This window comes from Cibotium barometz, chromosome 13 (genome assembly GCF_041138505.1).
Source record: "Cibotium barometz isolate CiBa-2024 chromosome 13, ASM4113850v1, whole genome shotgun sequence".
In the NCBI taxonomy this organism is placed as follows: Eukaryota; Viridiplantae; Streptophyta; class Polypodiopsida; order Cyatheales; family Cibotiaceae; genus Cibotium; species Cibotium barometz.
In genome coordinates, this window is record NC_141058.1 from 22,357,581 (window position 1) to 22,429,669 (window position 72,089).

At 37.7% G+C, this 72,089-nt stretch overlaps 1 protein-coding gene across 1 annotated transcript; it reads left to right on the forward strand.

The window, feature by feature from the left end:
- The first annotated feature begins 16,061 nt into the window (after positions 1 to 16,061).
- On the forward strand, positions 16,062 to 53,703 carry LOC147632493 (agamous-like MADS-box protein MADS4). Its single transcript, XM_086806994.1, has 7 exons — positions 16,062 to 16,139; positions 44,669 to 44,730; positions 44,898 to 44,997; positions 45,252 to 45,272; positions 45,386 to 45,447; positions 53,412 to 53,577; positions 53,659 to 53,703. Exons 2-7 carry the CDS (start codon positions 44,693 to 44,695, stop codon positions 53,701 to 53,703), a joined length of 432 nt encoding a protein of 143 aa, XP_086663120.1. The 5' UTR covers positions 16,062 to 16,139; positions 44,669 to 44,692.
- Positions 53,704 to 72,089: the final 18,386 nt, after the last annotated feature.

Consider the following 72,089-nt stretch of genomic DNA (forward strand, 5'->3'; position numbering starts at 1 on the left):
TCCCTCTCCAACAAGCGATCCATTTGCACCACATTTTTTGGGCCAAACTACATCATACATGCCAAAACATTTAAAAAAGTAAGTAACGCAATCATACTTTCAAGAGAAAAAATATCAAGGGACACCTCACCATTCTGACCTCACTAATGGTGTGCTTGATATGTTGATATATAAAGTGGCCTGCTATCTTCCTCCCCTTCTTCTCGAAATCCACCACTCATACAAAGTGTGTGCCTAGAGGGGAAGACACAAGTATATTGATGATTCCCTTCTTCTTTCTATCACTCCACCCATCTGAGAGGAAGGTACACCCATACTTGGTCCATCTTGCTCGTACAGGTGCTAGAAAATTATCAATGGATCTCTCCCTCTATTCGTCGTCTTTTTGTGCGCATGTTGTGGTATGAGACAACGGTCCATCCATCTTGTGTCCGATCGAAATTTGCAATGGCTTTCACCATTGTCTTCTATTGCTCCACCTTGCGCACATTAAAGGAGAGATTGCACTCAATAACGGTGCCTGCAATCTCTATCTCCGCTTGACGTTGATGCTCTCAAAGATGTGATAGGGGACCCATGGAACCTCGATAGCTTCGGCTAAAGATGATTGCCTCGTGCCTTGGTCGGACCTTGGTCTCTTTGCGAAGGCAGAGGCGGAGATGGTGGGAGAGGAAGTATGTCGTGGCAGGGAAATGACCTCATCATGGGCGCTTGAGTTCCTACTTGGGCGGTTGACACCCCTAATGGCTCTAAACATCTCATCGGCGATGTTTTGAGGCACTTACTTACATGGTGCCACTTGCCCCCCCACCTTTGCAATGTGCTCCCGAAGCCTAGTGAGGCCGCTTACATAAGCCTTGCCACAATACTTGCATGTCCACCTATAGAAATTTGATTGTTCCGCAGCTTGTGAGACATGGATGGCATGCAATGTGAAAGTATCATTCATGTCTCTCTTCATTGTGATGGACGAAGAGAGAAGCGGATTGAGAGAGAGAGAGAGGAGTATAAAGAGGGGAAGGAGGGTGGAACTTATGCTTTAGCCTTGGGCATCAATGGATTATGGAACCTTGAAGATAGAGGAATAAAGGATAGAGAGGGGGGCAAAGAGAGAGAGAGAGAGAGCTTAAAAGGTGAGAGCTTGAGAGAGAGAGAGAGAGAGAGAGAGAGAGAGAGAGAGAGAGAGCCTAGAGAGCCTAGAGAGCTTGGAGGTTTGAAGCTTGAGAGCTCAAGCCGTAGAGTTAGACTTTAGCTCTCAAGGGCTTGAGAGCTTAATCCTTAGAAGTTAGAGGCTTAGAGGCTAGAGCTTATGCCTTAGATTCTAGAAGTTAGAGGGTTAGAGCTTGATGGCTAGAGATCTTGAAGGGCTAAGTGCTTGAAGGCTTGAGAGCTTGAAGGCATGGAGAAGAAGCTAGAGGGATTGAGCCTTAAATAGGTAGAGCCTTAGAGGCTATAGCCTATAGGCAATGACTCGTGAGCATATGCCATATGGCATATGAATGGCTAAAGACAAGTCACAAGACCAAGTTCCAACGGGCATCCAAACAGCTCTAAATGGGTAGAAAATGGCTAACGGGGTGAAATTTCATGCAGGCACCAATGCTCGACTCTGTGGACCGTACGAAACCATATCGTATGGTATTTTGTATGAAAAGTGCGGAAACAACCATGCGCATATGCACAACTCACCTCTTACTTTTGAGATGTTTTGCACAATTTTGGTGGAGGATATATGCTTTAAAGAGCAAAGATGATAACAAAGTGGAATTCTCTACAAAGGCAAGAAAAAGTGCTCTAATAATTCCAATACTGAAATCTAAGGTAAAGTGTTTCTATTTTGATAAGCCTGCTCATGTCATTAAAACATGTAGATGAAGAAAGTAGATGAGAAGAATGGCCTTGAAAGAAGGATATTAGGAACAATTTTGAAGTAGAATCGGAGCTATTTGTGGTAGTGAAAGAAATCTATGAAAAAGAAAAATAATTCTAGCATTTGATGGTTAATGGATCTTTGACAGTGGAACATCTCGACATATCACGACAAGGATAGAAGGGTGAGCTAGTACTGCTTGTATCAATATTTTTTAATGGGTTTTCTAACTTGTCGATCATTGTATACCGTTGGTAGGATCCCTGGTACCAATGATTCTACTAGTGCGCTTACCAACACTTGTACACAGCAATTTGAATTTGTAGAAAAAAATCTGGGACAAACTAGGAACATACTTAGTATGTTCCTAGTTTGTCCCAAGTTTAGAGAGAGAGAGAGAGAGAGTCCCAAAAACAACAAGTCATTAAGTTTCTCATTATATTCAAAATCTACTATACATTAAGGCATCGTGAGAAGCAAAGTTACAGTGGATTGCCAAGGTAAGAAGGATTAACTAGAACGTTAATCTTAACAACAAGGTCAAGAATGGCATACAAAGTAAATGTAGAGTACATGATACCTTCTGATCAACACACAAGGTGTATACTCACAAGGCTGTCCCCCATTCATCTTGGCAACATATACCTGGGCCATGGCTGAGAGCAGCAGCCTAACAAAACAACACATCTCTGCCCGCCATCAGCTACAGTAATACTAGCAAAAGATAATACACCCTTTGGTTACGAGCTGCCCACAAACATGAAGACTGATCCCTCTCTCACCTCCTCTCAGAACATCATCATTTCAGCCTCGAGCTGCCCTCAGACACCAGCGGTAGCAAACCAACAAAACACACACCCCTCGGTTTTGAGACACCAGGGGGCAATAACCCAACGAAACAACACACACACTCTCTCACTGGCAACAATACTAACAAAAACAAAACACGAGCTGCTCAGAGGCATCTACCCAATCAAAACAACTCATCTTTGCTGGTGGGGCAGTAATACGAGCAAACGAGCAAACGACATGCTAGCTGCACTACTAGCCATCGGCGGCTAAACAAACAATCAAAACAACTCACCTCTGAGCTCTACGGGCTCTACGGTAGCTATACAAATAAGCACACCACTCTGCACTCAGAGGCGGCTACCCAAACAAAAGAAACTTCACTCTCTTATGGGCAGCTCTGTGCTACCAGCCGCCGCAACAAACCCAAACACAACACACTCTCTGCTCGCTCAGACATTAGCCGCAGCAGCCCCACTGCCATCATCATCACTCTGAGAAAAGCCCACACTACTGCAGCGATCACGTATTTAATCTGCAATGGCCACGACCATCATCCCCTGTAGAGCCGCAGCACACTCTTCATTAGCTACACCATGAATACCAAACATGGTTATTGCAGTCGGTGCCATGCACTGCCGACTATCATCACGTGCTTGCTAAAAATGGAGCGCCATGGATTTGCATCCAGAATCAGCCCAGATTAATCTGCCATCATGCCAATTGGGGTTTCCATGTGCTTCCACGTGGGGGCGTTAATCTTCAGCCAAAATTCAAACCTTAGTAACAAAACATTTGATTTAAGTGCGCCTTAGCCCTCGTTCCCACCTAACACAAGGGTCCTCAACTTATTCTGTCCAAAGGCACATTCCATGCTTACTGTGAGATCCTCTTTACATCTTGCAAGAGAACACGTGGTTCAAATACAAGGGCTCCCTGTATTCTCTTTCTGGAACAAGCCTTCCACATTACTCAAGAACCTCAAGCACCTGCTCCCAGAAAAAAACCATGCATGTACTAGCCTACTACCAAACCACCCACTCTGTACACCTGCCAGGGCATTCAGGGCAAAGCTTTTTTGCATGCCATGCATCCCTATGTACACAAGCCCAAAACACTTTTACAAAATTTTGCCTGACATCGTCACTCTACATATCAAGAAAACAATCAAATATCAATAGCTATCATGTGACAAGAGAGGATATGTCAATGATATTAATTAGAATGGACTGACAAGAGTGAATATATTAGGAGTATGACATGAGAATATACATAAAGAAAGAACATAGATTAAAATTAACTTACATACAAAAACATCGCAATTTTTAAATAGCTATTAACCGAGGAAGTGTTGATTGTAAATTGGCTCCATGATGTCATCCATATAGCATGAGGTTATGGCTTGCCATGTAGTGTAGCGACTTGTGGATCATCCACAATGGAGTCCACTAATCAAGATTGATGAGGATATTGATAAATGTCTCCTCCAAACATCTAGTGGGATATAGATGAGTTAAGTAAAAACATAAGGCTATGCATATGGGGCTTAAGGAATTGTGTAAGGGCTATGCTTATGGGCTATTATGCTATACGTAAAAGGCTATTGGAAAGCGTATGGGAGGATCTTATACAATGCAAGTCTAGGGCAAGCATAGGCAAGGCAAGCGTAGGGCAAGCATAAGGAAACGCGGTTTATACAAGCTACCTTAGGCAAGTTATGCAAGTCACAAGCATTAGCAAGCTTAGGCACACCTATGCAAGAGTAGGCAAGCTTAAGAGAGTATATAAAATCGTATGCAGGCTTTTCCAAGTTATATGCTAGCCATGGACAAGCCATATGCAAGCATAGGCATGCCTATGCAATCTATACATATGCATGTATTATGTAAGCATTATGCAAGAGTAGGCAAGCATATGAATGCATAGGCAATATTATCTATGCAAGCCAAGACTATATACAAGCATAGGTAAGGCAAGGCTATATGCAAGAATAGCCAAGCTTATATGCAAGCATAGGTATATCTATGTGTATGCATGGATCATGTTAGGTGGCTTATACAAGACTTATGCAATCTTATGCAAGTCATATGCAAGCATTGTCAAGCTTAGGCACACCTATGCAAGAATAGGAAATAGAAAGAGAGCTTATGCAAGCTCGTGCAAGCTTATGCAAGGCATATGCAAGCATATTCAAGCATAGGCATGTCTATTTAATCTCTGCATATGCATGAGGTGTGCAAGCATTTTGTTAGCATGTACTTGCATAGAAAAGATTATGTATGCAAGCATAAACAAGCTTATGTCATCCAAGGTTTATATGCCAGCATAACCAAGCTATATGCAAGCCAAGGTATAGCCAAGCTATATGCAAGTGTTATGCATGAATAGGCAAGATTTTGTATGCACGTATAGGCAAGATTATGAAATCTTATTCAAACTAAGGCTATATGCAAGATACTAAGAAGTTATTTGATATTCTTTATGTGTCAAACATCAAGAGGAGTCTAATATGGCCATAGCTGATTGTGACTTGAAGATTCTCTTTAATAATGCTAATGTAGTCACCATAGATGCTAGGGCGAAAATGTTGTTGGGATAAGAATTCAACACATAAACTTATATTAGCTATCCACTGTTACATGACGAGCCCGATGTCGGGACAAGCAGGTTATGGCATGAAATATTTTTGGGCGCTTCAGCTTTGTAATCTTAAAAGCCTTGAGGTTATGGCAAATCTACTAGCATTTTCACAAATATCTGATGCATGTACTGAAACTATGATGGAAAAGAAGCATCGGCATGCATGTCCATAGGAAAACAAGAATTGTGCAAAGGCTCCTCTAGAGCTTGTACATGCAGATCTTTATGGTAAAATGTCAACCACATTGCATTGGGTAGTTTTTTCTACTTCCCGCTAAACTGATCGATAACTTTAGTAGGAAGATGTGGGCATATTTTCTTTGAGATGAATCTTTGAAAAGTTAAAAATACGACATAACCTGGTAGAGAATGACGCATGAAAGAGGCTGAAAAAGTTTTAAACAAATCAAGGAGGAGAATTCACATCAATCTATCCAATGCTTATTACAAGGAGCACGAGATAAAGTGAGATTCGATAGTTGCTTATACTCCTCAATAAAATGGGCGTACAAAGATTGTAAGAATTGCACATTGGTGGAGATGGAACGTAGTATGCTCAAAGACAAATTATGTTAAAAGACATGGTATGAGATTAAGCTTGGTAATTAGTAAGTGAATCACACAATGGAGATGAATATCACAGAACCAAACTCACACCAATGAAGTAACACATGTAACCACCTAGATTAAGATGAGATATGACCAGTGAGTAATGGAATGTGCTCAAGAGTCACCACTTAAGGATAACAACAAACACATGCTAATGAAATACTAATGAAGAGAGTATTTTCACAAAGGACTAGTAGTATATTAAGCACTAAGCAAGTACACAAAGTATGGATTATACTCTCTTCACATAGCTCTCTAGTGAATAAGTAGAATACCCGGTTTATATAGGCTCATGAGGGGGGACACCTAGAGGCTAGAATCACTCCACCTCTCCTAAGATATCTCACCTGACTCACCTAAAAGGTGATGTCTATAATCATGGAGTTACGTACATGACCTACACAAAGTAATCAAGTAAACCAAGGGTCTTCTAATCTTAGACCAATTATTCTAAGGTACCAATGGTTTTCCATTACTATGCAGGATGTGCTTGGAACAAGTCTACTACTCACATAAAACCGCTAATATATCACTAAGATAAAAATGTTGTATGGGCTATAAAATGTTATACATAACAGTTTGTAAAATAACGTGTCACAAAAGTTGGCCACCTCCTTCTCTGGTTGCTTTGCCTTGCCCTTCTCTTTCTTCCCTTTATCCTTCTTTCTTTTGAAGAAATCCTTGATGATATGTCTCTTCTTTTTGTAATAGTAGCAGGTCCGAGGAGCCTTGGTCTTCTTCTCTTTGTCCTTGATTGTGCATGAATAGGTGTGCTCCATTGGAATTTGTGTTGAAGAAGCTGAAGCCTTGGAACCCTCCATGAAGAAATGTGCTCCATTGGAATTCGCGTTGAAGAAGCTAAAGCCTTTAAACCCTCCATGCAGGATTTCTCTAGAATGAGAGAAGAAGTCACTGAGATAAGAGTATAATTTTTTTGATTTGCTATCATTGAAACACATTGCTCATAACAAAGAGGCATGCTAGAGAGCAACCCATAGATGTCCTTCTCTTCATCAATGGTAACATCTGCACCACTTACATGATCAATCATATATCTATTATCATTGACATGCAAAGAAACACTAGTTTTGCCGTTCTTTTCCATCTTGTAAAGTTTATTCCTTAAGAAGAACCTATCTTGTAGCTACATTGGTTTTCCCAAAGATGGATTTGAGCCTAAGCCATGCTTCATTAAAAGTTTTTGCTGAGCTCACCTAATGGATTTGGTTATCACAAATGATGAGGGATAAAGCTTTGGAGTCTAGATTGGTTCACTTGGTAATAAGATTTAGATCTTTATTTTACCCCTTCAGGGGGTTTTATCTAAAAATATGTAAGTATATCATGTGAGTTTAAATGAAGGGGTTTTTAATTCAAAATTTTAAGGTAAGTTTATATAAATACATTTACAGAAGGGTTTTTTTTCATAGAAATACATTTTAAATACCCCTTGAACGCACATGATACATAGGGTTTCTGTAGTGAAATCGTAAATTTGTAAAGAAAAAGGGGTCATTTTATTCATGAAAAATTCACGGGTAAGGGGTATTTAAAATAAACCCCTTGAATGCACGTGATACATAGGGTTTCTTAGTAGTGCACTCCTCTAGATTTGACCTCTTTTGAGTGCCATGTACCACTCTTCATACGTCTTTGTCTATAAGACACATTTGCACCAAGTATGGTACTTGGATCCATCAAATTTATATGTTTTATCAAACATTTTTCCCACCATATTTGCCATGGTTCTTAACCTTACACACAATGTTCCCAAATTACACAAATAGGAAAGTTCTTTATAGCTCTAGGACTTTCCAAAGGAGATTTTCTTTCACATAGACACTCTACTCAACAATTACTCCACCAAATAAGTGAAGCCGTGTGCACATGAACTCTGACCACTCCAAGTAACTTATCTTTGATTTAACCTTGGAGATTTGTTTGGATTTTTGCTTTAACTTTGCACTTGGGCTTTTGTTTTGGTTTTGATGAATCTAGGAATTATCACACATCATGTGTGTGCACAATCAAGATGGAATACACACTATGAACCTTTTTCTCCCTTTCATTTAGAAATCCAAAGAATGCAATGTTCTCTTTATGTCTCTAGAGCATGTACAATATGCTTTTCACAAAGAATGCATTAGGTCATTTATTTGCCTCCTTCCACTAAGGTACCTCATAAACATCAATCTTACAAAAAGAAAATGTATTTTAGCCTTATAAACATCAAAGACTTTTAATCACTAAGGTCTTATTTTGAAGAGATAGTTGTTTGCCTCCATCAATGTAGCATTGCTCGGATGTGGAAATGTACCACTTGGAAACTTGCATCTTTTTCACATACCTAGAGGAGAAACAATAACAATACAAAACAAGAGCTTTGTTGTTAACATAAGAGATCACCAGAAAAGTATAAAGTCTTGCTTCTGCAGAGGAACGCCTATTGATATGAATAATAGAGGAGGGGGATGTCAACATTAGTTCACTCTTGAGGGCATGCAGCCCAAAAATCATAGTTAACAGCATCTGCTTGTGCTATTATGCTAATTCTTCACCGAAGGACCCTGTTGCCCGGCCTACTCACAAAGAATGTCAAAAAAGATGTTGTATGTAGAACACGTAGATTGTTGCTCACTATTCAATGCCACATATAGATCTTTCTTTAGTCGTCACACATAAATTTGAGCTGCTTTTTACCACTGCCATAGAGAAGTGATGTGCCACATAAAGAAGAGGTTGATCTTTCTAATACTAGCTCTCACTTAGAGACTCAGATCCACTAACTTCAAGTAATTTTTGACTGAGGTGAGCTCACCTTAAGCTTTAGTTGGCTGAGAACCATAAGAGATGATGCTTTACATCAATAAGAAGCTCATGCAGTAGTGGGCTATTAATTAGCAACTCTTCACCAAGATAATACACTCTCACACATATTTGGATAGAACCTTATAGAAAGCTTCCTCGCTTAGTCACAATGTGCTCTCTCTGTTGAAATTCGTGGTGCTTTGATGAGTGGAGGAGAGAGACCCACAAAATACAAGAACAAATCTTGTTTATTAAGTTGCTTATGCATATAACTTGGCCTTTGCACACTACATAATGCCTTCTAGCTTCACCTTTAAATAGGTGAGCTAGTGGACCTTAAGTCCATTCACACACACACACCCTTCTCCTACCCTTTTACATGACCTTAATCTTTTAATACCCTCTCTCAATACCAACTATGAAAGAATTGAAAAAGGAGGTATTGGACATAGGTTGCCTTCATAACATTAGGCGTACAAGGTTAGGAATATAGGTGTTGTTACATTGAGATTTAAAACAAGTGCTCAGAGGAGTTAGAGGTTGATACAAAGTTAGCCTCTGACTCTTTGTTTTAGGACATTTAGAAGTGATATGTCCCATTTGTTTACACTTGTTACATTTCATTTTGTTGGGATATTTGTCCAATAATTATTTGCAAAATGACCTACCTTTTTGCAATGGGTACACCTCTTTGCTCACTTGATGTGACAAAGCATGTTCGATATTTAATGGAGTGGATGCACTTGAAGATTCATATCCTCCCTTTGGCCTCTTTTCTTCATCAAGACAAGATTGAATGACTCCTTCAAGGGTGGGATTAGGTATGTTCTTCAGGGTGGTGACCAAGGTGGGGTACACCTTCTTGACTGCTTTTAGCAAAACAGCCACTGCATTACCTTCTTTCATTGTCACATTCACTGATGCAAGTTGAGCCATAAGGCCCTTCAAATGAGAGATAAAGGCTCCAATGTTGTCTCCCTCTTTGAGCTCCAAGCTAAAAAATTCAATTTTTAGTGAGATCTTGGAATTCTTACCACGAGCTCCATAGAGTTTGTCAAGCTCATCCCATTTCTCCTTTGCAGTTGGAAGCTGGTCCACATGGTGAATAAGAGCCTCATCAAGATGGAGCATGATGATGGCTTGTGCCCTCTCATCATCTTCAATATCTTCAGCCTTAGCTCAATCAATAACCTTAGTGCTGAAGATGAATGGCCAAAAACCTTTGGACATCATCTTATACTTGCAAGAACTTGCCAAGTGTGGAAGTCCTCTCTTGAGAACTTCTTAATTTGGTTGTTTTCCTTTGACATTGGGTATTGAAGGGAGATTATAAGAGTGTAATGGGCTGATTTATGAAGAAGAAAACCAGAAAATTTGTGATGTTTTGGCTTAAGTAGAAAGAGAATGGCTTATGAGAGTGCAACAATCCTTAAGCAAGCCAAGGATGTTGCATAAAAAGAGATTAAGTTGATGAAGCTTATGGTTTAGCACTTAGGGTTTGTGCCCAACCACTAATTGTGATGGAGATGAGCATCATTAGTGTCAAAGAACACTTTCTTTGGTGATTAAGATCACCATTAGTGTTTAGCAACACTATTAGTGTTACTTAAGAGAATATTTTTAGTATCTAATGACACTTGTATTGGTGATTAGATGCACCATTAGTGTTTAAGAATACTCTTAGTGCTTAGAAATACTCCGTAATGTCGAGAGGCTCCCCTTTGTTGATGGCTACACCCACCAATAGTGTTTAGCAACACTTTTAGTGTTAATAAGCATACTTGGGAATGTTGAACACTTGATGAAGCTTGATGAATGAGACTTATGAACACCTCATGGTGTATGCCAACAACTTCAGAGAATCCGAAGAAAAAGCACTTTCAAGAAGCACTTAAGTGATTAAGGTTAATTAAGCCAAGATAAGTGTAAAAAAACACTATTTTGAAGCCTTTATTGAAGCTTCCATGGCTTTCTCTCACAGGGCTGCCCTGGTTTTCAGCTTCTTGCGCGCGCGTCGAGCAACCATTGAGGCTCATCTCTTGCCTGTAGAGCCTTGAGAATATGGGCTTCAAAAGCCCTAAGCTTATGTGGCTTAATCTTACCCACAGAAGAGCGCACAGTTGTACGAAAGCCAGTGCTGCAAAAATCGTACACCGGCGTGCTCAGAACGCAATGGCGCGGCTGAGAGAGATGTAATCCAACAATTGGCTATACAAAACTGAGCGCTCGGAGGTAATCTTCATCTTCCTAGTTGAAATCACGCCAAGATATGGCCTCCACAAGCAGCTGGAAGGCCTCCACTTTCTAGGGTAGATGAGATGCACTCAAAGAACACTTTGTTGACCTAGTCTACACCTTGCAAGTTGCCTAGCTCTAGATACCATGTAGAAATTCGTGGTGCTTATGCTAGATCAAGATGAGTGGAGGAGAGAGACCCACAAAATACAAAATGAGTGGAGGAGAGAGACCCACAAAATACAAGAACAAATCTTGTTTATTAAGTTGCTTATGCATACAACTTAGCCTTTGCACACTACATAATGCCTTCTAGCTTCACCTTTAAATAGGTGAGCTAGTGCACCATAAGTCCATTTACACACACACCCTTTCCTACCCTTTTACATGACCTTAATCTTTTAATACTCTCTCTCTCTCTCTCTCTCTCTCTCTTTACACTTAAACTACACTCACAAAGAGTTGCCAATGATCTTAAAGTCCCTCCCTCACACTCATGTTATGCCACTTACATGCATAAACAAGAATGCAATGTTACAAAGCAATGCTCACTAAGAAGTTAAAGTTGTTGGCCTTTTTAATGCTTCAAAGTGTCAATCTAAGAAGCAAGCATCAGCCCTCAAATACAACAAATGCAAAGAATGAATATCTCACAAAAAAATACCACTTAATGATAAATTGAAGAGAGATTACTTGTGACCAAATCACACATACATCCACATAGTCATCACATAGAGAAATCTCCCAGTACCATGTTAAAAGACATGGTGTGAGGTTAAGCTTGGCAATGATTAAGTTAATCATACAATGGAGATGATTATCACATAAGCAAACTCACATCAATGAAGATTAAGATGAGATATGACCAATGAGCAATGGAATGTACTCAAGAGTCATGACTTACTCATAACCATAAACACATGCTAATAAAGAGAGTATTTTTGCAAAGGACCACTAAGTTTTTTAAGCACTAAGTATACAAAGTTAGGATTCTAGTCTCTCCACATATCTCTCTAGTGAATGAGTAAAATGCCTTGTTTACATAGGCTCTTGAGAGGAGGCACCTAGAGGCCTAGAATCACTCCACCTCTTCTAAGATCTCTCACCTAACTCACCTAAAAGGTGACAACTATAATCAAGGAGTCACCTATTTGACCTACACATAGTAACCAAGTACAACAAGGGTCTTCTAACCTTAGACAACTTATTCTAAGGTACCATTAAGGGTTTTTCACTAACGATGGATGCTAGATAACATATTTTTTGATAAATTATTATATAATTCTTTCTAGGTTAAGACAATTAACATTGTAGTGCATATTCGTAAGAGGAGTTAGATAAAGATAGTGAAGTATATGACACCTCAAGAAGCTTATTTAAGTACAAAACCCTTAGTTGCACATTTTAGAAAATTTTGTGTGATAGTTTTATACATGTTCCACACTCATATAGAACTAAGTGAGATTATAAGAGAAAAAAGTGTATCTTCTTGGGGTAGAGTATGGAGTAAAAGCATAGTAACAGGGAACGAGGGGGGGCAGGGGTGCGGAATGGTGAAATGCCATCCTGAGTGTCACGTCTCTTGCATGGATGGGTTCCCAAAATAAGGGGACATCCTCTTGGTCGTCTCTCACAAGGAGACGCGTCTCCCTATTAGGAGACACGTGTCTCCTTGTGAGGGACGACCAAGGGGACGTTAAAAAAAACTCCAAATGTGTATGCTTTTTGTACTTTTTGTGCCACGACATAGATGCGATTCGTCGATATGTAATTTCTTTGCTCTCGGCCTCGTGCATCTTCTCATGACACAGAGAGTCATAGACATGATCGTTGATCAGCCTTTAGGGCCAGCAGGAATGTAGGTGCCAAGGGGCCAATGCCAAGCCTCCAAGGGTCCAATCACAGAGTCCAGACTCCAGTCTACCAACGGTGCCACCTGTGACCTATTGCCCTAAGCTTGCGTCTGCACACATGCTGCCTTGTTGCCCTACCGTCTTGTGCATCAAAGTTTCAAACATGCACGCCAACATTTTGGTGTACACACAGGCTATTATAATTTATCACACCCATTCATAACTTCATACTACATAGTGCTTCTTGTCAGGCTTCAGGCTTCAGGCTTCAGTCCCAGTCCCTGAGATTGTGCATGTATAAGCAGTAATTATGGAATTTGGGGTCTGTTTCAGTGAGTTGTCACTGTTCAGTGTTTGGGGCTTCAATTTTCAACTAGGGTTACACATGGCTTCATTGTCCAGAGATCCCCTAAGGGGAGGCCGAGCCAGAGGTAGGGGGAGAAGGTCGGATACATGGTCATGGTGGATGGAAGTGGATGCAGAGAGACCTATAGAAGGGGGAGGATCGTGACATTGGAAATGTAGGCTATGTGGCTATGAACGATCAGGGGGCACACAAAGTGAGGGCTCACTTTTTGGGTGAGCAAGGGCATCAAGTGCATTTTTGTAGTAACTTGAGTGAGGAAAAGAGGAGAGAACTTCAAGAGCTAGTTGCAAACCAAGATGCATTGAGTGCTCAAAAAGGAGAGCAACACGCCGAGTGGAAATTGATCCCGTAGCACCAGCAGTAGCAGCAGATGTAGCATGAGAGGCATCGTCCACACCTCGTGCTACATCTTGTGGTGTGGGATCTCTTAGCATGCCATCTACGTCTTCAGTATTGACACGTGGCCGACAGAGCATGCTTGATGCTCATTGGGATGCAAAAGAAAAGAGGATGTGGATATGGCAGTGACTAGGTTTTTCTTTCGTGATCATATCATTTTTCATGCTGCTAGGTCCGAGTATTTCAAGATCATGTGTAAGACGATTAGGAAGTATGGTCTATCATACACTTCCCCATCATCCAGGTATTGCGTACCACTCTCCTAGATAAGGAGAGACATACTGTAGAGCAGGATGCAGAGACATTAGGGGACATTTGAACATATTTTGGGCCTTTTTCTAATGAAAGTAATTAGCAACGGACCAATAGGAATAGAGGATTGTGTACATTTGGTCTTCTTTGAATATAGGGAGGGAGACCAGGCTGTAGGGAGGGGGACTAGGTTTTTAATACTAATAATTACACTTGTTCCTTTAAAAAAGTAGGGGGGTTAGAGTAGGTATGGTCTCACCATTTTTGTGGCTCAAAAAATCCTTAAAATTTTGAAATTTTCGAGATTCTTCCAAAAGTCACTTTTTCTCCCAAAAACCCATCTCAAATTTCATTGTAGTCAAAAATTTCATTTTCAAGTCCGCTTTCCCTCTTGAACGTTCAAATTTGACTCTCGTTGGGCTAGAGATTGGAGAATCGGATAGGTTGTGACTCCATTGGATTCTTTGAGAAGCACCTCTATTAGAGACTTGACCTAATACAAATTCTCCTTGACTGTAGCTATTGAAGATGAAGCTATGAAGAGTTCTTGTTGAGGTCTACCTGTGGAGGACCCTTGAGAGTTTTTGTATTTTCTTCTCTCTTGAAGCCCCATATCTTACGGATGTTGAGATCATGTTATGTGGTTGTTTATCTAAAGTAGACAGAGGATTTGGGTGTTATCTTTTATTTTGATGTTTTTTGTTGTGGTGTATGTGAGATTTTGATTAAGATTGTGAAGGTTGCTAATCTGATAACTAGGGAACTGATTTTAAGTCAGAATCAATTAAGAAGGCACACAGTTAGTTTTGAGTTAGTTGACCATCAATATCATCACCCCATATCTTACGAATGTTGAGATCATGTTATGTGGTTGTTTATCTAAAGTAGACAGAGGATTTGGGTGTTATCTTTTATTTTGATGTTTTTTGTTGTGGTGTATGTGAGATTTTGATTAAGATTGTGAAGGTTGCTAATCTGATAACTAGGGAACTGATTTTAAGTCAGAATCAATTAAGAAGGCACACAGTTAGTTTTGAGTTAGTTGACCATCAATATCATCACCCCAAGGTATATGGACCTTGGGCCGACTTGACTGAGTAGGTGGGAAGTTCTTGAGAGTTTGGTCTGAGAGTCTGCTATCAGCTATTAGCAGTTGGATGAGTTTATGGTCTAAATGATATTTTTGAGGTAGCTGTGGATCAGCTGCGTCAACAACAAGGAGCTCAAAGTGTGATATCTCTGTGAGTCTAGAGGTGCCTAAGGGCCTGAGGACATTTGACGACATTTGGAGAAGCTTTCTCTGTTAGACAAGGTTTCTGAGCCACTTAGTTCTGCATTAGATTGTTGAGGCAGATTTGAGCAGGTGAAGGTCAAAGAGAGGTCAAGTGAAGGTCAGCAAAGGATCCAAGAAGCTTGTGGGGTTGCAGCTATAGGGTGAGCTGACATTGGAGGACATTTTGGGACCTTGGAGGACACATTTTAGACCAGAGTGAGCTGTTAGCATTGAGAGGCAGAAGAAGGACAGAATTTGAGCATCCTTCATCAATAGAAGAGGCTTTTGGTCAGTTGGATATCAGTTAGAGTCAGGATAGGATTTTGGGTGGATGGTGAGAGCTTTTGGAGGTGAGTGCTGATGTGCGAGGACAGCTAGAGGAGGAAGCTAGACCATACAGGGAGGTTGAGAGGGTTTAGAAGTGTCCCATTTGGTTAGCTGGAGGGCTGGTGACAATTGTAGAATTGGTTGGTGTCCTTGGAGCTGGGATTCCAGTGCCCCCTAGTTTAGATCCCCCTGTGTCTTCTTGTTGTGTGCCTTTAGGTGGTGTAGTAGAGGCCATCACCCAACCACCAAACAACGTGGAGATATCCATGTGTATATCCATATATATAGCCACTAGAAAATGCTAATGGTATTATGTCCATGGCTTAGTCATAGGTTTCTCTACTAGTTTCAAAAATCATGTGGAAAATGATCTAAGTGTCTTAGCCATGGATTTCTCTACTTCAAAATTCAAGATAAATCTTGAATTTAGAAGAATTTTGTTTTTTGCTTTATTTTTATGTATTTTTATTTATTATGTGAAAACATTAAGCAAACATATATTGATAGGATAAAATTAAAAGTCTATATTCACTACAAAATATTGGTGACAAGATTCATTATAACTTGTGAGAGAGAGAGAGAGAAAGAGAGAGACTGATATTTCTTGATATTTAAAGTATTATTTATGATAATAGCATGAGGAGGATAGTTGAAAGACATAAGAAGTGTTCAAGGTCAACACATAATGGTGGTTCTAATGTAGCGCATGCCGTTGAGGTACAACTTATTCGTTATTTTGTTACATTATTGTGTTTTTTCATGTGATCATTTTTTATATTACTAGCATGAAAACTAAATGGATATAATTGTTTTAAATTGGTTGCATTAAAGAAATTTCAAAACTAGAATTTTTTAAATCCTTCTCTTATTATAAACACTTAATTTGCATTTCGATATTTAAAGAAATTGGGTTGTCTTGGAACAAAGAACAGTTTTTATTATCTTCTTCATCAAAAGAAATTTATGTATACGAAAATGACTTGATTATGTAGATTTTATGTCAAAAAGTATATTCTATTGAAGTGTTGTAAGTCATTCTATAACTTATGGGTACTTATGTATTTACTCGTTAGATCACTACAATGGAATACTCAATTTATGTTATAATTATGTGTAGTGTTAGTTATGTGTAATGTGGAGTAATGAATAGTCTAGTATTCACTCGTTATAAATGAGAAAAGGACTTTGGTCTTTTATCAAGGGTGAAGATAAGATACATCAAGTTGAAATTTAGTCTCGATGTGAAAAGGACTTTGGCCTTGTATCAAGGGAGAAGATAGGATACTTGAAGATAAAGATGCAACTAAAAAGACTTAAAAACTAAGGGATCAAAGAGCCTTTAGTCTAATAGCTCTTGTCCTCTCTTACAATTTTATCCATCATGTAGTAGATCTCCTGACATCCAAAGAGACCTACGAAGCACTGCATAAACTCTTTGGAGCTTAGGGTGAGAAATCTTATAGATATAGTTGTATGGACTCATCTCTTGTAACCTCATGAGAGATTTGATGATCATGTGAATAAAATTAAGTTTCTCATGTACCACTTTGTTGCACTTAACGTGAAAGTGCATGAAGCACTGCATAAACTCTTTGGAGCTTAGGGTGAGAAATCTTAAAGATATAGTTCTATGGACTCATCTCTTGTAACCTCATGAGAGATTTGATGATCATGTGAATAAAATGAAGTTTCTCATGTACCACTTTGTTGCACTTAACATGAAAGTGCATGAAGATGTTGTTATAGCTATGGTGATAAAGTGGACGCCATACGAGCTTTATTGAAACCTCATCACCTTGAAGAACCTACCTAGTCTTATCTTGGAATGGGTTATACTCTCCTTTATAAAAGAGGAGAATAAGATAAAGAAAAAAGTAGGGGAGACATATCCTTCTTCACTAAGAAGAACTACAAAGGTATCAAGTGTTTTGTTTATGGTAGGAACGACAATGCAAAGAAGGAATGTTACTCAAAGAATCCGTGCAAACATTGTGGGAAAATTAACCATAATGAAAAGTTCTCCTTTCATAAAAAGAAAGATGTCAAAATCATTGAGGAGAAAGAGATTTCTAGAGAGGAAACATTTATGTTGTTTTTAATTGTGTTGTGTGTTATATGTGGTTCTCTTCTAGGATTTGTGTGAGTGTGTGTGTGTGCTTGCAAAAGCTCAAGCTCTCTTCTCGCCTGCATCTTTTCATATAAGCCCAAATATTCTTCTCTCAATATCATTGCTTATGTCACATCACACACAAATATCTAATTATAATTGTGACATCATTGCTTACATCACATCGCACACAAATATCTATATATAGTTGTGACATCATTTCTTATGTCAAATGACACAAATATATAAATATAATTGTAACCCCTCTAAGATATTTATAAGCCTAAATATTCTTCTGCCGACATCATTACTTACGTCACATCACACAAAAATATCTAAATATAATTGTGACCCCTCTAAGAGGTGGTTCACACACGGAAACACATAAGTGATCCCTCTAAGAGTTGGTTCACATGCATAGGTCAAACCTTGATTCCCAACAATCTCCCCTCAAGAGATTATCTCATACTATGTTAAGTATAAATCTTAGGATCATGGATGTGTCTCTCGTGCCAGTTATAGGATCCCAATACACACAAGGTGAGGCTGAAAATTCTTTTTTTTTTCACACAATAAAAGAGGTCTACAAAGAAGATAAAGTGACTAACACACATAATAGAGTATATACAAGCGGTCTATAATATGAACACGCTAAGAGGAGTGGGTAGATGTGGACTAGTCGGTGTAGTCTAGTTGTAGAATCTCTGGCGAAGATATTTCGATGCCACCTACTAAATCGGCCAGTGATATAGATGTCAAACGGTCATGCAGGCACCTCGTGAGTGTCAGCTCATGTTGAGCTTGACATCTCAACACTCTCCCTCAAGATCAACTCCAACTTATGAACTCCAAGCATATCTTGGAATCGGCGGAGCTTCTTAGCTCCCATGGCCTTCGTGAAGATGTCAGCAATTTGATCCTATGTGCTGACGTAGGCCAAGTGGATGTCACTTGCCAAGACTCTCTCTAATAAAGTAGTAATGCACCTCAATTTGTTTCGTGCATGCATGGAAAACTGGATTCTTGGCCAACTGTATACTGTTAAGATTGTCACAATATATGACAACCTTTCTCTCTACATGCAAATCAACAAGTAGCTTGCATAACCAAGCTACCTCATATGCTGCCACCGCAACTCCTCTATACTCTACCTCTATGCTCAACAAGGCAACTGTGGGCTTCTTCTTGCTACTCCATGTCACAGCAGCACTCCCCAATGAAAACATAAATCCATTGGTAGATCTCCTGTCTGAGATGATGCTACCTATCCAATCTTCATATGTGTACCCATATAGCTCCATTGGTACACTTGCTGCATAAAACAATGCATAATCAACAGTGGTTCTCAAATATTGAAGTGTGCATTACAAATTGTCAAGATGTGGTTTACGCAAAACCTATATAAACTATCTCTCTAAGCCAACAGTGTAGCTCAAATTCGGCCTATTGATCGTGACATAGATCAGACTCTCCATAATTTTCATGTACATAGTGGGATCCTCTAACACATAACTTACATCCACACTAAGCTTGCCATTTTGATCTAATGGCATTGAGATTGGCTTACAATTAGCCATCCCATACTTGTACAACATGTCCAATGCATACTGTCTCTGTGACAGCTAAATACCCTCAGGTGTCCGAATGACCTCAATTCCCAAAAAGTAGCGTAGATCTCCCAAATCCTTCATCTCAAACTTCCTTTTTTGAGAGGACTTTTCACATGCTCAATCTCTTCCAAGTTGTCACCCCCAACAATAAGATCATCTACATATATGGTGATGATCACAATACCCTTATCACTCTTACACACATACAAAGAGTGATTTGTATCTGCTATATGAAAACGAATAGTGACAAGATACTCAGCAATCTTGTCATGCCATGTTTGTGGAGCTTGCTTCAGTCCATACAAGGTCTTACGAAGCTTACACACTACTCTCAGTGACCTATATCCTCAAAACCTGGTGGTTAATCCATATACATCTCTTCTTTCAAGTCACCATGCAAGAACACATTTTTGATATCCATCTAATGTAAAATAGCCTTTAGCTGCTGCAGCCACCCCAATCACAACTCGCACAGTTGCCATCTTTGCAACTGGGAAAAATGTCTTCTCATAATCAATCCCATGTGTCTACGCATATTCTTTGGCTACCAATCTAGCCTTGTACTTGCTTATGCTACCATCACTATTATGTTTCACCTTATACACCCACTTACAGCCAATAGCTTTCTTGCCTTCAGAAATGGCACCAGATCCCAAGTCTCATTTCCATACAATGCATCCATCTTCTCATCTATAGCTTTCTCCCAACACATATTTCCAATAGCCTCATCAAAACATGTGGGCTCTACAACCTGCATAACTTCTGCCATATATGCATAGTGATGTGTCACATAACCATCATAACTCAACCTCTGCACATGATTTTTGACTCTTCCAGATCTTCGTAACTTTGCATTCATGACTTCCATAGCCTTCTTCACACCAGGTGTCCTCATTGTTGGAATCCCAAGATCCTCATCAAGGCTCATCTCCGAGCCACTAGAATCTCCATCAACAAGAGAATTCCATGTAGAAATTTTAGGCATACAAAGGGGCTCAACCACTTTCTCTTTGTCTTTATGTGACATACCAATTACATTTTCAAGACTGGCATTATAACGCAGCCTGCCACTCCATGGTCTATCAACAGAACCACTTGAGGACTCTCTTGGTCCACTCAATAACTGTGATTGCTGACCCGCATTCTATGCAACCACATTTCAACTTACATCAACCTCAATAGCATCCTTTTTAGCAGCATACCAACTACTCATCTCATCAAATACCTTGCTTACCCTCAATTCACGTGTAACAGGATTATAATATCTATATCCCTTTTGCTAAAGGGAATACCCAATAAACACATATTTTTCTACTTTTGGATCCAGCTTGGTACATAACTCATTTGGCACATGCACATATGCAATACATCCAAAAACTTTCAAGTGAGACAGGTTTCTTGCCAGTAAACTTCTCCTCTGTTGTTACATCATGTATGGCTACAGTAGGAGTCTTGTTCATAATATAAATTGCTGTAGACACAGTCTCAGTCCAATAACTATGTGGCATATTCTTCTGAGCCATCAATGCTCCTGATATCTCTGCAATGTCTCTATTTTTTTGCTCACCAACTTTATTTTATTGCGGAGTGTATCATTACACATAAATTGTCTCTTAATGCCATTCTTTCGTAAGAGTTCAGAGAACTCGTTCAAGAAGTATTCTCCCCCTCCATCTGACCTTAGGCACCTCACATGATTTCATGTTTGTTTTTAGCCGTAACTCTAAAATTCTGAAAATGAGTAAACACTTTACTCTTCTCCTTCATTAAGTACACCCACACTTTTCTCGTGTGGTCATCAATAATTGTTACGTAGTACTTACAGCCACCCATAGACAAAGTCTTCGCAGGACCTAATACATATGAATGCATAACATCCAGTATATTCTTGCTCACATTTCTGTCATGTGAAAACACATGTTTTGTTTGCTTTTCAAATTGACATGCTTCACAAAGATTTTGCATATCTTTAACGTTAAACTTAGGCAGCCTTGTCACAATTTCTTTAGTTTGCATAGACTTGAGTCTTTGCACATTGATGTGGCCAATTCTCTTATGCCAAAAGTCTGTATCTGGAATAACTCCTCAACCATTTCCAAATTTGCAGTACTCACTTCAGGTATATTCACATTCAATGATGTAAATATTTTGCCCACTCTGTTACCTTTTGCAACCAACATGTACTTATCTTTGAAGTCTTCTATATAACAGCCATCAGGGTTAAATTGAACCTGTAAATCTTGCTTAATCATATGGCCAATAGAAACTAGATTCTTTGTAATGTTCGGAATATGAAGTACATGTGTAAGGTACTTCACTTTACTATCTTGCATAGACAATGACACATCTCTAACATGGGCAATCGGATGAGCAGTGTTATCCCCTGTTTTAACAAAACCTGGTCTTTCAAGACTCTTCATTTCCTTGAACCACTCACCATGACTTGTCATGTGGTTCGAAGCACTTGAATCAACATTCTATATATCATCCTTACATGCTATTACATCATTTCCAGACATAGCATTAACCACATGTTATATAACAAACCACCTTTCATTATCTTCATTATTTCTGCTAGAGGATGCATAGTTGTTTTGTTGCACTTTTCCATTTTGCATGTCACTTTGCTTCTTATAGCAATCTGTCTGCACATGTCCAAGATTACCACAGTAAAAACAGTCTCGTGTATGATGCCTTTGCTCTAATTACCCACACGACCTCGTTGACTCCCCTTGCTTCTAAACTCACCTCTTCCCCCTGTATGTTGTTGTTGTGAATCTTGGGATTGTTGTTGCTCCTAACCATAATTTTTATTACCTATTTGGCCACCACCTTGGTCATACCTACGACCTCTACCTCGTCCTCTACCTAAACTTGTGTGGAAGGCCTGCTGCTCTGAACTATTTTTGTTTTGCGAAGACTGTTGATCTTCACCTAAGTTCTTCTCTTCAATGATCAACATTGACACCAAATCTACGAAGTTGGGAATGTTCTCCCGAGTTTGAATAGACGTCTTAAACACCTTGTATTGTGGCCCGAGACCATGCAAACACACTTCCATCTTATCATCATCTTCCACAAAAACACCAATTAATGCAAGGGATTCCACAATGCCCTTGATCTTCAAAGCATAATCATTCACGGATATATTCTTCTTCTCCACAGTATGAAGCTCATTCTTCAACTGAATTTTTTGTGCCTTGGTGTTGGTTTCATACAGCTTCACCAAGGTGTTCCAAGCCTCCTTAGGTGACTTGGCATCTTATTATATGCCCAATCATAGTGTCATATATGACTTTCTTTACTCCTTAATTCCAATCCTTGAACTCTTTTATATCTGCAGTAGTTGTATTATTCTTCGGTATCTCTGGTGTCTCCTCATGTTCACCTTCCCAGTAACCTTTTTCCATAAGGAAATTGGTCAATCTAAACCTCCAAGCATGGAAGTTATTCTTTTCAAGCTTCTCTGCAAAAATTTGGTTTATTCTATCATTCGACATCTTTTTTGCAGCACAAATTTACCAACAACAGTACTCTTGCTTGACCTGCACAAATTGCTATGTTCTCTGCAACGGCACTCTACTACACCCAAACTGTCACAACCAGTGATCTTACTTTGCATACATGCACCTGATCGCAACTTTGAGACCTCTTTGTAGCACACACAGTGTCTGCACAACCAATTGCCCTTCCTGCAGTTCCAAAAATAGAGTTTGGTAGAGGATTGAAACCTACCCGCATGCTTGTGAACGTCGCAGCGGAAAAATGGAGGTCCAGACGCACCCAAAATGCGTTTTTGGCCCGAAAAATGTTGTCCAATAGGATAACATAGTTGTCATGTAGCTTTTCTTCCACGAAGAAAGCTCCTCAATCGGAGTTCGTTTGCCAGTAGTGCCTCCTGAAGAGCTCCCGACAATGGTGTAGTATCCAACACAAAGGGGAGGAGTAGATGAAGCTCTTACTCTCGTATCGTTTCGTGTGTTGCTCTTGCTTTGATGCTCAGCCCTTAGCATGAACCAGGCTTTGATACCATGAAAAGATGCAGGGAAGAATAAAGATTGAGCTCTTGCAAGCACACACACACACTTACACAAACCCTAGAAGAGAACACGCAAGGTGAGAGGTTGAAAATTCTTCTTCACATAACAAAAGAGGTCTACATTTTTCAGCCCGAAACGCATTTTCGACCCAAAAAATACTGTCCAATAGGACAATATAGTTGCCTTGTAGCTTTTCTCATGCGAAGGAAGCTCCTCAATTGGAGTTCGTTTGCCACTGCATCCCGAAGAGCTCCCGACAAGGGTGTAGTAGCCAACACAAAGGGGGAAGAGTAGATGAAGCTCTTACCCTTGTACCGTTTCCTATGCTTCTCTTTCCCTTAGCATGAGCCATGCTCTGATACCATGAACCAGGCTCTGATACCATGAAAAGATGTAGGGAAGAAGAAAGCTTGAGCTCTTACAAGCACACACGCTTACACAAACCCTAGAAGAGAACACACAAGGTGAGAGGTTGAAAATTCTTCTTCTTCTTCACACAACAAAAGAGGTCTACAAAGAAGATAAAGTGATTAACACACATAATAGAGTATATACAAGGGGTCCATAATGTGAACATGCTAAGAGGAGTGGATAGATGTGGACTAGTTGGTGCAGTCCAGCTGGCGAAGATATGTCGATGCCAGTTACTAAACCCGCTAGTGATATAAATGTTAAACGGTCGTGCAGGCACCTTGTGAGTGTCATCTCATGTTGATCTTTACATCTCAATATTATAAAGATCTTATACTTTCATTGAAATAAACACACAACTATCTCATCATTAACTCGTAGCAGTCTTTCTGTCTATAGTGTATTGTTGTAACACTCTCTCAGGCATCCCATGCTCGATATACTTGAGAGAGTTCTACCTTGTACTGGAGGATGATGTTTCCCTAGTGCTTTATATTCTTAGGCACTCCATGATAAGATTATCGTATACTAGTGCTTATATATTCCATGTACTCCCACATGATGATGATTGTATCAGCCTCTACGTTCAGAGAGCTATCTTAGTTGTGCTTTTTTTTGTTTTGCTTTTCCATGATGAGATATACCATGAATAGCGTTGTATCACTTTTGGTGTCATAGACCCATTGTGTTTTTAGAATATGTTTAATATAAATTTATTTCTTTATTCTTCTCTTTAGCCTTTCATTGTCTATGCTTTAGCCATGTTTTTTATCAACCTCGATAGTCTACAGCTCAAGCTCCACCATATCTAACAACCTGTCTTATCATGCTAGAGCCTCTACAAGCCCATGCGGATGTGTGCGCCTCCAAGGGTGATAGAGACCCTCATGAAATTCGCATGTTGGACACATTTATTGGCCATTTTTCTATGTCATTAACGGTGTACTATCATGACACTGTATGGGAAACATGGAAACTTAGTTTCAAGTCGCTATCAAAGCATAGTCACCTCAAAAACTTGTTTTGTTCATACAAAACATGAAACAAATGAAATTTTTGGAAATGATACCAAACACTAAACCAAAATAACATTTTATTAAAATTTAAAAAATTTTTAAATAAAAAAATAGTCTTGTTCTCCTCTTATTCTTCTACACCCTCACTTTCTTCTCCTTTATCTCAAATTTCTTAAAACATCCATGAAGAAAAAATGATGAAATAGATGAAACACCTCTTGTGACTATATATAATAGTTCCCAAATTTGACTTATTGGTCATTTTTCTCTTAATTTCACATCCAATTGTTGAAATTTTTCCAAATTTCTCACTGTATCGTCAATTTCTCACTTTCTCCCAAGTCTCAATTTAAAAACCTAAATTTCATACTGTTAACCTTAATATTCAATACATCATTTTGTTCCAATTTGACTTCTTGATTAACATTAACACTCCCAAAATAAAATATAAGGCTGCTACTAGATCTCGTATCTAAGATACTACTAGTCCGAAATGTACATGTATTTGCACTTTAATCTCATAGAAAAGTCCAAATTAGTGTTTTGTGGACTTTAGAAGATTGATCCAATCTAACCATATTTATTAAAATTCAATGATTTTCTAGAGTCACTTCTAAGGTTTTGACTTGATCTTGATCTTAATTTTACTTACATAAAGAGTCACTTTTCATTCTCTCTAGAGTTTTATTTTTCTCTCTAGAATTCTCAATTTAGAGTTTTAACTCTCTAGAATTCTTTGGTTGTTCTTGCATCAAAAGAATAATCCTAGAAACTCTAATTAAGCTAAGATATGTTTTTCAACTTAATGATATTTTCTCCCTATACAGTCCTAATCTTACTTTCTCTCTAGGATTAGGTTCAACCATAAATTCACAAATTAATTTTAATTCTCATATTAAATCTGAGTACTTATAATCCACTCAAGATGGTAATCTAGGCTTGGGCTTATCTCAATTTAGAGCATTTAAATTAACTTTATCTCTCTAAAACTAGATTTGATCTAAGGTTTTTTTACTCACAATTTAATGATAATTCATCATATGCTTAAGAATAGGATATCTTAATATTTAATTCATAAAGTCTCAAGACAATAAAAGTTTTTTTCAATTTATTAAGGTTCTACTAAAGTTTGGGCATTAAATTAAAAGCGAAAAGGGTAAAGGCTAGACCTTAGAGATCTTTGGTCTTGAAAAATATATAGATCTTATTAAATTACCTTCTTAATTTGATCTAAATTAAAATTATCATTTTTAATATAAAAAAATGAGAAAATTATATTTTATAAACAATAGATAGTTGTACCTTGAGAAATTGGATTTGTAGGTATTGTATTGTGATAAGTAGATAGAAGATTTGGCTTCTCTCTCTTTTAAAACTCCATGAGTTCTCTCAACAGATCCCTATATTATACAATATTCAAAAATTTGACTCTTATATCTCAAATGAATACTTTGATCCTTGGTAAGCTAAGCTAGAAGTAAATTAGTAAGTATTGAATAGAAAACTAAGAAAAAGAGTACTCTCCTAGCTTGATAAAAGAACTCATGGATTTATCATGAGGAGAGGAGTGTGTTTATTCATGGCTACATACCTCTCATGAACCATTAGTCTTCTCAAGTTGGTAGCCCCTATCATATGTTTATGCGACTCCACTTTAATCTTCATGTATCCATTCATTTTCTCATGAAGTCTAAAAATTTATATGCATATATCCATACATCTAGTTAAGTAATGCATCTATGTACAGATAGAGTTTTCTCAGTTCACTATGCTTATCTTCACATTAATTACTATTTTTCCTCAAGAAATAAATCACAAGGCATTTGCACTCATCTTTCAACATTACATTATTAATCTTTTATCCATTCACCATTAATTTGATTAAATATGCAACCTATTCTCATCCTTTGTTAAGGCTAATGCACATATATTCCCTTGTATATTTTTACGGATAATTCTCATTATTTAAATTCTTAAAAAATAAAATTTTAATTTTTTTCTATTATTATTTTCATTTTCTATTGTATCCCTAATGTGTAGGGAGGTGCATATGTGTACATTAAAATCCCTAACTTAACTTTTGTACATGGTAGCTGGCATATCGAGAAATAAAGATCCGATACCATTGACACATCATAAACCATCAAAATGGAATGTTCTTCTTGAGAAGTGGCACTCAAGACGAAGCAATCTTGGCATATCTAGAAATAAAGATCCGACACCACTCTATTAATCCTAAGAATCCTTTGACTTTCTTTTTTGTCTTTGGTTCTAGCTAGCCAATAATAGCTCACAACTTTGTGGGATCACTTTGCTATACCATCTTTTGACATTATAAAGCCTAGATTTAATTCGCTTAGTAAAGAAGGTACACTTACTCTTCTTGGCAAAAAGTTTATCTTCTAAGGGTTTCCACGACTTTACATATATGATCAATAACATCTTTAAAATAAAAAAATCCAAATCCTCTCTAAAGATTTCTTGCATTAATAATCGTTTCAAGGTAGCAGGGGTATTCGTCAATCCAAATGGCATTACCATGCACTCATAATGTACATACCAAGTATTAAAGTTGTCTTATGAATAGCATGCTCCTTAATTTGAATTTGATAATATCATGACTTTAAGTCAATCTTTGTAAATATAATGGCTCCAATCGGTCTAATAGCTCATTTATTCTAGGACGATGGTATTTATTCTTAATGGTTCGTTGATTCAACCCTCAATAATTAATGTACAATCTAAGAGTCTCATTCATGTTCTTTTAGAAAAGAAGAAAGATGTGATTTATTCTTAATAGTTAGCTGACTAAATCTGATAGTCCCATCCTTCTTCTTTTAGAAAAGAATTGTTGGTGCACCCTAAGGGGATACATTGGGCTAAACAAAGCCTTGCTCTAAAAGCTAGCTTAACTTCTCCATAAGCTCAATTGCCTCTAGAACGACCATCTTGTAGGATCTTTTCACAGTTGCTTGGATCCAAGGATCATTTGCTTCTGGAATGGCCATCTTATAATCTCTTTTCATAGTTAGTTGGCTCTAGGAATCAACTTTATCTCATGATCAACCTCACAATGAGTAGAGGACATTTCCATTAAATCTACAAGAAATATGTCAGCATACTCACTTAACCAATCATGTTCCTTCATGGGTGATTCCTTTTGTGCAGGATTGAGCTTAGTGAAATAGAAAATTACTTCTTCTTGAGTCCCTTCAATAACTAAGATATGCCTTTACAAGTTATAGGATGGGAGCTCTAGTTACTCCAACCCCTTACACCTTCTTGAGTCCCTTCAATAACTTAGATATGCCTTTACAAGTTATAGGATGGGAGCTCTAGTTACTCCAACCCCTTACACCTTATTTTCATGAAGATTCATATAGAAAATGGTTCCTTTGTAATAATGAATATCAACTTGATTCCGCATGAGCCAATCCATCCTAAGAATCCCATCGTATACACCGAAGGATAAGACTTTGGACTTACATTCAATCAGGTTCTCATCCAAGGAGAACTAGATTACAATTGTTTCATGATGCATAAAAAGAACCTTTCATTGGCCAATTTCACTTACATTCATTTATCCTACTTCTAAAGTTGTCAATTTCTAATTTACATACGCATCTAAGTGAAATGAATGAATAAGTTCTCCCTGAATCAATCAAAAGCGTAAATTGTTTACCTTGAAAATTATGCAAGATTTGATTTACTACGAATTGTTGGTTCTTACCGTGGTGCTCAATCATAGTATGAATTCTGTATCTTTCTTCCTCCTCCTAGTTATCTACATGTGATTGGGCTGGAACTTGTCTCCTCTAATTTTTGTTATTTTAAGATATAGGTTCTTGATTCTTATGGATTGAAATTGCGGGCCTTTGGTAACAAGCTAATGGAGTAGAAGGAGTCGGAAAGGTAACATCAATATGTGCGTTAGGAAAATCATTCATCAAATGTAAACACATATGCTATTTCCAAAGATGGAACTACAAATACAAAGGTATTCTAAGGAAAGAATGATGTCCTTTGGGTCCACTAGCTTTTCATACTTGATCTCGTCTTGTTCCCTATTTCTCTTTGACCTTGGTATATATGAGAAAAAAATGGAGCTCTTCTTGGGGAGGAGGAAAAAAAGGTTTCTAATGGACTATCTCCTTTTCATGGAAGGTTCCAATCTTCTAGCAAATCAATGAAGAATGTTCTCATCATGCATCCCAAGAGCATATCGGACTAGGCTTGCATAAGATTGATGATTTGCCCTCAATAGGTTTGCTTGCCTAAGATAGCTCTAGAAACTCATCCATGTTCTCTTTTTGAAATCCAAGGAGAAAAAACCTTTTGTTGAAGGTAAGCCTTCATGTCACCCCATTTTTTGGTCTTTCGTTGAGATGATTAGATTCAATGTAGTTCGTTTAACTATTTTGTGTAACATTGGTAATATTCAATCTAGTAAGAACCATTTTACTTCTGACTGGATCTCATAATATCGAATTAATCATCCATGGAAATTATCTAATTCAAGATGATGTCTCTGAGGTTGTTACCCTTGCTTTGGAATGGCCTTGGTTGAGACCTATGGAGTGTCTCCTTGACATAGTTATCTAATGTCTCAATCTCAAGTACAATGTTTGGAGCTTGACGCCTATTTCTCATGTTTGTTAACAAGAAAAATAATTCTTTTATTTTCAAAAAAAATATTTATTACAGTGCCAGTGAAATATTTTAATATTACGATCCAAAACATTGAATATGATGATATTGGACCATAATTAAAAACTTTCACGAGGAAGATGTCAACAAAGAAAATTTAAGAAGAGAATCTTCTTGAATCAAAATCTTGGCAAGGATTTTATAATAAGTTTTTTTTTAATTTCCTCAAAATATTTATTGATTTCAATCTTTTGATCTAAAAAGTTAAAAATGGTGATATTTATTAGGCTGCAATTACAAACTTTCTACGAGGAAGATATAGAGAAAGATGATTTTACATTATAATAGCACAATATTGTTTTGTTTGGAAAGTATTCATACCTCGAGTCCACCAGAGTGTCTAGTGTTAAATCTTTAAAAAAAACTTCAATGAGATCCATAGGCTTAGCCTAGTCTCATCCAATTCCATGGGTCTAGCCGTTTACTCACCACCATTGGATCTATAGAGATGGTGTGAATTCGTGCATCCATAATTAAAAGTTCCACTTTACTCACACATACCACTTAAAAATAAGTTCACATACGCAGCTCTTCAAATACAGTCTCTTGAAGAGAAAACATACACAATATAATCATTTTCATAACATACATATATCACATGTCACATGTCACATATCATAAGTAACACATCAATGTCACATCATCATCATAAATCTCCTTGCACCACGATATAATCCTAGTCTTACTTTCTCCCTCTAGGTCTAGGGTCAAACCTAAATTCAAATTTTAGTTTAATTCTCCTATTTAGATTCCATTACTCATAATTTTATCAAGAGACTATTCTAAACTTGGACTTATCTTAATATTTTAGAGATCAAATTTATCTCTCTAAAATGGATTTGATCTAAGGTCTCTCTTATAATTTAAGTAAATTATCATATGGTTAGGAATACGTTATCCCAACATCTACAATTTTAAGGCTTAAGAAAATAAAAAGGTTTATTAATTTACTAAGGTAGGTATTAAATTGAAAGCATGAATGGGAAAGGCTAGACTTAGGAGGTTTTTGGTCTTGAGATTTTTTGTTTTGTTTTTGGATATTATTTAATTATCTTTTTAATTTAATTTAAATCAAAACTCTCAATTTTAATACAAAAAGATGGAAAATTTATAATTTATAAACAAAGATAGTTGTAGCTTCAAGAAAGATGGAAAATTTATAATTTACAAACAAAGATAGTTGTAGCTTCAAGAAAGATGGAAAATTTATAATTTATAAACAAAGATAGTTGTAGCTTCAAGAAATTAGGTTTGTCGGTACATATAGTGACCAGTGGATAAAAGATTTAACTTCTCTCTCCATCAAAATTGGATTTGTAGGTACTTATAGTTACGAGTGGTGGATAAAAGATTTAGCTTCTCTCTCCATCAAAATTCCACACATTTTTTGAGCAAATTCTTGCGTTTTAAGATTTCTAATAATTTACCTCTTATATGTCAAATGATTACTTTCATCCTTGGTAAACTAGTGATAAGTACTTCATAAAAGACTAAGCAAAAGAGTACTCTCCTAGACGAGCTCCTAGCTTGATGGAAAAACTCGTGGATTTCTCATGAAGAGGGTGAATTTTTATTTTTGAAAATGACGGTTGCTAGTCTCGTCGCCCAATATATCTTTATGCACCTCTAGTTTAATCCATTTATTTACTCATGTTCTCCACCACGTTACATGCATCCACTCATACATCTGTAGTTAACAATTACATCTATGTACGGCTACAATTTTCTCTTAGTTTACTATACTTATTTGACATTAATTACTATTTTCTTCCAAAAAATAATTCTAAGGTGATTACACTCACCTTTCAACCTTAGACTATTAATATTTTATATATTCACCCTTGAATTTAACTAAATATATACTTTATTTAATTAAATAAATATTTACTTTATTCGCATTCTTTACCAAGGCGAATACACATATATTCTATTGCATATTTTTATTTTTATGGATAATTCACATCCATTTGCCAAGGAGAATGCATAAATATTTCTTTGTATATTTTATGGATAGTCTAAATTATTTAAATTTTTAAAAATAAAGTTTTTATTATTAAAAAAATATACTACTATTATTTTTACTAGTTTCTTGCTCTATTTTTATCCCAATGTGCAAGGGGATGCACATGTGTACATTAAAATCCCTAACTTAAATTTCTCACATGGTAGCTTGAATATTAATTTTTAAATTTTATTTTCTACTTTCTTAATTTCTTAGTCTTGAACATTCCATTAAAAATACTCATCTTATCAAATTCTCATATGCTCTCGCTAGAAATATAAATCTAGAAAATAATTTAAGAGAAAAGGGATCTTACAAGAAGGCTTACTGATGCATATTTCGTTAAGATAATTTACTCTCAACATTTATGATAGTAAAGGCTATAAGGTCCAAAAAGTTTGTGAAGTTTTTTGGAGTTTAGATATAGGTGTTTGAAGTTGATCATTCTCTTTGTCAAGCCCATTTAATATGACTCACATGAAGTTGTCGTAATCTCAATAGGATCTCTAATAGAGACGACAAGTAATCATTAAAACTCGTCTTATTCATATACACATTATGCATCTTTTACTTTAACTACATATTTCTTGCCTTAGTATTTATGCTATATAGTTTAACTAAGGTATTCTTTATATTTGGTGTTGCTACATCTAGTTTCTTGCCTTGGTACTTATGTTTTATAGTTTAGCCAAGGTATCACATATATTTGGTGTTGCTACATCTAGTTTCTTGCCTTGGTACTTATGTTTTATATTTTAGCCAAGGTATCACATATATTTGGTGTTGCTACATCTAGTATATGACTAATCATAACAGAGGAATGAAAAACTAAGTACAGAGGTAAAAGGATGGAACAACTATCACAATAACAAGAGTTCATAAGAAATAGGGCTCAAAGGAGAGAAGGAGAGAGGAACAATGATAAAATAAAGAGAGAACAAGGAAATAGATTATGATACCAATATAGAGAAAAATGGACAAGAGTTGGAAACTATGAAAGACAAGAAGGTTTATAGCATAGCAAAGACAGATGGCTTGCATAGATATGGTTTTTAGTTTATAATTAGGGCAAAAAAAGGAAAGATCCACAATTAACATGCAAACTCTTAAACAATGGGTATATGATACATCGAGATATATACAAGATGTGCAAGGAGAAAGGGTACCAGCAAAAGTTTTACAACACTTTCCCATCATCCCTCGGATTAAAATAATGTTCAAGTGTAAATCCATTGTAGGATTGATGACTTGGCACCGTAACACTAGTTCCATGGATGGTGTTATGTGTGTGCCCACCGCAGATTCCCCTCTACATGGAAGCACATTGAAGAGAAGTGGGTAGCCTTTCAGGAGGAGGCTCGCCATATTTGACTCAGACAAGCGATGGATGGAGTGAATCCATTTGATCTACGAAGTTCATCATGGAGTACATGACCTGTTCGTCTAGTTAACTATAATCTTCCACCATGGCTAGCGATAAAAAAAGGGCATCTTTTATTGTCTTTGATAGTTACAGGAAAGTACAAGGTGAAGATCATGGATGTGTATTTAGCTCCTTTAGTTGAGGAGCTTCGTGTTCTATGAGAGGGCATTGAAGATCATGATCTTTCCAAGAGGTTTGGACAACGTGCGCTAACATTGAGAGGAATACTTATGTAGACTATGCATGATTGGCTTGGCTATGGAGAGTGCTCTCGTAATATTGTAGCTTGTTAACATATTATGTTAAGTCATGATCATCATCCAAACTTACCTGCTACAATCTTTTTTAATGTTCTACAAGGCTTTCAGTGTCAGGGTACAATGTATGTCCATTATGTGGGCCGCAACTTAAGGCTTGGTACTCAAAGTCTATGAAGAAGATAGTATACAAGGGCCACAAGAAGTATCTCCCTGACAACCATCCTTTGCGGCGTGAGGGATCTCTAGGGAGTTCTCCTTGCATATGGAAGAGCAGTGATTGGAGGACCTTACGGGAGCTGGATTCAACCTACACACCTCCACGAATGAAGTGTCTATCCATTTTCCATCAACTTCCATACTAGAATGACCTTTTAGTGAACCATCTTCTTGACCCGATGCATATTTTCAAAAATATAGCCAAGGTGCTTTGGAAAACCATCACAGGAGCAAAGGAGAGCAAGACAAAATGAGATTATTTATAAGAGGTTCAACACATGCAACACTTATGGGTCCAAAATAGAGTAGATGGGAAGGTGAAGCTACCAAAAGCACCTTGGGTCATGACAAATAAAGAGCAACGACATGTAAAGAAGTGCATTAGTGAGTTTTGTACCCCTAGGATGCATGCATTGCTTGAAGGGAGCATTTACAAAGGACGATGAGCTTAGTGGCTTGAAGAGTCGTGTGATTAACACAAATTCTTACAATTCGTGCTTCTTATAGCCATCAAGGATTGCCTCAACGATGACATTAGAGCAACAATTTACAAAATTGGTGCAGTGGTGTGTTGGATATCAAGGAAAGAGATTAGTAGAGACACATTGGAAGCAGTACAGTTAAACTCCATCGAGGCTGTTACAATGGCTGATAAATACTTTCCAACAAGTATTTTAACCATTCAATTGCACTTGCAAGTTCATGTGGTTGATGAAGTTGCTGGCTAGGGTTGTCCATAGCTGATAGATGTTTTTCTTGGAGAGATTTATGAAGACACTTACAAGATTTATTCGTCAAAGAGCTTATCTTGAAGGGAGTATGGCACCGGGATGGCTTGTTCAAGAATCACTTGTATATATAACTGAATTTCTCAATACGTCTGATTTTGATATGCCAAGATTATGGACACAAGAAAAGAAGATATCAACTAGTTGGGGAAGAGCCATAAGGGAAAGGCCTTATGAGAACAACGGATGTAGCATTGTGTGAGAAGATCAATAAATTTTGCATCTTAAACTCACATGCTATGGAGAAATGGATCAAGAGAGAAAACTTGCTGAAGGCTGAAAGAGACCAAGCTCGTTTGAGTTTTAGAAGGAGTCGAACAACCCGCACACTATCGTATCCAACAGAACTTACACTTCTTCCAGACTTTCCTTCTAATAAATGGATCTAGCAAACCATACTGCAAGCTAAACGTAATGGTGAATCAATAAGTGATGAGGAGGAGGAACTTGCATATAGTTGTGATTTCCATGTATGTGAGTTTGAGATATCTACGCATTGTCTTTTATATTGTGATTAATTTGTGAATTTATACAATAAAAGTACTTATTTATTGTACTTGCAGTATTGTAAGTTTGGGGCAATTTGGTCACGCGGATGTCACTTTTGAGTAGAAGGAATAGATAAAAAGAGAACAACATTTGATTGTGGTGTGAAGGCTAATTTCATGCAAGAAAGTCGTTCAAGTGCAAGTAATGGCAATACTGAAGTAGGCATGCTCCATTATTAAGGAACAATCCAAGATATTATCAAGGTTGGATTCAGAAAGTTTGATATGTTCAAGTTGGTAACTTTAGGGGCACAAGTAAGTGTATGCAAAGACAAGTGTGGATTTCTTCAAGTAGACCGCACAAAGATATGGACTGACCAAAGGGACACATTTTTTCTACCAGAGCACTATGAGCAAGTCATCTTTGTGGAAGACCTGACAGATCATAAATGGTTGTTTATGATCCAAATAAATCCATGTGGTAAACAAATATTTAAAGAGGTGAAAATAGCAGTTGATGAATTGCCAGATGGTGAGGAACTCCCCCGAGATCATGTGATGGTTGAGCATACACCACTAGCACCTATTGAACAACAAGAAGAATAAGAAGAAGACGTAATAGATAAGGAAGTAGGTGAGGCTCACACTGGATTAGGATCAGATGAAGGTGTACTCATTGAGAAAATACATCTTGAACGAGAAACAGACACTAGAGATAATCTAGAAGAAGAAGAGATTCAAGCTGAGTATGATCATGATGCATCGACAGCTCTCATGCTAGAGCTAGAAGAGGATGATGATTTGGATGAATTACCTTCTACTACTACAAGACAACCGGTTCCACCAATTGACAATAATAAAGAAGTATTTCTAGAAATATATTTATTTGGAGTCTTGGACCTCGCTGAGGACGAGCAAGTTGATGATGAACTTTAATTTCATTGTAAAACAGAGCACTTTCTTAATTGCACCTTAGTGATGAGGAGGAGGAGCTAGCATTTGTCCTCCTTCAAAGAGCGTGATGGAAGTTCTACCCTCCTCTCTCCCTCGGTTCCCCCTCTCTCTGTCTCTCTATCTCTCTCTCTCATCTCTCTGATCTCTCTCTCTCTCTCTCTCTCTCTCATAGACACATATGCTTGCAAAGAGGTAGAAAGAGAAGGCTAAGACACACCCCAGGGTGGGAACTAGCAAATAGTATATATAAATTCAAATTTTAAAAAAATAAAATTTTCACTGTTATTTCGACGCTTATTTCCACGCATATTTTCACTAGTATTTTGACACTCATTTTGACGCATATATCGAGATGTGACCAAGCATGGAAACTAAGCATAGAGAAACAGTGATTGTCTTGTAGTGAACATTTAGAAAGAAGCATGCTAAGAGTTGGCCAGGAGCTAGAAGAAAGGCTCCTGAAAGTGAAAGCTAGTGAAGTTAAAACAAATAATATATTATGATAGTGAAGGGTCAAGCTTTGAGGAAGACTTTTAAGATGATTAGATATTTAAGGAAAAAAAGAAGAACTAGAAAAAGCAAAGACATCTAAAAGTGAAGACCTAAACAAAGAGTGTAAGGAAGGAAATAAAAATAAGAGAAATAAGAAAGAGAAAGAAATAGAAAAATGGAAAGGAATTGGAAAATATCCTAAAAACTAGAAGAACTCACATATAAAAAGAAAAATCCACCATGAACAAGGGGGAAGGGAAGATGGTGCACCTAATGTAGGAAGAACACGTGTGTAAAAGAGGGATTTCTCCAATTTAAACTTAGCGGAAGAAATTACAAGCTTGCAAAATTTCTAGCTTGCAGACTTATAGGCTTGTAGGCTTTGTGGGATCACCCACAAATGGACTTTCTCACTTGTGGGCTTTTTGGCTTACCAGTTTATGGGATTGTTTTCTTCAAGACTTGTGGCTTGCGTGTTTGCAAACTTGTGTGATTAGACGCTTACATGCTTCCTGACTTACTTTCTTGTCGCCTTAAAATCTTGCAGGAGTAAGGTATTCAAGATTATCGGCTTTTGAAATTATAGGCATGTGGGTTTATTGGCTTATGGAATTGTAAGCTTACTTGCTTGTAGACTTGTGGACTTGTAGCTTTCAAAATTTGAGGCTTGTGTTGTAGAATTACAAGCGTATTAGCTTGTGGACTTGCCAACTTATATGCTTATTGGGTTATTGTCTCGATGGCTTGTCAACATACAAGGATTATGGGCTTGTAGACTTGCCAATTTTTAAGCTCTGAGGAATGGTTGGTGGATCATATTCATGGTGGTTGGCTCCTTTATCTCTCAAGAGTTTGGATGATGAGTCCCCTATCTCTTGGTTCTAGTGGAAATCCTTTGCATACTTGTCTTATGGAATATCTACTAGGTCCTTTGTCTCACAAGAACACTCATCAACGATATAGTGCCTATATATGTAAAGATTGTGATAAAGTCTCTTTCTTTTGAGACCAGTCATGAATTGGTCATTAAGTCATAACATATCTAGTCTCTCTCTAGGCTGCATCTCCTATGGAGATATCATATGGACACTGGTCTATTTCTCTTGAGGCTGGTCATAAATTGTTCATTAAGTGATAAGTCATCTTGTCTTTCTTTGGGCAATATGTCATATGGAGATGTATGGATTCTTGGCTCTTGCAATGTAGTTCTACATGGTCTCTTCTTCCTCTTTCTTGAGGTTATAAATGAGCTATGTGACTACATTTGGATCCTATGGGTAAGAATCTCACATCTAAAGTTTGTCTAAGACCTCATACTTAGCCTTTTCAAGTGGATCTTTTACCTAACCAATGATCTACTTTGCCGTCAAGTCATAGTTCAAACTAGAAGATGTTGTTGGAATCATAAATCCTTCCCATGACTTTGCAAACTTCTCTAGGTATTGAATAGGATCTCCAGTTCTATCAAATTTTATCATTATCCTAGAGATTTGAATTTTCTTAGTCTTGGTGCTATATCATGGAAATTCCCCTTCCCATTTCAAATGTTATCCCTAGTATGGCTTTAAGTCAAAGTTCAAACTAGAAGATCTTGGTGGGATCATCAATCCTTCCCATGACTTCGCAAACTTATCAAACTTCTCTAGGTATTGAATAGGATCTCGAATTCTATCAAATTTGATCATTACCCTAGAGATGTAAATTTCCTTAGTCTTGGTGCTATATCATGGAAAATCCCCTTCCCATTTTAAATGTTATCCCTAGTATGTCTTTTGCATATTCACATGTTGATGGAACATAAGGTCTAGAATGGTTGTAGAAAATCCTTTTACTCTGGCATGGGGTTGGGCTGTATGGTTCTACGCCTACATGGCTCTAAGATTGCAGGCTTGCACATACTAATGAGGACACATTATGTGGTTTCCCTTTTAGAACAACTCGGTTAGAAGTAGTTCATGTAATTGTTTCTATACCTTTCCTTGCATTCCATGTTCCTGTTTTGAATGGAGAGGAAATGGAACTTGGTTTTGACATGGTTAAGTAGTTTCCATAATGGGCTCCTTTATGAGGTGGCACTTTCACTTGTGTTGTGTGTGTTTAGTTTATGGATTTCTCTATGTGTTACTTGCTTATGCTAGTGTAAAAGAGAAATTTCATGATTGACACAACCATGTTTGTGTTTATAGTTGGCCATGGCCAACTTGGGGCAAACCCAACTAGGGATTAACACTAAAAGTATGTGTCATTTGACATGGTTTCAACAATTTCGATTGGAGAGAACATTGATGGTCTTGGTATTTCTCCAGTCTTTAATGGATCTTTGCCCAAAAGGCCCATAAGAGGGGATATTTCAATGCTCTTTTTTGTAAAATTTGTGGCTCTATTTAATAAGCATGTTTGTAAATCTAGGGCTTGGAGGATTTCGACACCTATTGTTGCCAAGGGTTCTACGATTCCTATGATGTATCTATGTTTATTTGGCTCATATATTTGAAAATCTTTTCACTTGAGGAGGAAAATTCAAAGAAGTCTTTGCCAAGGAAGCACACTGTTGAGTGCTAGTCATTCGATGGGACCAAAGGCTAGGTGGATTTGAAGAGGTATGGTTAGATGCACTTTAATCAATTGGATTATCTCCAATAATTATCTTAGACCAAATTCACATAAAAGTTTTTCTTCCTAGTAAATGTGCATCAGGCAGGTCTGAATGGATTCAGATACATGTGTTCTCTCCATTGCAAGAAATTATTTGTTTTTTTATTTTGAGTTATTTTCGTTTTCTTTAAACGGTTTTTTTTTTGTTGGCTCATGTCATGTCTGGCATGTTCATTGTAGAAAACGTGATTCATAAGTGATATAAAGAGTGATTTGAAAGGACATAAGTTTTACATAAAAAGGTGGAACCTACATCTTCACAACAATCATGTAATCGTATGTTCTACGTAAACAATAATACAATCAATAAACATATTTATCTTCTTCTTCTTTGTAAGCATGTGCATCACCATGTAAAAGAGAGAGACTTAGAGAGATTTGGGGTTTAGTTTTGCCCTAATTTATTCAAAATCAATTCTCTTCATATTTAGTAACTCATATTATCAAGGCTCATTGAATTTTTTGAACATCCAAGACCCATTGTCGGCTCAGATTCATAATGGTTATGCCTTTCGTTATCCTCACATACATGGAGTAGAGCTTTGGTCTACTTCCAAGTCTCCAGGTTTTGATATATGTTTGTTGAGCATCCGACTCACTGTGTGTGCTTAGTGTGCCCCACAATCCACATCTGAACCTTATTCTAGTTATGCCTTAGGATAATAAACTGTAACTATATGTTGGTGCAATCACTAGTATATTTGAATCACTGTGAATGGTAGTTACATAGGAAGACTTTTAATAAATATTATTCTAATCATCGCTATGCACAGGCAATAATATTCTAGGTTTTTTTTTAATTTGTTAGTCTTTTGATTTGTTAATCAAGGTGTTTATTTTTCGTGTTGTCAACACGAAAAATAAATGGTTTAATTTTTTAATTTTGAGTTATTTTGGTTTTCTTTAAATGGTTTTTTTTTTTGGTTGGCTCATGTCATGTCTAGCGTGTTCATTGTAGAAAACGTGATTCATAAGTGATATAAAGAGTGATTTGAAAGGACATAAGTTTTACATAAAAAGGTGGAATCTACATCTTCAACAATCATGTAATCCTGTGTTCTACGTAAACAATAATACAATCAATAAACATATTTGTCTTCTTCTTCTTTGTTTGCATGTGCATCACCATGTAAAAGAGAGAGACTTAGAGAGACATGGGGTTTAGTTTTGCCCTAATTTATTCAAAATCAATTCTCTTCATATTCAGTAACTTATATTATTAAGGCTCATTGAATTAACTGAACATCCAAGACCCATTGTGGGCTCAGATTCATTATGGTTATGCCTTTCGTTATCCTCACATACATGGAGTAGAGCTGTGGTCTCCTTCCAAGTCTCTAGGTTTGATATATGTCTGTTGAGTATCCGACTCACTGTGTGCCATGTGTGCCCCACAATCCACATCTGAACCTTATTCTAGTTATGCCTTAGGCTAATAAAGTGTAACTATATGTTGGTACAACCATTAGTATATTTGAATCACCGTCGTGAATGGTAGTTACACAATAAGATTTTTAATAAATATTATTCTAATCATCGCTAAGCACGGGAAATAATATTATAGATATTATTTTGTCTGATTTTTTATTCACACCTATCTTTTGTGTTTTCGATTTGTTAATCAAGGTGTTTATTTTTCGTGTTGTGAACACACCTCGCATAATTGCTAGCTAAAACATGCTATGAGCCATAGTTGAGAGCTTTCATGTCCATGGTGTTGAAAGAACGGTAGAGGGAGAGGAGACACACACACAGGAGCAAACCCTAATGTATATTGTAAACCCTAACCATAGAGGGAAGCCATTTCCACTCTCACACAATGCATAATGCCATAATCCATAATACACACAACACACTATGAGTTGTGTCCACACTCTCTAACCCTAGCTAATGTCCACACTCTATGACCAGTTGGACACGCGGTCATTTATGTCTCACACATGTTCTTACCTAACATGCCAGTACATAGCATAGCTGGCTCACACTGACATCGAGCTTGAATCTTCAACAGCCCCTCTCAAGCTCATGATGTACTGCCGATGAAGATGTAGATGAGCTTGGGATATCAAGACTCTCAACACCTCCCCTCAAGCTCATCCCACGTACTCCCAACATAGTACAGAAGTACTCAAACTTCTCCCTGCTAAGTGGCTTTGTAAAGATGTCTGCCACCTGCTCATCAGTCTTCACATACTGAAGATCAACTATACCATCCAGCACCTTCTCTCTGACAAAGTGATAATGGACCTCTATGTGTTTGGTCCTCGCATGAAACACTGGATTCTTTGCCAACTGTATACTGCTCATGTTGTCACAATGAATGACAACTTTGCCATCAATAGGCTCACACAAATCTGTCAAGAGACTCTTTAACCATATCGCCTCACAAGTAACAATGGCTGCACCCCTGTATTCAACCTCTGTACTAGATAAAGCAACTGTAGGTTGCTTCTTGCTACTCCAACTCACCACGGCACTTCCAAGTGTAAAAGCATAACCACTAGTAGACCTCCTGTCATATGCGCTACCTGTCCAATCAGCATCTGTGTAGCCATGTATGTCCAAGCTTTTACCACTCTCATAAAGTAGACCATAATGTGCAGTGGTCTTCACATATCTCATAATGCGTCTCACTGCATCCAAATGTGGTTTTCTGGGGCTCTGCATAAACTGGCTGACTAGCCCCACAGCATAACTCAAATCTGGGCGTGTGATAGTCATGTATATGAGACTACCAACCATCTTCCTGTACATAGATGGATCATCAAGCTCCTCACCATAATCAGTCCGCAACTTTGCATTTTGCTCCAAAGGTGTACTCATAGGCTTACACCCTGACATAGTTTGCCAACATATCCAATGCATATTGGCGCTGTACTAACCATGTACCTGCATGATCTTTGACCACTTCAATTCCAAGGAAGTATCTCAACTCACCAAGATCTTTCATGTCAAATTGCCCACTCAAAGCTTTCTTGACATGTATCACATCTGCACCATGATCACCTGTGATAATCAAGTCATCCACATAGATGACGAGTAAAACAATCCCATGCTTTGTCTTCTTCACATAGAGTGAAGAATCTGCTGTAGAAATCTGAAAACCAAGTGAGATAAGATATCTGCTCATCTTATCACTCCAAGCACGAGGTGCTTGCTTCAGACCATACAATGCCTTTTTCAATCTGCATACGTGAGTGAGATATCTTGGGTGTACATACCCTTCTGGCTGTGCCATATACACTTCCTCTTATAGATCTCCATTTAGAAATGCATTCTTGACATCCATCTGATGCATTTCCCAGCCATTAGCTGTAGCCATAGCAATGACTGCTCTCAGTGTGCCCATCTTAGCCATTGGACTAAAGGTTTCATCATAGTCCAAACCTTGGGTCTGTGCATAACCCTTTGCTACCAATCTTGCTTTATGTCTCTCAATAGAACCATCAGATTTGCACTTCACTTTGTAAACCCATTTACATCCAATAACGTTCTTGACCTTTGGTAATGCAACCAAGTCCCATGTATCATTATGAACCAATGCGTCCATCTCAACATCCATTGCTTTCTCCCATACATGCTCTCCAATAGCCTGTGTATAGCATGTAGTTTCCACATGCTTTACCATAGATGTCATATATGCATAGTGCATAGCAAAATCTCGATATGTCAATCTGTCAATTGGATATCTGACTCTCTGGGATCTCCGCAATGCATGCGGGTCGCTCTGAACACCTGTAACTCTAGCATGTGGTGGTACATATCTGTCCTGCCTAGCACCAGGTGTGCGTAAAACAGGTATGCCAAGCTCCTCATCCAAACTCTCTGAACTCGATGACTCATAACCTGTAATTCTAATGCCTTCAACCTTCTTCTTTCCTTTATCCATAGCACTACTCCCAGTGCTCACACTCTCATGCCTCAAACGTCCTGACCATGGACGTACACTGCTACTCTCAGCTTCTGCTGCTGGCCCAGACATAGTAGTAGAACTAGAAATTGCTTGTGGTGGCAAGTTCAAATGCACATCAGCCTCAAGTGACTCAATGACTTCCTCATCTTTTGCTTTGTACCAACTAGCAAGCTCATCAAACACCACAGCTCACGCAGTCCGAGATACCCTGTTTTGATGCGCCTTCTAAGGCTCCAAATCACAATGTAGTGGTGAAATCAAGTATGGGAAACTTGCATTGACACCTAGACAACCTCAATGTAGAGTATCAACACCATCTGACATGTACATATCAATTTTTTAAAACCCCTTTCTCTGTTTTGGGAAAAACCAGAAAAACCAGTAGTAAAATGGCTCTAATTTCTTCAATATTTGTCCAAATTGAGCAACCATGCATTCATTAGCTTAGCAAAAGTATCCATCAACTCCATGTAAGAGGAATTTGTCCAATTGTATAAGACCAAAGATTAATTGCTCAATTAAAATTGCTCTGTTTCTTTGTAACCAGTGGGACAGCCTGTTTAATCAGCTCATTCCCAGCTCAATTAGGCATAATTTATCAATCCAATCACATAGCCCTCTTCTCTATTGTGTGTAGCAACCAATTGCTAAAGCAATTGTGAAATATAACCAGCAACCAATGAGAATTTGATCTCCTCGCTTCAAAATGAACACAAAACTGTCCTGTTTTCCTGTGCTGGCTGCGCCGCCTGTTGTAGAGGCCTTTGGAAAGGTTTGTAGTATTAATTAATGATAGAACTAAGTGCCCAACACACCTAGGCAAGTGTGTGACCCATCAATGCTTTGATTTTTACCAAAAATATTCTCCAAATGCATCAAATCTTCACCTTCTTTTCTCTGTTTTGTGAGAGCTCAAAAACCAGAGATTTTCATACATTCATATGCATCCAAATTGCTCCAAAGTGAGTTTAGGGCTTGCATAGGAGTTGCCAATACATCCCTCTTTGTCAAATACATGTGTTCTTTGTCAGAATCACTTCTATTTCACCATACATCAATGCTTTCAAGCTTTAATGGAAAGCTTCCAAAAACCAGAATTTTGCTTTGCTTTGAGTTGCTCTAAATTGCTTTGTTTTTGCCTGTATCACCTGCAATCCGCTCAAGGATGTTTAGAAGACCTTACCCGGTAGACCAAGCTCTCAGATCTGATAGTAATCGGTGTGCTCCAAGCTTCACAGCTCCAATGGCAAGCTTCACAGCTTCTCTTCACAGCTTCTTTTCCCTCTTCACTCACTCACTCATAAACCCTAATAAATAGCACAAGGCTCTGATACCATATTGAAATAACGGTAGAGGGAGAGGAGACACACACACAGGAGCAAACCCTAATGTATATTGCAAACCCTAACCATAGAGGGAAGCCATTTCCACTCTCACACAATGCATAATGCCATAATCCATAATACACACAACACACTATGAGTTGTGTCCACACTCTCTAACCCTAGCTAATGTCCACACTCTATGACCAGCTGGACATGCGGTCATTTATGTCTCACACATGTTCCTACCTAACATGCCAGCACATAGCATAGCTGGCTCACACTGACATCGAGCTTGAATCTTCAACACATGGAAGTGAATGTGAATCTATGTTGGAGACAATGAAGCTTTGAGTTGATTCCTCCGGTGACCCCACACATGGGCCCAATGAAGGTGGAGGGCATCCAACAAGTCCTTGATGAGATCCAATGTATGGCTGGTCGCTAGCAAGTTCTTAGCATCGAAGAATGGGTATTGAATCCATGGTCTACTTATTGAGAACCGTGGGCTTTAGTCTTTGGTATCATCATTTCCATAGAAAAAATGATTAGTGCATGATGATAAGACCAAGCATTGACATCACTTAATGTTGGAGACAATGTTCTAGAGCTGCACTCGGGTGCATGTCAACTCAAAAATTATTGAGAAAGATAAATCTTTCTACTAAAGCAACAAGAAATCTAGTAGATATGAAAGTTTGAAGAAATTTAATACAAAATACTTTACATGTTGATATTTTTCATGCTACACAATGCCCATTGAAATTAACGCATTTATTTGTGGATACCCTGTGAAAAAGCAAAAATTTAAGAACTTGAAAGCTTGGGTGGTCTTATTGTAGTATTGGAAAAACGAGGCTGCCCAAATGAAGGAGCAGCTAAGCTTCATGGAAGAAAAACATAGGTACAAAACATAGGGACACATGGATGGTATTTTTGCTTCATTTGCGTACATTACATGCATGTATGCATTTACTCTTTAGATTGCGGTGTTTTTACTATAAATGGGTGATTTAAGAAATCCTCAAGTCTATCTTTTTTCTTTTCTTTTTGGGTGGGGGGCGGATGCAGAACTTTGTTTGGCGAAAATCTGAGCAACTTGCAAATGAAAGAACTACAAAAGTTGGAAAGCCAACTTGAAGTTGGGATACGTAGAGTGACGGCAAGGAAGGTGAGCAATTTATAGTCCTAGGAATGAAAAAGCAGATCCTTACTGCTATATAGTGATGCAGAGAATCAATCAATAATTGCATCGCATTCATCTATGCTGTACTCACAATGCCATCATCGCTATATAATTCCTTTATTCTTCTTCATGTAGTATATATTGTCTAGGTGTATATTTCTATGTTCATTTTGCCAGACTAATTCAATATTGCGTTCACAACTCTTCATTCGTGACAGACACAATTGCTGATGGAGCAGGTTCAAGACCTCCGTAAGAAGGTGCAAATTTTTAGTAGGATCAATTGCATTATCCTTGCATTAAATTTTGGGTATTAGGACTCGATCTTGTGCTCTCTCAGCTTTAATTCACCATTTTTCTCATTTTTCTGCAGGAGCAACTCCTCTTACAACAAAATGAGACCTTAAAAGTTAAGATCCAAGGTAATGCAGTAATGTAATGTATGTAATTCATAACGTATTTTGATTAATGCATAATGTGGGTGAGTATGAAAATTAACGCGTAATGTGGGTGATTAGCAATAGTGATTATGATCTGTGACACCTAAGTTGATGTGGGTTTTTGATAAGTAAAAGCTTGCTGAGGTGTCGGCTCCTCAAGTGTGAGGGACTACTCTCGTCCGCAAAACGAGTCCAGCGCCGCCATGACTGTTGCTGCTGAATTAACCACTCTTTAGCTTGGTTTTTTTTCCTCCATAGATCATCAGGGTACCGTTCACCTTCATTTAATATCTTGAAAACCATTATTTTTAATATCTTAAGCTTAAAAAATCTCACATTGCTTTGTTGGATAAACAAAAAATCATATGTTTTCTTCTGCACCCTTGACTTGCAGATCATCTCTCTGATCAGCTCCTGCATATGGATAGACTGACAGGAAATGCCTTAATACTTGCCACAATCTACTAGAGATTGCTCGTCAAATTGGGCACACAGTTACTGGCAAATCATGTAAAAATATATATAGCCTGCAGTAAGTATTGCTAGAACATTAAGAAAAATAACAACACTCCCGTCACCTGTGATATATATATATATATATATATATATATATATATATATATAATCATAGATATAGATATGTATGTACACCGGTTTCTATACAACCGATCTCTCTTAACTTCAAATGCAGCACCCCACGAGGGGAAGTTCCCACGAGGCTTCATTATTGCAAGCTAATCCACCAAGATCAAACTTTGCCAAAAAGAAAAAAGAAAAAAGAAAAAAGAAAAACAGAAAAAAAAGGTAAGTTCCAAATCCACCAAGCCTCGATCGAGCTCCGCTTGTAATTTTTGCCCTCTTCAATGCTTCCTTTCACGCTTGCACCCTCTCATTATTAAATACTTCTTGTGGTCAATGAGGTGAATAGCCAAGTGGTAAAGGTGCTTGACTACTATGAGGAGGCCTTCATGGTTTAAAACCCCATAAGGTACATTTCAGCACCATCACCTACTACCAAATAAAAACTTAGTGCCTATTGTCGATATTTGATAGTACTACACTATAAGGTCATGCACTTATACCATGGGAACTTGTCTTACTAGATTTTTTTCCATAGTCATCTAGGTGTAAATAAGCACCTTAAGGTTAGCTAGTATACAAATTTTTTTAAAAAAAGTAAATAAAGCTAATCATATATATTAGCTAACCTGAAAGTGTCCATGTACACCCATATATCTAACAAACCTATCTGTAGTACAAATATAAGGTTTACAAGGATTACTGATAAGTTTTGAAAGGAAAGAAGTCCAAAGCTTTGTAAGAAAGCTTTAAAACTGTTTGTGCGAAAGCTTTAGTGAAAAGGTCTAGACCACATTGTCATGTGTACTACAATATATCATATCGATTTCTTCTACATGGAGTCTCTCTTTCACATAGTGAACAAACTTCCATATGCTTGGTCGTGGCATGAAAGACATGATTCTTTCTAACTATCACATTGCGCTTTGATTGTCTATCAACATTATTATGTGTATTGTAATAGATTTTTTTGTTTTTCGAGCTGGGGTCAGAGTTGAGCACGCTCGTCTCTGAGACTCGAGCAGAGAAACGCTTTTGTCATTAGCTTTGTCATCTCGGTCATGAGAACGGTATCTCTTCTACATGGAGTCTCTCTTTGACATAGTGACAATAGACTTTAATGTGCTTTGTAAACGGCAAAAGGGTTTGAAGGGACAGAAAGATCGTTCATCAAATCTTCTCAACCATATACATTCAATTGTCACAACAATGAATGCTACTTTGTATTCACCTTCATAGGAAAATGTTGCCACAATCGTGGTTGGTTCTTGTTTAGCCAAGATACATACAAATTTCCAAGAAAGAATTGAGTTTTCAGATATGCATTTTCATGTATCATAATTGCTTGCCCAATCAAAATCATTAAAGCTTGCAGTTCCAGATCACCCTCCTTTGGCATAGAACAATCCAAGATCTTGAGTGTCTTGCAAGTATCTAAAGATACGTTTAACTACCTGTCAATGAACTTTGAAGGTTGTGACACACCATATTGGATGTACAGCCACCATGAGTTACATAAATGGATTATGCATCCAACATCTTGATTATAAGTGGTTATGTCGAACATCTTATAGAGTAGTCTTACACAAGGTTTCATTGGTGTAAAAATTGGTCTACCACTTTACAAATTGAACATCTTGAGAGGAGTAATGCTTTGATATACTTTGATTGCTTATTGACTATACCATTATCTTGCTATAAGAATTTTATATCCAAATAGTAGTAAAAAAGACCAAGATCTAACATCTCAAAATTTGAGGCAAGGTGAGTCTTGTAGGCTATAATGAAATCCTCATTGGTGCCTACCACTAGCATGTCATCTAGATAGAGAATGATAACAAGCGAATGTTGCTTGTCCTTTTTCAAATATAAAGTGTTTTTCGTAGGACTATTTTGAAATCCTTGTCTAGTCAAATAAGCATGAATCTTTTGGTACCAAGCTCTAAGAACTTGTTTCAAACCATATAAAGATTTATTAACCTTATATAACTTCTATTTACTTTCTATTCTTGACCAATTTTGGCAAATCCAACTGGTTGACTCACATAAACTTCCTCCTACAAGTCACCATTCAAGAATGTTGTTTTGATATCCAATTGATACACTTTCCATCCATCATGGGCTGCCAAAGTAATAACAAATCGGATAGTGGTCATACGAGAAGTGGGAGAAACAATTTAATCATAATCAATCTCTTCTTGTTGGGCATAACCTTTTGCAAGAAGTTTGGCCTTGAATCTGTCAATAGATCCATTTGATTTGGAAAACCCACTTAGGACTAATATAGTTTTGGCAAGTTGCAAATCCACTAAATTCTAAGTATTTTTTTTAAAAAAATGGAATGACTTTTATCTTGTATGGCTTTCACCCAATTTTGATCTTCTCGAGTCTCTTCAAAAGATTCAAGTTTATCTATATCATGTAAAGAACTAAGAAATGCAATCTCAATAATATCTGTTATAGAAATGGTTCAATTACTGGATCTTATTCTACTTTATAAAGGAGTAGACAATATGCTATCCTTCAAGGTGCTTCAAGCCCATCTAGGTATAGTCGTAGACTCATTGATTGCATATCTTTTATCTTTTAATGACTCATCTAGTTGATTTGAAGTTGGCGTATCAAATCCTTGAGTATTCCTCCCTTGTAACAAATAAGGATCAATGGGTAAAATTTGTTTAAAATCAGTAGAAATTGGTAAATATATAATAACCCATGAAAGATGTTTGAAGAGTTGGTGTTCTGCATGTTTATTTTGGACTGCCACTTCATCCTTGAGCTCTTCAATATCCCTATCTTGAAAAATACTCTTTGAGAACAAGGAGCGACTTGTATCACATATTACCATTTCTTGTTATTTATATCATGTGACAACCTTCTAAGAAGAAACACATAAAGTGTAAATAAAACATACGTAAGGATGATATAATAAAAGATTATGGTTATAATTTACTTGTTCACAATGGTGAGGCTGCATAAATGTCTCTCTATTTGGCAGAATTTGGTGGAATCGATCGTCGTAAATCCATTTGCATACCTTTTCACGCCTTTACACACCACATCCTTGAACCACTTCGCATCCAATATAAAAATTTAGAATGTCCTGATCCAACCTTTAGGTTGTTTTAAATCATGCAACAATAATCAAGCATTGATCCACTCTCTTGCTCAAAGTTTTCCATAATTCCACAAACTTGAGTATTTCTCTTTGTATCTATTTGTTGAGTGTGGAAATGCTTTCCTTCAGAGCACATGACATTGTATACCTTTTACTACTACCAACACCAAACAAAATATATTTATGATAATAAACAACCATATCATAAGATGCTACTTGGAAAGAAAAAAGAAATTAAAGACACTTATATGAGGCTCGCATCCTCTTGTGTGCTTTCATTCTTCTTCTGTTACCACCTCCTATCTTACTAATAAATAAGGCATATGTAAGTGTTTATCTCACCTAATTTTTGAGCTTTTATATTTTTATAGGATACTTTAACATAAAGTGAGCAACTGTGTTCTCTACATAAGGTAAGCAATCCTTTCTCTAATTTTTTGCAACAAGATTTATGTGTATGATTTATGATTCATGTGTTTGTAGGTCCTTTGGTTTTTTGTTGAACACCTTGTCCTTCTTATATATTTATGTAAGCCCTAAATCTTACACCCTTTCTATTAATTGTACACCCTCGGGCGATATGGAAGTTTCTTCTTGAGGTTACTAGTATATGCATAAAGGACTCTATGCATAGAGATATTATGTATGAGATGTTTAATATACATGCATGCATATGTATGCTCTATGCATGAATAATAGAGCATGCAAAAAATATCCATGTATATGTATACTCTATGCATGAATAATAGAGCATGCAAAAATATGCATGCATATGTATGCTCTTTGTAGACTATGGACAGGAGTTTTAAGAATTTATGTTTATGCATGGATAGATGGCAAACAACTTGCAGTGCAATGTAACACATGAAGAAGGAGTAGATATCCCAACAGTCTTTGTAAGTATATTTCTTTGAACTATATCTTATCTTTTAAGAAAAAAAGGTTACCTTACAACATAAAAAATTAATATCCATTTGTTTATATGTCTATTGCTTGAAGCAGTGGATTACCTCCCTATACAGGATGAATATGATTTTGCATTACAACAGAGTTTGGAATCTCTAGTTGCAAGGGTTCAAGAAAAAGGATGGATTGTTATTTCTGGAGGCTATGCTTGGCAAGCATGGTAAATAATTACATTCTTAAAACCGTAACCTCATTGTTTTTTTCAGACTGAGTTTCACTTGTTTTAGTTTTATTGTGTCTTAGGATCATGATGTTACTACAAATTGTGTTACTACAAACAATGTGCATGTGTAAGCGAGAAGTTATAGAAATATGAGAGAGAAGGGTGGAGCTACAAGAGGCGATTATAATCAACATGTGTGAGATGAGGATCTCGATGTAGTTCCTAACTTCATAAATACAGTCCCTAACTTCATAGATTTTTATTATGCTTTATTTTGTATATAGACTCTTTGGACTCAATCAACTTATGTAATTTTTTAGGGACGAAGAATATGCAACATAATGACATTTATCAAATATTTTAATACTCATGCAGTGTATGAATTGATTTTTTTAATATTTTTAATGTTTTATATATGTAAAAAAAAACATGAACAGAATGGGAGAGATGCGAAGACACATCTCTTCCATTCTAACTCCTTTTTTTTGTTGTAGACTACAATACAACTATAGGTATGGCTACTACGTAGCTGTGGTCACATATCCCTAGCATGAGGGATTTTTTCTCTACTTGGTTTCTTTTATTGTTACGAGCATAGCCACATCTATAGTCACGTGAGGGATTTTTTTCTACACTACAACACGTCGTGGACATAGCAGCATTTTCTAGTAGCGTCTCAACATAATTTTTTTTGTCGGGATGTTGGGGATTCCATTTGTTGCTCCGTAGGTAAAATTTTGCTGCTAAGCAGCTCTTCTAGTAGCAAAATTTCTTTGCTCCACAGCGCTTGTAGGAGAGAAATTTTGTTGCTATATTGTAATTTCGCTGTTGTACAACGTAAATAGCAGCAAAATTATGTTGCTATTTTTGCCTCATGAAATTCCAAAGAGTTATTGGATGCTGAATTTTAAAAATACATGTCACATACATAAAAAATGATGTATAGTTTTAAAAAAACATCCATTAGAACCCTTGGAGCTATGTTTCGCGCAAAAGAAAAGACAGTTGATAGCTTTTGAGAAGTGAAACAATGTCAAGATCATGAATTTATTCCATCTTGTAATAATAATAAATCCATATGTGTTGCTTCATTAATATCTATATCTAATGGAAGCTCAGGGTTCCATATCAATATAAATATCATTATCATGATCCAATAAAGCATTGTCATGATTGATAGGTACATCATCGTCTTTGGATTGATGTTCCTCATGCTCTTGATTGGCCCTCTTCAAAAAATTTTCTTCATCATCTTCTTTCAATGAGTCGATTTGAGGTAGTCCTTGCACCTCATCGCTCGAGAGATTTGGCTTTCATATCTTGATCTTTAAAGACATTTTTTTAATGAGAGGAAACTTTTATAACATACCAGCACTTTGAATCAATTCGATCGGCATGAAACACAACCTAATATCACAAAGCAAAGGGGTCACACTTTTATTATACTACATTAAAATTTAATTTGGGATTGGTTGGGTTACTAACATGTTGATAGTATTGAGGTAGTACAAAAAAAGTATCTTTCTCATCATTCCAAAACTTGGTGTAATCAATTTGAAATAACCCATTTGTATGTTTCTTCATGGTTACTTGAGCACCTCTATATATCACCTTGAACCATTTGACATCAAAGATGAATAGACTAAATTCTTGAAATTCAACCTCAAGAATGTCTCGAATAGTTTCACAATATTCAAGATTTTTCTCTATGACATTGATATCATGTCTACTAGCTTGACTTTTAGGAGTGGTTATCTGCAAGTAGGTGGTTATAGTAGTGGAAGGGGAGCCCTAGATCTTCTCACTATCTTTTTCTTGTGAAAAAGGAGTTGCCTTTAGATTTAATAGTGGTTGGGGAGCATGTGGAAAGTCCTCAGAAACTATAATTCAAAAGGGGCAGTGTCTATCCTACTTGTCTAAGCAGTATTGTAGGAGGTCTTAACAATGTTCTAATATCACATGTATTTTTGTCTAAGCTTTAAGCATGGCTTTTGCTAGAGAAATCGTGTTTTGTTGTCTTATGCACGTATGTATAGGCAATGTCGATCAACCCATCACAAGATCCTGATGTGGCAAATCTATTATCTATTATAAATGAATGATATGGGCAGCAAGCTTAGTCTTAGTTTACTCAAACACAGGTATGGTTCCATCAAACCTTTTCACATACAGAAAGTTAATCTTTTATGCATTCTATATGTATTATGTTTTAATATTATATGTAGGCGGGCTTAGAATTGGGCCAGTCCACGCCATGGGAAAAATCTACCCCACTTGGCCAGTCGGGGCAAAGACCACGGCTTTGATAGTGGTGTAGGTCAATCATGATCTGGTTGTGATGAGACTACACAACCTTCCTCAAATAGACCCACCTCCACTCCCTCACATCCGTCTTCACCCCCACGACGATGACGTAGTAGGGATTCTAGGAGGTAGTAGATGTGCTAGCGGGGGGAGAGCATGCTGCTTTTTCTTTGGCAAAAGTAGCACTAGGTCTCTCGATACGTCTGTCTAATAGGGGGGCTCTTCATCTACACATTATGAGCCCCTAGGAAACCCATTCTACCATTCGATTCATGCACCCTACCATACAATGTGGATGTCGATGGTGCCCTCGTGAGATAGATGCACGAGGAAAGAAAGTCATCAATCGCATGCATGTACTTATACAAACTTGGAGTTTGTGAACTCCTTTAAAAAGTGAAAAGCGTAAGATGAAATTTAAAAAAAAATACGTCATTGATGTGCTTAAGTGAGAGTTTCCTGCTCCACATATGATTCTTTGCTTCTCCGAGGAATGGATGAAGAGACAAATCAAGCTTTTCTGTCTAATAAGAGAGCAAATATCAAGAGAGCAACAAAGAATAACTTGGAGAAACCTAGCGTTTGCATGGCCGAGGAGTGGAGGCACACACATAGCTTGGTGAGAAAGCACCCACATGCTTTTCAACAAGTGACAGTGAGTGCTTCCCAACTATGGAAGTGAGGGGCTTCACACTTCGGCTCCAGCAGTAAAAATCCTCCTTTGTTGTTCATTTTGTAAGTAATAATTTATTATCCTCTTTCATTTTGTTTTGTACTATATTGTTTTCTTTAACTAATTGTATATTTTCTTAAACTTTTTTTTGTAAAGGGAGGTTGTTGGACATGACCCAACAAAGGAGGAGTACGGCTATGGGTACAGAGCCTCCCGTCCTGCTATGGGTACAGAGCCTCCCGTCCTGCAATTGTGGGCATGGATGCGTACACGGGGAGGCGTACACTTGGATGAGTGCATTTTGGGGACTCAAGCAGATGAGGTATGTGAGACCATTATCTTTTTTACGTCTAATTGTATTTGAACTCCCTTGCTTACCTTACTTTTGATGGCATGTATGTAGGATGAAGGGAAAGATGAAGAAGAGGATCTTGATTATGAGCAATAGAAGAAAGTGACGAGAATGACGACGACCATGATGGATGATCACTCAAAATCCGATGAGGATTATAGTTAGATACCTTTTCATTATAAATATTCTATGTATATATGCCCAAAGTCCTAACACTTCATGAAATATAATAAATTTTGAGCTTAATTGCATTCTCCGCAATCTATGTTTCTTATGTTTGTGTTTGTGTCATAAAACTGAAACTATGACTCTATTTTATTATAAAAAAAGAATTGGAGCAGACTAGGGAGTCTTGTGTAGACTCCCCATTCTGCCCTAGCTCTTTTTTTGCTGTGCAGAGCTTTTGCTACTGAGGCAGCGAACATAGCAACAAAATATCACTAATCGGCATCGTAATTTTGTTTGCGAGAGCGAAATATCACTGCTGAGCAGTGAATCCGTTATAAAAATAGCAGTGTTTCTAGCAACAAAGATAGCCCGACATCTACCTACCCTTGTAGTTATAAAAAATTACTATTTTCACTCTGTTACACCCTCATTCTATTATAGTGCTACCTAATTTCTTTTATTGTCGCATAGTTCTAAACGTGGTTGTGCTTCTCGTGTGTTATTGTTATACATTCACCCTTAGGTTCTCGATTGAATCAAGCCTCATAAAAAGTGAAAGAATTAAAATTTTTAGTGGGACACCTGGTGGTCAGCACATAGGTAGAACAAAGAACTACTTCTATCCAAAACTTACAAGTGTGGAAGCTATTAACCTTTAACGCATCTAACCATTTCTCATGAGTCGTCATGCTCATCTCTCAACAACACCATTTTACTGTGTTGTATAACCAATTGTACACTAATGCTTAATGTATTTTTTTGTTAATAAATCATTGAATGTATTGGACATACATTCAGTCAGGCCTCTATTTGAACGAAGAGCTTGGATTTTTAAGCTAGTTTTATTTTCAACCATAGTAACAAAGTGTTGAAAAAGAGAAAATAACTCTGATTTTTCTTTCATAGGATAATACTAAGCATATTTGCTATAATGATCAAAATGAATGTAACAAAGTATAATCTCTCTCTCAAACTAGTCCTCATGGCAAAGATACACGGAGGAAGAGAGCTTGAGCTATTGCAAGTACACACACACTTACACAACCCTAGAAGAGAACACACAAGATGAGAGGCTGAAAATTGTTGTTCTTCTTCTTCTCTCAACAAAATGGTTCTACCAAAAGATAAGAGAAATACACCATAGGTACTAAAGTACCATGTACATGTGGTTCATAATGCTAAGTGAGTGGGTTGGAAAGATAAGTATGCCATAACTCAATGGTGGACTAATATCTAATGTAGTCCAACTATAGAATCATTGGCCAAGATCTATCATGTCAACATTCTACCAAACATGCCAATGATGTAAGTGGCAAAAGCGGTCACCCCCAGGCATATCATAAGTGTCAGCTCGTGTTGAACTTGACATCTCAACACTCCATCTCTAGGAATCCAAGCATAGTTTAGAATCTACGAAGATTCTCTACTCCTAGGGCTATCGTGAAAATGTCAGCTACCTACTGCTCCGTACTAACATACATGAGATCAATGTCTCCAGCTAAGACCCTCTCTCTAATGAAGTGATAGTGGACCTCTATGTGTTTGGTCCGCACATGAAAAATTGGGTCCTTACCAACTGTATACTGATAAGGTTGCTATAATAGATGACAACCTATTTGTCAAAATGCAGACCCAAATAAACCAAGTAGCTTGTGTTGTAACATGTAGCTTAAATCTAGCCTGGTGATCGTCATGTAAATCAAGCTATCCACTATCTTCATGTACATAGTGGGGTTCTCTATAACCTCACCCACAATTACACTCAACTTGCCATTTGAATCTAATGGCATAGAGATTGGCTTACAATTAGCCATACCATATTTTGACAGCATGTCGAATGCATACTCCCTCTGTGATAGCCATATGCCTTTGGTCGTCATAATAACCTCAATTCCAAGGAAGTACCTCAGCTCACCAAAATCCTTCATGTCAAATTTTTGCTTGAGGAGATATTTCACACTCTCAAATTCCTCTCCACTATCACCCTCAACAATCAAGTCATCCACATTGATTGAGATGACCACAAGGCCCTTATCACTCTTCTGCACATAGAGTGAATGATCAACATCACATGAAAACCAATGGTGATAAGATGTGCTATCTTATATGCCATGGTCTTGGTGGCTGTTTCAAGCCATATAAAGCTTTTTGCAACTTGCATACAAAAGTAGGATTACCCACATCTTCATAACCTAGCGTGGCTGATCCATATACACTTCTTCTTGCAAATCATCATGCAAGAACGCATTCTTAACATCCATTTACTGTAAAACCCATCCTTTTGATATAGCCACTATAATAACAACTCTCATGGTTGCCATCTTGGCAACAGGATTGAATGTATCCTCACAATCAATGCCATAAGTTTGAGAATAATCTTTGGCAACCAATATTTCTCTATACCTGCTAATCATTCTATCTGAGTTGTGCTTTATTTTGTACCCCCACTTGTATCTAATAGCCTTCTTATTCTCATGCAATGGCACCATTCTCCAAGTCTCATTTTTATCCAATGCAGCCATTTCTTCATCCATGGCTTTCTCCTAATCTAAATTTCTCATCAAGGCTCTTCTCTAAGACACTAGACTCTCCTTCAACAACATAAGAATATCTTGTAGAAATTTCGGTCATACTAAGAGACTCACCAATCTTCTCTTTGCTTTTTTGTGATGTACTAACTACATTCTTAGGACTGGTATTTTGATGTAGCCTGCCACTCCATGGTCTATCAATAGACCCAACACAAGAGAACTCTCCTGGTCCACTCAATGACTAAAAATTGCTGACTTGCATTCTATACAATCACATTTCCAGTTACATCAAGCCTAATAAGATCCTTTTCAGTAGCATACCAGCTACTCATTTCATCAAACACAACATATTTGCTTACCTGCAACTCACGTATAGTAGGGTTATAGCATCTATATCCATTTTTCTCAAGGGAATATCCAATACACATTTTTCTACCTTTGGATCTAGCTTCGTACACGCAACTCATCTAGCATGTGCACATAGGCAATATATCCAAAAACCTTCAAGTGAGACAAGTCAGGCTTCTAGCCATTGAATTTCTCCTCTGGCGTTACATCATGTGTGGTTGTAGTAGTAGGAGTCATGTTCATGATATAAACTGATGTACCAAAAGCTTGAGCCTAATAACTATGCGGCATATTCTTCTCTTTCATCAATGCTCGTGTTATCTCTACAATGTGCGCGATTTTTCGCTCAACAACTCTATTTTTTTGCGGAGTGTATCTACATGTAAAGTATCTCTAAATGCCATTCTTCCACAAGAAATAAAAGAACTCATTGGAGAAGTACTCTCCCCCTCCATTTGACCTTAGGCACTTCACATGCTTTTCTATCTGCTTTTCAGCCATCACTCTGAAATTTTAAAAATAAGTGAAAACTTCACTCTTTTCCTTCATGAAATACACCCACACTTTCCTCATGTGATCATCAATTAATGGTGGACCACCCATAGAAGTAGTTTTTGCATGACCCCATACATTTGAATGCACCACATCTAGTACACTCCTGCTCACATTTCTATATGTGGAAATGCATGCTTTGCCTGCTTCGCAAATTCACATGCTTCACAATTTTTTGCGTACTATCAACTTTAACATTAGGTAGTCCTTTCACAATTTCTTTAGTTTGCATAGACTTCATACATGTCAAATGTCTGTATCTACAACTTGAACCCTGTTCAAACATTGTAACTTCACTTTAAGTATATGTATATCTAGTGTAAACATTCTACCCACTCTATTTCATTTTGAAACAAACTTGCAATTATCTTGAAAGTCTTCGATATAACAACCAATAGGGTTAAAGTGCATCTGTAAACCTTGCTCAATTATCTACGAAATAGAAACCATATTCTTTCTAATATTTGGAACGTTAAGTACATCTACAAGATACTTCACTTACCACTCTTCATAGACAGTGGCACATTTCCAACATGGGCAATTGGATAAGTAGTTCCATCCCCTATTTCAGTAAACCCTGGCTTTTCAAGATTTTTCATATCCTTGAACCACTTGCCATGACTTTTTATGTGATTCGAAGCACCTAAATCCACATACCATACATCATCATTACATACGGATACATCATTTTTTGACACATCATTAAGCACAAGTCTCATAACAAACAACCTTTCATTGACCTCATTACTTCGGCTCGCGGATTTCACTGACGTAAACGAGAACATGTGAACATGTTAATAACATATGTTAATAACACAAAAAATCTTGTGATCACATGTTATATTCACAAAGCTTTCACAAGGACATGTGAATAGCTTATTCCCATGTGTAGCCAAGCTTTTAAGGGGTTCCCAAAATGGCAAGTGACCTGTTATTTTGTGAACGGTAACATGAGAACATGTGAATAACTTGTTCACATGTGTTATTATCACAAAAAATCTTGTGATCACGTGAATATTAAATCCCTGCTTCAGCTCTAAAGGACACAATTATTTTACTATAGTTTTTCACTTCTCATGTCATTTTGCTTCTTACAGTAATCTGCCTACACATGCCCAGATTTGCCACAATAAAATTAGCCTCGTGTATCATTTTGCTGCCTTTGCCAATTTCCACGACCTCTTTGACTCTCCTTGCCTCTAAACTAGCCTCTTTCACTATGTGTTATTGTAATTCAGGGGCCTATTGTTGCTGAACATAATTTTGATTACCTGTTCGGCCACCACCTTGGCCATGTCCTCAGCCTCTAGCTCATCCTCTACCTGCACTTGTGTGTAAAAGGCCTATTGCTCTGAATTACCTTTATTTTGTGAAGATTGGTCTTTGCCCAAACTCTTTTCTTCAATGATCAAATCTGTAAAGTTGGGAATGTTCTCCCGAGTTTGAATAAACAGCTTGAATGCCTGGTATTGTGGCCTCAGACCATGTAGACATACTTCCACCTTATCATCATCAACAGAAACACCAATAGATGCAAAGGATTGCACAATTCCTTTGATCTTCAAGGTATAATCATTTACAAACATGTTTTTCTTCTCCACGGTATGAAGCGCACTCTTTAACTGAATCTTCCATGCCTTGGTGTTAGTTTCATACAACTTCACCAAGGTGTCCCATTCCTCCTTGGGTGACTTGGCATCCTGTATATGCCCAATTAGTGTCCTATATGATCATGGAAAGCCAATATATGACTTTCCTTGATCCTTGTATTTTTTTACATTTGTAGTAGTTGGATTAATCTCAGATATCTCTGGTGCCTCTTCATGTTCACCTTCAATGTAATCCCACTAGCCTTTTCCCATCAAAAAATTTATTAATCTAAACCTCCAAGCATGTAAGTTGTTCTTGTCAATATTCTCTGCAACAATTTGGTTAGTCCTATCATTCGACATCTTGTCTTTAACACCAACTCATAAAAAACAATACTCTTGTTTATCCTACATAAACTGTTATATTCTCTACAGTAGCGGTACTATACTACACCCAAACTGCCCATAACTAGTGAGCTCAATTCACATACATACACCCAATGACAACTATAATACCTCTTTGTAGTACACACAGTGTCTGCACAACCAATTGCCCTTCTTGTAGTTCCAAAAATAAAAATCTGGAGAGAATCAAAACTTACTTGTAGTGCACGACGCGAATGCCTATGAATTGAAAAATGGAGGTCAAGACGCATCCAAAGGACAATATAGTTGCCTTGCAGCTCTATTCCCACAAAGACTACTCCTCAATCGGTGTTTGTTTATAAGTGACTCCCGAAGAGCTCCGGACAAGGGTGTGGGAAGCTCTTACCTTGGTATTGCTACATATACTTCTCTTGCTTACTGCTACCTGTGCTTCTCTTGCTTACTGCTTAGCTTCCTAGCATGAACTAGGCTTTGATACCATGGAAGAGATCTTGAGCTATTGCCACACACACATACTCACACAAACCCTAGAAGAGAACACACAAGATGAGAGGTTAAAAATTGTTGTTGTTCTTCTTCTCAACAAAAGGATTCTACTGGCAAAAGATAAGAGAAATAGAGCATAAGTACTAAAGTACTATGTACATGCGGTCCATAATGTGAACACGCTAAGTGAGTGAGATGGCAAGATAAGTATGCCATAACTCAATGGTGGACTAGTGTCTCTGATGTAGTCCAGTTATAGAATCACTGGCAAAGATCTATCATGTCAGCATCCTACCAAATATGCCAGTGATGTAAGTGGTAGAAATGATCACCTAGGAACATCATAAGTGTCAAATCGTGTTGAGCTTGACATCTCAATGTTCATTGGACCATATATATTACTGTCCAAAATCACATTACACTATTACAAGCACGTTAATTTTTGATGTTTTTTCCAATGGATTTGAACATGTAAAAAATCCCCGAAAGTGTCGATATGCACATAGAAAAAAGTGTCAATATAGAGTTATCGATATGCACGTTGATATACACGTCGATATGTGCATCAGAATACACGGCATTATACTGGTTGAAAATAATAGTTATTTTTTTACCACGATTTGGATGCTAGTTTTGACGATGATAATGACGTATTTTGCGACTACGATTTCGAAGCTTATTTTAACGATTATATCGAACAAATACATTTTTTGTATATAACGGTTCACCTTGCAGTTGGGTGTTCCTATATACAAGTTTTACAATTTACATCCCTTCCCTCTACTATGAAAGGTCATGAAACTTCAATTTTTATTAAGTAAAAAAAGTTACATATAGCTCATATAATGGAGCCTACATAGAGCCAATAAAAAGTACACAAAAGAGGCCCAACTCCTAATTCCTATACGTAGGACCTAATCATACATTTTTTGTATATAATGGTGCACCCTGCATAGCTCATATAATGGAGCCTACATAGAGCCAATAAAAAGTACACAAAAGAGGCCCAACTCCTAATTCCTATACGTAGGACCTAATCATACATTTTTTGTATATAATGGTGCACCCTGCAGTTGGGTGTTCCTATATACCAGTTTTACAATTTATATCCCTATTCTCTACTATGAAAGGTCATGAAACTTAAATTTTTATTAAGTAAAAAAAGTTACATATAGCTCATATAATGGAGCCTACAAAAAGTACTCAAAAGAGGCATAGAGCCGATAAAAAGTACACAAAAGAGGCCCAACTCCTATACGTAGGACCTAATCATCATTGTTGTCCTTAGGGTTTGGCATTGGTCCCTGCAAAAGAGTATTCAAGGGGCCAAAACTTAGAAATTACAAGTGAGGAAAAAACTAATTGATGGGTGAAAAACATAGAGGTTTACCATATTCACCATGTCCGTCCAATTCACGTTGTGGCTCTCTCGCTCAAATTGCTCGAGGAGAGTATACGTCCCATGCATTAGGGCATACCTTTTCCCCACATCACTTGTAGCACAACCGACCACTTTGCAGCTACAAGTATGAAGCATGAGTACTTATTAAAAAAAATTGAAATGCCCATTATACCAAAAAAAGTGAGTGATATGTGAATTTCAAAGTAGGTGTGGAAAGCATCCCAGCCACCGCTTTCAAGATGGGAGCTCCCTATGCTCTCCATTCTCTTTGCTCCGGCCTCCTCCTACTGCTTATAGCTTTGGGGGTTTGCATGGTGATTTTAACAATCCTCTTCCTAAATCTCTTGTGAGCAATTCAAAGGCTTTTGTTCCCCCCTAACTTTACCTCTTGCGCATGTGATGTCACTACGCCAGTTCTTTAACTTGTTTAGCATGTGATCTTTAATCCATCTAGGATGGACCTCTTCACTAACTCGTGCGGGCATAAACTCGCTTTTGATTTTATTCATGACTCGTTTCTTCTTGGCGCTATGAAGTTTATGCCATGCAATCATGTAATCATGAGTAAAGGCTACATGGCATACTTGCAGATTCAAGACTTCAGTCTTCATCTCATTGCCAATGTCATCCAATACCACATTTCCATCCACTACTTAATAGGAGGAATGAGCTAGAATGGGGGTACAGGGATTTGTGTCAAAGCGACCGGATGAGCACGAGCATGGTGTCCTCTCACAAATGGCAATCGGTGGGAACTCACGGCACTGAGGGGAAGAAGTGTCTATGAGTCACCACCATGGCAACAACTCATTGAATGATCTCATCTTCTACAACTGGAATAAGTCCAGTGAGCTGCCGTGGGCGGGGTTTGTGTGACCTTTTTTGTGGAGTGTCTAAGGGTATGGCATGTGTAGTGGTGGGTTGTGATGGCTGTTGTGCAGAAGTGCCAGTGTCTCCCCCAAAGTAGGCTTATGCCAGTCCTTTTCTCTGGGCTTATCTGTGACATGAAATGGTAAAATTTGCTTAGGGACATTTCCTATGGTATACACAAGGGTGTGTCATCGAGTGTATGATTCATGGTCTACACAAACAAAACAAAGCATATTAGCTACTTTTGAAGCTTTATTAATTAAAAGAATTAAGCTCTATGAATAAGGGATTATGCATAATAGAAGAATGTTTAAAGCTTAAACAAAAAAGGCAACATGTGATATTAGAACATTGTTGATACCTTCTATAATACTTCTTAGATAAGTAGGGTGGAGGGCGGATGATAGATTTTGAGAAATATCCACACAATCCCTACTATTAAAGCAAAAGTCTAATTCTCTTCTACAAGAAAAGGATAGTGAAAATATCGAGGGATCTCCCTCCACTATAACCACTACTCATGGATAACCACTACTCATGGATAACCACTCCTAACTTTACTTAAACAACATGCTAGATGACCTATAATAATGTCCCATATCTCTATGCATAAGCTTAAACCATAAACATGGCACACTCGCACGGGTGCAATAAACATGAGGTTGCATGAATAAAACAGCTTACCTTGACAATGTCAAGCTAAAGGAGAGGATAACAACACAAGAATGCTCTAATAGATGAATGCTTAAAGCTTAAACAAACGAGGCAACATGTGATATTAGAACATTCTTAAGACCATGAATAAAAGAGCTTACCTTGACACAAAACCCAAATAAGTATTAACCTATGACTCAGAATTAAAACCCTCAATGGGGTAATCAAAATCCTCAATGGGGGGAGGTTAACAAAGGAATTTCAATAACAACAACAATCATAATAGAAATATGAACTGTAATTATTGTGGCTTGCCACGTCATAGGCAGGGTCCAAGCTGTGAGCTTTGGTGTAAGCACAGAAATGAAAGGGAAATTCCAATTGTCAAATACAATGAAAGCTAGAAGGGTATCAAAAGCAACAGAATCAGCCCCCTGCTCAATTGAATGTAGTAATGTTGGAAGAAATTAATGAAGGACTAGTAGGAGAAGCAAAACATGTGGAAAGTGACCAGAAAATATATTAGAAGTGTGATTATACACAATGCATGAAAATTGAAGTGCAGGATGTGGAGATGTCCATTACTAGGTCAAAAAATTAGGGTAGCAAGAAGTCCCCTGAAGTTTCAGCAAAAAGTGAAGATCCCATTGAATGGGAAGCTCTGAAGGGAATTAGAACAGGAGTCATAAAGGAGTTGAACAAAGTTCAAGGAAGATAGGAGGAGGATCCTATTATACCAGTATTACCCTCTAAGGATGTGGTTGCATTACCAATATATCAAAAAAGTGGGTTGGAGATGAGGCAAGACTCTACCTGAGATGACGAAAGCTTATTTCAGGCTTTAATGAAAGCTCAATTGCATTTAACTGTGGAACAAGTTTTGAGCTTGGTCCCAACATTTAAGGAAAAGCTTATGGCAAAGTGGAAGGTTAGCAATGTGTTAGCAATTCAGAAAGATGGTGCAGGGGCTCCACCAAAACCATCCCAAGTGGAGGATGTTGATTACAGAGTCCCGGTGGAGGATGTTAAACTTGGAAACATTAACATTAAGGGAGCCTTATTGGATGGAGGTCTAGGTGTAATATCCTTCGAGAATCAAGTTGTAGAAAACTAGGGATTTATGAATTTGATGATGCAGCCTTTCAAGTGAAAATGGCGGATCAAAGGAGGGTACAACCTCTGGGAATTGTCAGAGGGCACAATTTGTAGGTTGCTGGACTAAATTTTGCAGTATATTTTGTTGTCTTGAAACTAGAAGAATGAGAAAATGATTATCCCATGATTCTGGGAAGACTCTTGTTGAGAGCTGCCAAAGTGAAGCAGGATTGGGAAGCTGATCAGATTGTGATAAAAAGGAGAGGTAAGAAGAAGGTCAAACTCGACATGGTTTCCAAGAAGACCATACCTAGGGCTTTCAGGCCATTACTTGTGGAAACAATTAATATGATACCAGAACTACAAGAGGATGAGGAAGAAGAACTTTTGAAGAGCAATCCATCAATGGTGCTTGTTTTTGAGGTGGATGTTGAGCAGATTGTGCAATAGTATGTATTTAAGAAGGAGTACCAGCAAGGAAAAACTCTAATTATGTCAGATCCAGGTCAGATCAGGAATTGGATCACAGAATGCAAGAAGAGATTGCATCAAATCAAGATGATGAAAAAGTAGAAAATACACAGGAAGGCATTGAAGCGGTAATACAAGCTGAAAAAGCTTTTGAAGAACATATGTCAAAGAGGATGATTTGTAAGATTTAAATTTGGGAACACAAGAGGATCCAAGAAATGTAAAAAATAGTATAAATCTGAAAGGACAGTTTAAGGAAGATCTTAAAAGCCTTTTGTTGGAATTCAGGGATATTTTTGCATGGCATTATAGATATATGAAGGGAGTGGATCCAAAATTTTGTCAGCACACAAGATCAATTTGAAAAAGGATGCTATACTTGTAGTTCAACAAAGATACAGGATGAACCCAATTTTTTCCAAACAAGTAAAGAAGGAGATTGATAAGCTTTTGAGAGTGGGCTTTACTTATCTTGTACATGCATAGTTACTTGGTTGTCACCAATTGTGGTGGTTCCTAAAAAGAATGGAAAGACTCGGATCAGGGTATGTGTGGATTACAAAAAGCTGAATGTAGTAACCATCACAGATCCTTTTCCAATACCATTTTGTGACATTCTGCTTGATTCAAATTTGTAGGACATGAGATATACAGTTTTCTTGATGGCTTTAGTGGCTACAATCAGATTTTGATGACACATGAAGACAAAGATAAGACAGCTTTTATGACAAAATGGGGAGTCATTGCCAGTAATGTGATGACATTTGACTTGAAAAATACTCCTCCTACATTTCAAAAATGGGTACAACAGGTGTTTGCACCATTTCTTACAACTTTCATGAGAGTTTTTCAAGATAATTTCAGTGTGTTTGTTTGGAATAGTGGTGGATCATATCAACCATCTTAGGATGTGCTTTGAGAAGTGCAGAATGTCAGGATTGGCATTGAATCCATCCAAATGTGCATTTGTAGTAAGCAGAGGAATTGTGCTGGGATATATGTTATTTCAAAGGATGGGATGAAGATTGATTCAAAGAAAGTTCAAGCAATATAGGATGTTGTACCACCAAAGAATATGAAGTAGCTGGGCAGATTCATTGGACATGTCAAGTGGCATAACAAGTTTTTGAGATACCTCTCCCATGTTTGTCAACCTTTAACAAGATTAACAAAGAAGAAGGTTGCTTTTGTATGGGGGGACGAACAAGAAAAATCATTCAAGCTACTGAAAAAGATGTTTGTAGTGGCACCAATTGTGTAGCCTCCTCAATGGAATTAGGAATTTCATATTTTTGTTGATGCATCTCACGTCGCAGAGAGCAGGAGAAATATTGATGTAAGAGAAATCAAAGGTTGGTTTAGACCAATATCCTATGCAAGTAAAGTGTTGGCCACTGCATAGCAAAATTATTCAGTAACAAAAAAGGAGGCATTGGAAATGATCTATGCTTTGAAGAAGTTTAGACATTATCTTCTAGAAAATACGATGGTTTTTCATGTGGATCACCAAGCCCTTCTGTACATGGTCAACAAACCACAATTTTTAGGAAGAATGGCAAGGTGGGTACTGCAGGAGTTTGATTACAGTGTGGTTCACACTCTTGGGAGAAGTCATATGGTTGCAAATTATCTTAGCAGATTGGAAACAGGAGAGAAAGTAGATGGAATATTACATGACTTTCTTGATTCTGATATATCTCAGGTTCAGACTTTGGAAATGGAAAATTGGTATGATCAGATGATGACTTTTCCGTGGACAGATGGAATGTTTCCTGAATCAATGAGCAAAGATAAAAGAAAGAAATTGGCTCTTAGAAGCAGCCGTTTCTGGTTATTGCTGCAGGAGTTCTCTATAAGAGAGGAATAGATCAAGTGATAAGAACCTGTGTGCCGAATTTTGAGCAATCAGCTGTATTGAAAGAAGCCCATGAAGGGTTGGCTAGAGGTCATTTTTATGGAGAGATAACAGGAAGAAAAGTTTTTCAAGCTGGATTGTGGTGGCCATCTATTCTGAAGGATGCTCATGAATTTGCTAGACAATGTATCCAGTGTCAGAGAGAGGGAAAGCCAACCCAAGTAGATAGAATGCCTCATCAACCCATTTTACCATTAGAACCATTTCAGAAATGGGGGATGGATTTTGTGGGGCCAATAAAACTAGTAGGTAAGGTTTATAGAGGCAATAGATACATTCTTGTTGCAGCATATTATTGTACAAAATGGGTGGAGGTAGTAGCATTGAAGGATAATAAGGCAACAAGTGTTGCAAAAGTTTTGTACAAGAACATTATGACCAGATTTGGATGTCCTATTGAGCTTGTTTCAAATCAAGGAGGGCATTTTCTTAACAAGGTGATAAAAAAGCTCACAACATTACATTTGATCGTACATAAGAAGTCAATAGTGTACTATCCAGCTACCAACGGTCAAGCTAAAAGTTCAAACAAAATTCTTTTAAAGATTCTCAAGAAGATTGTGTCAGGTAATAGAAGAGTTTGGGATCAAAAATTGGATTCTGCAGTTGTGGGCATATAGGACATCATTTAAGGTGACTACAGGGTCAACTCCATTCAAGCTTGTGTATGGTTTGGAAGCTGTGGTGCCTATGGATTTTTTGGTACCTAGTCTGAGAGTAGCAGTAACATACAAGCTCTCACTTGAAGAATCATTGGATTACAGATTGGAAAAGCTTTTAGAATTGGAGCAAGATAGAATACAATCATCCTACATTTAAGAAGTTATTCAGAAAAGAAGACATGCTTGGGTTAATAGGAATATCAAATTCAAGCTGTTCAAGGAGGGAGATCTGGTCATGCTGTATACTTCAGGTAGAAGATGAACCGCCTAGCATCAAGAGCAAGAATTTGAGGATAGATCCATTTACAGTGGTGGATAGTGATGAACTGGTAACACATCTTATGGATGCTAGATATTCAGCACAAGAATCTAGCAGGGTGGAAAAGAGTCATAAGGTGCTTGTAGGCCCTTTGTTTCCATCACCTTTTGCATGGGCCACATCAAAAAAGGAAGTGAGTGCATCACCCCCCAAAAGAGTCATAAGGTGCTTGTAGGCCCTTTGTTTCCATCACCTTTTGCATGGGCCACATCAAAAAAGGAAGTGAGTGCATCACCCCCCAAAAGAAGGGATTGAAGTTGAAAATGAACAAGGCAAAGTTAACCAAGTAGGAAGATGTTATAGTTTCACGGAGGCCTGAAGTTTTGGGGTTTCAAACTTCAAACATACCATAGGAAATTACTATTGTAGAGGCAAAGAAAGCTTGGAAGTTAATGTGGATAATTTTTTGTTGCAGAGCAATGCTCAGATTGACGAGAGGAAGAGACATAGGGAATTAGAAAATAAAGTACAGAGGTTGGAACACTAGTTAACCAAACATAGGGAATTAGAAAATAAAGTACAGAGCTTGGAACACTAGTTAACCAAACATGATGTCAAAACTCAACAAGTGAAGGAATTGGAGGAAAAAGTTAAAGCTCAAGAGGAGCTATTTTTTAAGATGAAAGAAGAATATAAAGTAGACTCGCCTAAGTGGCAAGAGAAGGCTAAAGTAAAAAATTCAGTCAGAAATGGTTATTTTACAAATTGACTTACAGAGATAAAGGTTGCATTTTCTGTTGAATTAGAGGAGTTAACAAAGAAGAATACTAAGTTGGTAACAACCAATGAGATTCTATTACAGCAATTGACAACGTTAAAGAAAGGACAAGAGAAATTGAGGGACCTTGTAGAAGAAGAAGAGATTGATGTAGATGGGGTCTTCATGAGCAGCACGGATTTGGCAACAATGAAGGGGGAGTTAATGCAGACATGAAATTTGATTTGGGCTGGATATAAAGAGAGAATTCACAATGTTCTTACAAGACCTTGGGAGGAATTTGCAGATGAGTAGCGTAAAGCAGAGATAGGTTTCCTTAAGGAGCATATTACACCTTTGGAGGAGGAAAACTTGAAGTTGTAGATGAAATAGCTTCTAGTCACCCAAGAGTCTCTTCAAGTGAAACCCCCTGAAAAGTCAATGTCGGAGGATCCTTTGTACTCCCTCAAGGGCTATCATGGTTTAGAAGAAGGTTTTTCTAATGACAATTAGATGTCTTTTAAGTTTGCATGTGATTTTGCAGAGAAGAGGCACTTTTGAAGGAATGAAGAAGCAAGATATGGAAGTGGATAGTGTGAAACTTATTACACTTGTACCTGATGTTGCAGAACATAATATTGGAAGCTCAGGGATTGTTATTGAGAAGATATCAAATGTTCAAGTGGATCAAATTGAACCTGTGGAGTAGATACTTCAAAGAGATAAGGAAGATGGCATGAAGGAAACTAAAGACAATGATGCAGAGATGCAGACTATAATTGAAAAGCAATCTACACATTTTAGGAGTGGGTTCAGGTCTGAAAATGTTTTGAGAAAAATTTTATCCACCGGATGTGCTAGGTGTAAAACCTGGAGTTTTTCATAGTTTCCTTTAAATACTTTGAACCTTATTCTTTTACGTGAGATTTCAGGTGACAACATTTGGAACTTATATATATATATGTAACCATCTTGAATCGTGATTAGGTGGTCTGGGCTTTGGTGGCTAACTTTACAAATGGATGTCGAAGAATATGTAAAATGTTGTGAGACGATTGTCAAAGGACCAAACCTCCCATCACAAAGGACAATATGCCATTGCGGCCTATGTTAAGCACACGTGCTTTTGCCAAATGGGGTATTGATTTTGCCGGTCCCATTAAACCTCCAGCTCGTCACACACATGCCGAATATATTATAGTCACAACTGACTATTTGACCAAATGGGAGGCAAAGGCTACAGTAAAAGATGATGCCAGAACCACAGCCAAGTTCTTGTATGAGTACGTGTTTACATGCTATGGCTTACCTATTGAAATCATTAGTGATCAAGGTGTGCACTTTGTGAATGAGGTCATAGAGTTTTTACTTCAAGAATTTATGGTAATTCACAAGCGTTCTGCACCCTATCATCCCCAGACCAATGGTCAAGCTGAGAGTACTAACAAGATTCTTTGCACAGCACTCACAAAGATTGTTGAGGGACGTAGGACTGATTGGGAGCAAAAGTTGCACTCAGTTCTTTGGGCATATAGAATCGCCTATAAAACATCTGTGGGGGTACAACCCCATTTGAGCTTGCTTTTGGGCTAGATGCAATTCTTCCCATTGAATTTCTTGTACCTACTCTACGAGTTGCTAAACAATTGGACTGGACTGGTCATGAGCTTTCTCAACGCATTGACGAATTGGAAAAGCTTGTTGAGACCCGCTTATTGGCGGTAATGGGGATGTATGCCGAGAAGAGGAGACAAAAGCAATGGTATGATCGAAATGTAACAACTGGCCGATTCAAAAAAGGGTACCTTGTTCTCTTGTACACACTTAAGAAGCATAAGCGAAAGCTCAAGAAACGTGGCCTAGGACCGTTTGTGATAAATGAGCTTACTCCTAGTGGTGCAGTGCGTTTAGAGACACTAGAAGGTGAGCAAATGCCTAACTTCATTAATGGAAGTCGTCTCAAGAAATACAATGAACCATTAACTGAAGCCATGCTTCAACAAATGCATGCTGCCCACACACGGAAGAAGCACATGACCTACTTAAACGTCAGGCTCAAGAAGAAGCTAAAGCTAGGTAGGGTTGTGAAAGCCAAGGAGCATCGCAAGGCTTCTGTGTTGACCTTACAGTTGGCTACTACTGATGAACAATATGTCAATCCTTTCAATATTCACGTGTGTCTTCATCTTCATGAGACTACCTACTTTGTCTCAGATTATAATGTTCTCTCATTTGATACATGGGTAGCCTTGGGATAACCAACACTTGTGCACATTCCTATTGACTTACAAAGCTTCTCAGGGGGGGAAGATAACCCTATAGAGGAAAAATGTGTCATTATGATGTCCATTCAAGATCACCAGATGTCAGTTCCCTTTTATGTGGCTAGTAAGTCCAAGGCAGTGGTAGAGGTTGTTCTTGGTCGATTATGGTTAAGTGCTACCAATTGTTCATTAGATTGGAAGAATAGACAATACAAATTACAAATTGATTCTGATTGCATCTTGGGATCTGCTGCTCCACGAGTTTTATCATGTCAAAAGGGTGGTAGTTCTACTTTACACAACCCACTTTCAACATCTACTCTTCAAGCTCCAAGACAAATGATGTGGATAATTGATGAGTCCTCAAATGAGGGCCATGGCTAGCATATTCCAACTACTCTAGTCACTGCTCAAAGAAGGTCAAGCAAGAAGGAATTTTCAATTTGGCTATCCAAAGATGCGTACAAACTTGTACCATCTAGCCTAGTTGCTAAACCTCCTAAAAAGCATATCTTTTCCAAGCCTAAACCTCAGATTGTTACTCATTCGGTCCCAAATCATGTTCTTAAAGCACAAGGCTATTATGAGGGTGCAACAGCACTTTAGCTTCCCAAATGCCATGGTTTGCTAGAGCCAGAAGAGTGTATCAATAAGATTCCAAAAGCCACTCTTGGTTTTTCATATCGGTGGGTGCAAAGGAAATCAACACAACCTCTTCAAGATAGGATAGGTGGTTGTGATAGCACCTACAAATCTCCTTGTGTTGACCTTCCCAAAACCTGTATTGAATCACTAGTTGTCTCAACTTCTCCTTGTTACACACTTCCACCATCAACTTGTGTACCTAAGACGAATCCAACTTTATATGACTCTCCTTTGAGCATAGATTCTAGCACTTCACTGCCTAAATCCTCTTATCTTGCTCAAATTCCTCGACAATTGCTATCCTTCCCACCTCTAAAGAAGGACATACCCAAAACCAAAGGTAAGGCATTAACACTACAATTGAAGCTCTTTGGTAGATCAGTGTTTGAATAGTCTCACTTTTACTAATGTCGTTCCTTCTGCCTTTACAAGATTGTGTTCTTTTTGAGATGATCTTAACTACATTGTTTTTGATAGGGATTGTAATGATGGATATGAGTGTATAAAGTTTGAAGTTTCTAAATTTCATTGTTCTACGCCCAGATACCTCCTGATGGATACTTGGCGAGATACATGTCCACCATGCATTGACCCTGATAGTACTCAACCTGAACATCGTGGGGATTATAGTGCTCCTCCTTTTCAAACTCATTCTAGGTACTTTTATGCTCCCTTAGGTGAAATTTACTGTGGGCATCACTTTGTCACTTTATTCTATCAACAACAACATCATCCATTTCCACATTGTCAAGAATGTGCACGACTCGTATTAGGGGAAGCTTCACACATTTGTTGGCTATGCCGCTCTTACTTTCAACGATATGGCACGGGCTTAATGAAATAAATTGTGGGAATTACATCCCAACGCCATAACCTTCTTGATGTGAGAGTAGCAGACCGAGGACCAAATCAACGTAGATTACCTGAGGATGTTCAAGCACAACAATGGAGGGATACATGCATAAATGACTTGCAACCACCCATCTTGCAAGCCCTTCTTTTCCCAGCCTCAACATGTCAATTTTGGATCACTATGAGCACCTATATTGAGCAATTCCAAAATCGGAATTGTCTGCTTAACCTTCCCATAGAACGAATGCCATATTTTAGCGAGGAAGCACTCCTTCCTCTACCACCTTCTCCAGAGGCCGGCTTTTGTACAGGGTTGTCCTTGCATCTTGAAGTGATTGATACAATCTTTCCAACAGAAGTGGACACGGATCCACCGCCAGTGCAAGGATAAGCTCATCAACTCCACAATAAGATCAACAAGCCAGGGCACTTTTCTCCCACTGGGTTTTTCCCCTCGGCTATATTCGGTGATTGGCACCAATAACAAATTTTATTCTTTTCTTTTCTTGTTTGTTAATAAGACATTTTGCGGAGATCTCAGCTAAACAGGAGCATACAAACAAGCTCAAACAGTC

What these genes read in the sequence shown, in the direction of transcription:
- LOC147632493 (XM_086806994.1), top strand. Translation starts at nt 44,693, where the DNA reads ATGAAGGAGCAGCTAAGCTTCATGGAAGAAAAACATAG. An exon ending in TTCATGGAAGAAAAACATAG is followed by an intron (nt 44,731 to 44,897) that starts GTACAAAACATA and finishes GGGCGGATGCAG; the next exon opens with AACTTTGTTTGGCGAAAATC. An exon ending in GTAGAGTGACGGCAAGGAAG is followed by an intron (nt 44,998 to 45,251) that starts GTGAGCAATTTA and finishes CTGATGGAGCAG; the next exon opens with GTTCAAGACCTCCGTAAGAA.